A 72,089-nucleotide genomic window follows, 5' to 3' on the forward strand; every position below is an offset into this window, starting at 1 on the left:
TGGAGCCAGTTTTTTATTTATTAGTTGTAGTTTTAGTTTTTAATCTTTTCCCTTTTAGCTTTATGTAGTTTTGTTTAAGATATTTTAAGGTAGTCTTATTTTTAATATATTCTTAAATATATAACCGAATTTAAACGGAATATTGCTTAAGTGTAATAAATTTTAAACAAGTAAATCCTGACGTTTATTTACATCGTTCGCGGTCAACGGGTGATTGAGGAAAAATATTCACCTCTGTCGTAGAAATATGTAAACATAAGAGTTCTCACTCCTTACATCAGTTTTCTCACCAAAATGCTTATTAATTTCGTCGTCGACATCTAGCGTCAAACAGCGGATTTATTTAGATTGAAAAAAGCTTGATTATATTACAACTGTAGGTATACAATACTTTTTCTACGAGTCACTTAGATGAATATTACAATTTTTTTAACTATAAAACCTAAATAATTAATGTAAATTAGTATCTCAGAAGAAAAAAATGTAGTACAAAAGACATAAACGCGCGACTATTTAGTACCGCCCCGCGCCCGTTTGGTATTTTCTATGGGAGCGCGGCTGCACGCGATTGGTCAAATTTTAATTTAATAAAATACTATTATAGTTGACTACAGCGTATCGAAATAAATATTTGATTTGGGAGCCCATACATGAAAAGTATGTAATTATAGTTTGTACACGAAATCCTAATTGAACCGTTACAGGCGACGAGTAGAAAAAATACTATTACAGTACATATGGGGCTACTTTATAGCACTAGTGCGAAAAGTAGCATATTACGTTACTGTGTCGAACATTTAAAGGGCCATATGTACTGTAAAACGTTGTACGATACATGTGCGAATAGGTAATTCGCAACTCGTGTCGATTTAAAACACTCCCTTCGGTCGTGTTTTAATTTATCGCCACTCGTTTCGAATTTCCTATTTTTCGCACTTGTATCGTAATGTACTATTTTCTATATAAAAGTGACCTTCTTACCGTCAGGGATTTCTTGCTTAGTAACGCCGAAAAAAATTTAATTTGATAGATCTTATATAGTATATACTCGGCGGCAATTTTTTTTTTTTCTATATAGAAGAGACTATACTGTTGTCCGTTGGGCCTCGAAAGATGTTTTTTGCTGCATGTCGAGTTACCGCGGATGCCTTGAGAAGCCATAACTGCGTACACACGCGATGTGGGAGCTGGCATAGTATGGAATAGGCTTGAAATGAACGAATCTCAAAAAAAAATAGTAAACTTTTATTTAACATAACAATATACATACAGAGGCTTACTATAAATAGCATGCGATACAACGAGGAAATGCCACCAGCATCCTTGGTACAAAACCTCAAGGGCCTATTTTAGATTTGAGGTAGTTCTGTAAACTACTTTTCTGGATTTTTCTTACTTTTTTTTATACTACGTCGGTGGCAAACAAGCATACGGCCCGCCTGATGGTAAGCAGTCTCCGTAGCCTATGTACGCCTGCAACTCCAGAGGAGTTACATGCGCGTTGCCGACCCTAAACCTGCCCCCCCCCCCCCCTAGTTACTTATTTTTACTGTCGTAGAAATAAAAGTAAAATGTTTTACTGCTTTCCGTTTAGGTAGTTGTTCGGTTCATTTAGCCCTTTGTTTTATATATAAGTCCATACAGTTTTGCAGCATATCCGTTTTAACTTTTCTTGCTTTTTATCGATAGTAATTGTTTGTATTTAATTAATGACTAACACTGGCACGTGTTTGCCCCCAAAACCGGACATTGCTTATTTAATAAAGATAATTTTGTACTTAATGTTCATTTGTATATCATGTTCATTTTTTCTCAATTTCTCAAAGGTAGACTGGAATGGATCACTCGTAGAGATAAGTTTGTTTTAACGTTTTAACCTGTCATATTGTACAATAAATTACATACAATACTGGGTATTTATTTAGTCACCTGCAATAATTTACGGAATGAATATATAGGTCATACAGAGCAACTTTTACTATGACACCAACCCAGAAATCAAGAAAAAAAATCACTGCCAAGACAGCCAAGATGTATGAGTAAGATTTTTTTTTAGCGATTTCGGGGTTGGTCCTATAGTAAAAGTTGCTTAGTATGACCTATATATTCACTCCGTAAATTATTGCAGTTGACTAAATAAACAGCTTGTATATATTACATCACCTTCACCAAGGAGTTTTGACCGAAGGGTGTCAAGTTTCGGCGGTTCAGCGGCCGGCTCCCTTGCGGGTTTGCAAACTGTATCGCAGTCATAATTGTTTTTACAGTACATATGGGGCTACTTTATAGCACTAGTGCGAGAAGTAGCATATTACGTTACTGTGTCGAACATTTAATGGGCCATATGTACTGTAAAACGTTGTACGATACATGTGCGAATAGGTAATTCGCACTTGTATCGTAATGTACTATTTTAGTTTTAAGATATATTTTATAATACTTATACCTATGTTATATTCTATCCATCTTATATACTTATACAATTTAATTACATACATTTAAATTTATTCTCATTTAGCACATCTAAAAGTATTTATCACATCTAATTGAATATATCTAGTTAATTTAAATCTTTATCATTAAGGAATTCGTCTATACTATAGTAACCTTTTTTAATTAGTAGGTTTCCAAGTTTTGCCTTGAATGCCGTCTTTAATCTCATTTGATATACTGTGGGGTAATTTGTTATATAATTGTATAGATCTTACGTGGGGACTCTTTTTATACATTACCAATTTGCACGTTGGGAGGGCTAGTACATTTTTACATCTCATGTTGCCAGCTACTAGATCTTTGCTCATTTCATATTGTAAGTGTTTTCTTACAAACATGGTTATTTCCAGGATGTATATATATGTTATTTATATATTATTCGGAGAACCAACAGCTATCAACTGCACAATAGTTATACATATATGTAAATAACAAACAGTCAATTATAGGTTCCCACCGTAGCAACAGGTTAACAAACAATTGGTGGTTAGCACTAAAATTCTTACAACGTGTTACCAATAATATTCTAAATATGACTACTTATTATATATTCATTCGACGACCGCTCTGGCCTAGTGGGTAGTGACCCTGCCTATGAAGCCGATGGTCCCGGGTTCAAATCCTGGTAAGGGCATTTATTTGTGTGATGAGCATGGATATATTTTCCTGAGTCATTGGTGTTTTCTATGTATTTAAGTATTTATAAATATTTATATATTATATATACCGTTGTCTAAGTACCCTCAACACAAGCCTTATTGAGCTTACTGTGGGACTTAGTCAATTTGTGTAATAATGCCCGATAATATTTATTTATTTATTATTCAACTATGAAAACATAACTTATTAGTAAATTAATACATCAATCGATACAGTAATATGCTATCCCATACGACTCGCTGACTCAAATAATTTGTCTGTTAGAATCCGTCTTATAGCTGTGATGTTGCTATTAAAAACATCATAAATATATGCTATTAAATTAAATACATAGGATATTTTATATAGAAGCCGCTTCCATACTGCGTAAGCCTCCACGTCTTGGCCTTTCCCCGCAACCCCAGCGTATACCACATTCTGTGCACAGGGTGACGCCAAAACAGTTATATGTGGGCAATGCTGAAAGTTTCCGGAATTAGCTACTTAGAGATCACGCAGTTAAAAAGGTTTATAAAGTTTGTATTTTTTATACGGTTACGGTTACGGTGAAAGAATACCCTGTGAAAGTTTTTTTTTATAATTTTATGTGACGTTGAATGTGTTTCCACTCAACAAGTAATAAAAAGCTTCGAACATCATCAACATAATTAATCATATAAAATGATTTCGTGTGCGACTAATAGTAGCTAAAATCGTAAATGTGTGCAGAATCATAGGTAATAAGTTATAATAGAATCGCATAACAGTAAACTCAGACAACCTTAGGTATCCCAATGGATCTAGTAAAAAATCCTGCCTAATGCACTTGTATTTAAGAAAACTTAAATGAATCTTAAACTCTTACGAGATTTATTTAATCTTTATTGCACAAAAGAAAACAATCTTATAGTACAAAAGGCGGACTTAATGCCACGAGGCATTCTCTACCAGACATTCGCCACTGAGGATCTGTGCCTGAGGAAAAATGGACCGTATATTATTCCAGTTGGTTCTATCGTTAAAAAAATACGCTTTGCCTAAAAGGGTTTATAAAATCGATAATATTCGTAAAACAATAACTTGCATATTTACAAAGTTTTTGAAAACGCAGAAACTTTCATTATAGCCTACACGTACATTCAAACAATAATATACCTAACATCCTTACTATAAAGACCAAAATGCGGTGTCTGTCGGCAGAAGTTGTAAGATGTCAATGCTGATATGTTTATTTGTAGTTTCTACCGTATTTTAAAACGTATACATATCAGCAGGATTTATTTTGTCCATTATGAAAATTAAGTAAAAAGTTTTAAAATGGGATTTATTATGCATAGATTTTTCATACTACACAATTTATAAAATAGAAATTGTGTCTGAAAATAACTTCTGTCTACGTTTTTCTAGTAATATTCTGGTGCTTTATTTCATTTCAAGCATGGTGTAACTTATTTTAAATAAAGTGAACATCCCCATACATAACGTTGTTAACATATTATTGCATGTGCCTATGTAAAATAGTGCGTGTTATTTAACTTAATGTTAAATATTAAGATGTTGCTATATGTGAGATCCTATAATTGGCTCTGGGTCACTATTTATGTTGTTATTAGCATAGTTATAGCTGTTGGTCCTCCATGTAAATAAAATAAATAAATAAATAAATTACTAGTTTCGGGACTAGGTACTATTAGATAAAAAGGATTTGGTGATATTTGGCATAATAGAATTAGACTCTCCCACCGAGGGTTCCGTACTTTTTAGTATTTGTTGTCATAGTGGCAACAGAAATACATTATCTGTATAAATTTCAACTGTCTAGCTAACACTGTTCATGAGATACAGCCTGGTGACAGACGGACAGACGGACAGACGGACGGACAGCGGAGTCTTAGTAATAGGGTCCCGTTTTACCCTTTAGGTATGGAACCCTAAAAATTATAATTTTAAGGCATTTATAGATCCTTTTTATCGCGCAATTCAAAACTAAAGAGATCTATTAAAAAATAGGGATAAACGTATTGTATTTCTTGTCCGACACGAGCTTTTTAAATTTCAAGAGAAGAACGATCTTAAAGGCTACGCACTTGCAACTTTGGTGTTACTGGTGTCCATGGGCAACTGTTACATATTATAAGGCAACTCGTCTACTCGTTTGCCAAAAAAAATTCGTCTGACCAGTTGTCCCCAAATATTGACATATAAAAAATAGTTTTTACGCGGACAAAATGGCGGGCAGACCTTAATTTAAAAATGAATAGAATATGATAATAATTAAAATATGAGTTACTTTTAGTTCACTCTGTATAGATGAGTATCATGTTACATGTTTTGACAGGCGTTTAGCGAAGCCCTAGGGCTCAGCCGAGTGGAACAGGTGCCGTCAAATCACGCGACAATAGGCTCACTTAGTTTTAGGGGTCTGCAGCCAAATAGCTAAATCAGGCCGATGAACAAAGATACATTGTATGTATGTATATAAACACTTTATTGTACATAAGGGACAGGTAAAGATACAATAAAAGGAAAAAATAATAATGTTGGCAATGTACAAAGGCGAATTTATCCCTATAAGGGATCTCTTCCAGTCAACCTTTGAGCAATTGAGAGTCAAAAGTAAAACATAAAGACAAACAATGGTTCAATCGTTACACAAGTAAATAATTACACGCAAACACACACACGCACGCACGCACGAACGCACGCACGCACACACTGAAACGCAACTGTCACTGTCGTACTTATATGTAAGCGTGATAGAGAGAAAAAATTCAAATATTAATCTAATTCCACGGAAACTATTTTTTTTTATTATTTGTTATTTTTGTGTTATTTTAAGATAAATTTTATTGAACGCACAGAAAATGTTGCATCGAATTTGCTTTTTTTGTCCGAAAATCTAATCCAATTTATTATTGCTTTTATCTAATTTATGTTTTTTTGAATCCTTGTATACCTCATATATTATTTTAAAATGCTCACAGATTAATAACTTAGGCGGCTTAAATCCTGGCTCGTACCAATGAGTTTTTCGGAACTTATGTACGAAATATCATTTGATATTTACCACTAGCTTTTCGGTGAAGGAAAACATCGTGAGGAAACCTGCACACATCTGCGAAGAAATTCAAAGGTGTATGTGAAGTCCCCAATCCGCATTAGGCTAGCGTGGGGACTATAGCCCGAGCCCTCTCGCGCATGAGAAGAGGCCTGTGCCCAGCAGTGGGACGTATACAATACAATACAAATATACTTTATTGCACACCTCAATACAGAAACAGTACAAATAATACAACACATAAAGAAGAGGTAAACAACAGGCGGTCTTATCGCTAAAAAGCGATCTATAGGCTGAATTATTATTATTATTATTAAAATAAAAACCATATATTTCAGAACACAGAAATCCATAAAAGGTTACTTAGACAAACTTTTTTTATCGGCAGGGACTTAAAATTAAAATTATGTTAGCTACTTAAACTTTAAGACGGAAATATACCACGTGATCTACCATACTAAACACACAATGAAAAACTAGGTTTAAAGGTTTTACCCTTTTTTTCAAAATTTGCAAATTTTTTTTTTTTTTTTTTCAAAAAAGCGACACCTTTTAAATTAACTAATAGCTTTCGCTTTTTTGCTGAAGTGATCGACATCAAAATCAAAGTGATTTGTTAAGAATAAATTTGTGAAAACCGTTTTCATGGAAAAAATACCGTTACTTTGTTAGATTCCAAAACCTATTCTTGCCTCTTAAAGCCTAGCACTTAGGTATAAATGAATTAAATACACATAAATGCATTTTTAAAGTCTGAGCGGGTGGCTTAACATCAAACAAGTCTCGACACGTCACTTAGCAAACACAACCTCTTTTTTCAAATTCGGTAACGCAAGAATGCGTAACACAGTAAGCAAACGCTTTTACCGAAAATATCGGTGCGTGACATTAAATTAGTATGTTTAAACACTTATGGCCCTGTGATAAAAGGGTATATGTTGAGCTTTCGAGGGAAAAGGGACCTTCATGCAGAGGGCGCTTACGTCAAATAACCTAAGATGGGCCCTGCTATAGTCTCGCAAACTAACTATATCAGTATAGTAAAAAACCGGACAAGTTGCCAACTCGAACGCACATTGTATGGCTATAGCTATTAATAAGACTGCCAGATGACTTTATCATTATTTAATAGACTGCCAGATGACTCAAACCTTATCTAAGATACTGCCAGATGACTTTAGCATCATATAATAGACTGCCAGATGACTCAAACCTTATTTAATAGACTGCCAGATTACTCAAATCTTATTTAATAGACTGCCAGATGACTTTAGCACTATATAATAGACTGCCAGATGACTCAAACCTTATTTAATAGACTGCCAGATGACTTTAACATTATTTAATAGTTTGCTAGACGACTTTAAAATCCTGCTTACAGCAGAAGAAAGTATTTATATGGTTGCTTGACAATGGTTATTATTCTGTTTCTGATTTTTTTAATTTTCTAACGTTGAGGTATAATTTTGTAAGTACCTACCAGCCGCCGTAAGCTCCATTCTCTTTCGAAAAGACAAATATGGCTGTTACGTCATTTTAATATTAGTAAGTGAGGTGTCAACAAAGTGATGGACCACCCAAAAAGGCAAACACTTTGAGTCTTGGAGGATTTAACAACTAGAGACGCCTTGTCTGTAATTTTCTGTATATAACAGTCTGCCGATTGTTGCGGGAGAGGGGCACGTCAAATGTCTTTTCGCTGTCTTGTTTTTTGTCCCCAACAAATGTGACGGGTCGGAGTTTTTTTGTATGGGGTTACACTTATTTTTTAATTTTTTCAAGAGAATTATAATCTACAACTAGATAAATTAAAGATAATTGATTATTTAAGTAGGCATATATTTAAAATGCGCTTATGAATATCAAGTAAAGCTCCACTGCTAGCTAGAAATACATTCAATGACAACTTTTTTATTTATTTGTTAAAAGACAAAAATAGAAGCACAGAGTGGCCAGAAACAAGACATCTAAAAGAATTTTGAACCTAAGATAATAAACGTCAGTCCATACAATACATATGACTATTGGCCGAGGTTTTCGACAGAGGGGTAAGCTCTTAAAGGCGACTCCAGGGCTATAACAGCGAAAATCTAAGTTCGTCAATTGCGGGTATTTTTCTCTGTCATTCTAATTATTAGCGTGAGTAAAAGAGAAAGATCCTCGCAATTTGCGAATTTCGGTTTTCACGGTAGGCCCCCAGTTGTTAAATCCTCCAAGGCCGCAACAGAAAAGAGTAGCCGTATTTGAGTCGTTTTTATTATTTATTTATTTTATTTAATCTTTATTGCACAATACATGAAGATACAAATGGCGGACTTAATGTCTTAAGGCAAGGCAAGGTTAGGCAAGGTTTAAGGTTTTTATTGCCGTTCTGATAAAAACACTTATGGTATTTGCGATAGTTGAATTTTGATAAAGATTTATCTGTCTGATACTAGTTATTGTTTTAAAAACTATAATACATAGAAATTCAGAGCAAATTTTACACAAGTACAAAACGTCTACTCGCTATATTAACACGCTTTTTTATTTATTTATTTTTATTTTTTTATATTAGGTCAACCTGTATGTAACTATGTAATGGAATCTAAGGTAACTAATTTAACCATCTTCCAAGGATCGCAGCGTCATGAAAATTGGCAGCTGTATGTAGTTCTGATGACAATACAATAATATGGTACTGTTGAACTGATCTGATAATGGAGCCGGAAGATATGAATATGATACTCCGTTTGTATGGGAAAGTGAATTCGGCCGGGGACTCTTAAGGGTCCAGGGGTACGAAACTCTAAAACCGGGATACGTATAGTAAACGCCGCTATAATGGGACTGGCACCAGTAATGGGATGGTATAGACAAATCCTGTAAAACAAGTATTTACCATCAGTTTTTAAACACTGGCATTTTACCATAAACAAGACCCAAAGAGCTGCTTAAGTTTAATTTTTCATCGATATTTGTTACTTTGAAAATTAATGGCGCCATACATCCCATGACTGGAGCAAAAAAAAAACATAGTTTCAATTTATTAATAATATTGAAACCAATTGCAGCAGCGTTGATTAAATACATAGAAAACATAAAGAACGAGTAGGACTTTCAAACTTGAACGAATAAATTGGTAGAATTTTTTTTTTTTTTTTTTATACTACGTCGGTGGCAAACAAGCATACGGCCCGCCTGATGGTAAGCAGCCTCCGTAGCCTATGTACGCCTGCAACTCCAGAGGAGTTACATGCGCGTTGCCGACCCTAAAGCCGCCCCCCCCCCCCTCATTGAGCTCTGTTGAATTTTACAGGTGTCGGTGAAATATCAAAAATACTCCAATTTTTCTCTTAAATGTCCCATGATTGGTACCGTTAACATGTTTTTTTTTATTAAAGTTCCAATTAATTAAAAAAAAATCGATATTACGTCGGTGGCAAACAAGCATACGGCCCGCCTGATGGTAAGCAGCCTCCGTAGCCTATGTACGCCTGCAACTCCAGAGGAGTTACATGCGCGTTGCCGACCCTAAACCCCACCCCCCTCGTTGAGGTCTGGCAACCTTACTCACCGGCAGGAACACAACACTATGAGTAGGGTCAAGTGTTATTTGGCTGCGGTTTTCTGTAAGGTGGAGGTACTTCCCCAGTTGGGCTCTGCTCTAGATCTGGAATGACATCTGCTGTGCTGTGCCCTACCACACAAGGCGAGATGACATTCACATTGCCCATAACCTCTCTTTTGGACGTAGTTTAAGGACATACCCGGGTCCAAAAAATAGAGTTCCATGTTTACTTATTGCTAACGTCATGAATGGCTTAATTACAGCAAGGGTTCGGACTTATTAAACTAATTTATATAACAAATCAAATATATGTTTACAAAATATAGTCGTAATTATTTGATATGAAATAATTTTTAACTTTTTTAATTGATTTAGAGTTGGATAGGTATAAATCTTGTATGTGTTTCGGAAGGCTATTTATTATTTTCGTAAGTATGAAATTATTAGTTCTCGTTCCGTAGACATTATTATATGACGGTAGTATGAATCTAGGTGCATTAGGGATACTTCTTAATCTATTGTTTCTGTGATATTCATTTAACTTATCTATGTGTAGGTGTTCTTATTTAAGAATGGACAATTTAACTATATTTTGTACGGGAAGCACCTTACAGTGTTCAAAGAGGTTTGAGTAGTTATTGTTACAGTATGCTACTTTTATATTTTTTGTGTACTTTTATCTTATTCTCCACAGAAGTGACCTTTTTCTGAAATGTGTCACAACTGTACTAAAGTTTGTGAGTAACCTAAAAGCTTCCAAATCTCAAAAATCCATTGAACATAAAAATCAACGACAAAGTAACAAAACGCATTACTCCCTTGGCCATGGCCATTGCAACCAAGAATGTATTTTACGGCTCGTACAAAGATGTTCGTGAGAAAACTTCCAACTTACATTTGACAACAATGTTATATGTAATAATGGTCAGTAAATGGTTGTAAAGATTGTAAAACATAGTGTTTAGAATATAGTGCTAGAATGCCTGGAGATTTAAAACGGCATCGGCATAGTACGTGTCATAGTACGTGTCAATGGACCCGGGTACGTCCTTAAACTACGTCCAAAAGAGAGGTATGGGCATTGTGAATGTCATCTCGCTTTGTGTGGTAGGGCACAGCCAGTGGATGTCATTCCAGATCTAGAGCAGAGCCCAACTGGAGAAGTACCTCCACCTTACAGAAAACAGCAGCCAAATAACACTAGACCCTACTCATAGTGTTGTGTTCCTGCCGGTGAGTAAGGTTGCCAGAGCTCAATGAGGGGGGGCGGGTTTAGGGTCGGCAACGCGCATGTAACTCCTCTGGAGTTGCAGGCGTACACAGTCTACGGAGACTGCTTACCATCAGGCGGGCCGTATGCTTGTTTGCCACCGACGTAGTATTAAAAAAAAACCACGATGACGCGCTGATTTGTCATATCTAACCTTTAATGACATGGCAATACGAATCAACGCATGCGCCGTCATGAATGACACGATCTATAAGTGTAAAAATAGTAGATTGTTAACCAAGGAACTCATTTAGTAGAGCTCAACGAGGGGCGGGAGGGGGTTAGGGTCGGCAACGCGCATGTAACCCCTCTGGAGTTGCAGGCGTACATAGGCTACGGATACTGCTTACCATCAGGCGGGCCGTATGCTTGTTATAAAAAAAAAACTGTTGAGGTAGCTTGGTGCTCGAACGAGTACCAAGCATTATGTTAATGCTTACATTGAAGAATTAAGAAATTGACACACACACACTCTAATCCACACATGTAGTGAGCGGCAATAGGCAGAGAAATGGTGCCTTTCACCCGAGTTTAACACTCTACTTTTAATTTCTAATACGATGAAATAAAAAAACATGATTAAGAGGCTGTCAATACCTAAAGCGCGCACACTGTCTATTTGTATCGGAGTAAATGAGATAGCACTGTCGCATGTTACTGGGCCTGGGCAAGGGAATAATAAGAAAAATATTTAAATAAAAAAAAGTGGATTCATTAGTGTAATATTTTACTTAACAGCGATTTAGATGTAAATGTTTTGAAATTGTAAAACCCATAAGTCAAAACAATAAAGACATAAAACCGTTTAATTGTGATTTTAAGACCAATCTTTGCAATTATTTTCTATCGAGCCGATTTCGTTCAATCGTGTATCGAGTACGACCACGGTCTTTGAAATATAATTAATATGAACATATATTTTTCTTACTTGACTAAAACAAATAGTCTTTCTTAAAAAACTGTATAAGTAACATCAATTTCAAGGACATTGGGTGTTGACAGCCTCTTAAGTTAAACTTTTATAGTTCCTATTTCTTGAGGGACCTTTTCATTGACAATTTAGGTAAAATAAAAGTATCGTTAGGGCTTGTGCACAAATCACGCGCGCGAGGTTTTTTCGGTTACTTTTTGACCCCCTCCTCCTCCTTGGTGATATTTGGTGAGGTTCTTGGCGACCCGAAATTATCTGAAAGAGATCACTTAAAGGGATAAGTTCGCCGTAGTACATTTATTGTATTCTCTCTGTGTGATGTACTTATTTTGTTCAATAAATTGTTTTACTACTACTACTACCTACTACATTTCGTTTTGAAAGTGTCCATAACCTCCAAAAGCCTTGTAAAAGCTTTATGCTTATTCGCAAATTTGTAGGCACGCATAATCTGGCGCTAAGTGGAAACGCGCATAACGCTTTATGCGACAAGCGGGCCGTTTCTACGTCGGCACAGAATTACTGGATGAGTCAAAATTACAGAGCCTTGAGCATCGCCGTCGAGTCGCTAGCCTATCGGTGTTCTATCGGATACATTCCGGGGAGTGCGCACAGGAACTGCACGATCTGATCCTACCTTCCCCTTTCCATCATCGGACATCCAGGTATGGGGAGCGAATGCACCCGTTCGTGGTAAACATTCCATTTGTTCGCACTAAACGGTTTGCCTCCTCTTTTTTGTTACGGACGGCTAAAGAATGGAATGCGCTCCCGCCATCTGTATTCCCTGATAAATATGACCTCGGTCTCTTTAAAGCAAGAGTGAATAGGCTACTACTGAACCGGTGAGCTCCATCTTAGGCCCTGTCTTCACTTTCCATCAGGTGTGACTAGAGCCAATCGCCGATCAGTTTTTAATAAAATAAAATAAAAAGCGGCCAAGTGCGAGTCGGACTCGCCCATGAAGGGTTTCGTACCATTTATGACGTATTAAAAAAACTACTTACTAGATCTGGTTCAAACCAATTTTCGTTGGAAGTTTGCATGGTAATGTATATCATATATTTTTTTAGATTTTTTATTCTGTTATTTTAGAAGTTACGGGGGGGGGGGGACACATTTTTCCACTTTGGAAGTGTCTCTCGCGCAAACTATTCAGTTTAGAAAAAAATGATATTAGAAACCTCAATATCATTTTTAAAGACCTATCCATAGATACCCCACACGTATGGGTTTGATGAAAAAAGATTTTTTGAGTTTCAGTTCTAAGTATGGGGAACCCCCAAAATTTATTGTTTTTTTTCTATTTTTGTGTAAACATCTTAATGCGGTTCATAGAATACATCTACTTACCAAGTTTGAACAGTATAGCTCTTATAGTTTCGGAAAAAAGTGGCTGTGACATAATCGGACAGACAGACGGACATGACGAATCTATAAGGGTTCAGTTTTTTGCCATTTGGCTACGGAACCCTAAAAATGAGCCAAGCGAACGTTTTAAAGAGGAATTCCTAGTTGCGATATTTCCATACAAACGTTCTCCACTGTTAGGTACCACCCTGGATTTTTAACCTAGAGCAATGAGTTTTTCAAATAAGATCAATATCATCAGTATCTGTGCCGCTATGTTTTCCCTTTTCGGATTATTTTATTTTGAAGAAACTTACAGCGCATCGAAAATCGCAAAAACTGCTCAATTGAATTGATTGCAAAAAAAGACAACAATATCCAAAAAATCAATACAGCGCCATAGACTATTTCCTCCTCTTATAGTTGCCAACATTTTATAATGATTGGTTACGTTTTGGAGGAGGAAACAGTCGAGAGCGAAACCTCGATTTTTGATTTGCGTGGGAATTTGAGTTCTAGCTGCAGTTGTCCTTATTTGTAACCAAAACTGTTATTTATCAAACCACGTCACATCCAGCCCTCTATTTCCGTGACTAACTGCGAGTACCTCATTACACACAATGACTACACTTTCTACGACTAAATTATGTATTTTTATATCATTGTAGCAAGTCACGTCAATCCGTCACATGTCAGCGCCATGGACCCGGAAAATATGATTTAAAAAAAGAAAGTTCGTCGCACTTGCAAAATTTTATGGCTCCTCTAGACGATGGCCCAGCGCTGGACCAGTGATATAAACTAAAAATCAAAATTGTAGAAATGTATTGGGCAAAGGGTTCCAGTCTCATGACGACCGGTTTGGCCTAGTGGGTAGTGACCCTGCCTACGAAGCTGATGGTCCCGGGTCCAAATCCTGGTAAGGGCATGTATTTGTGTGATGAGCATGGATATGTGTTCCTGAGTCATGGGTGTTTTCTATGTATTTAAGTATTTATATATTATACAGGGTGGGGTATTTGAAGTATACATTTTGTTTTTAAATTTTTACTGTATTAAGTTCAAAAATTATTAAGTATTGTTTTAAAAATATATTCTTCAGGGTTGGCAAATTCATGCGAAACATAATGTCTGACATATGTCCACCTCTAACAGCAGGCAAATGTAAGCCCTTATCATCCCAATTTTCAGCATCTATTCGCACATTTTTCGCATTATCTTAGTACATTTGTGTCGAATAGTCGGTTTTAACTTTTTAAATTTCATCAGCTCGTTAGCATAGACACGTTATTTTAGATAGCCCCACAGAAATAAGTCACGAGCTGCAAAATTTGGGGAATTTAATTGGCATTAATTCATACAAAAACCTTGTACCCACTGACTTTAATGTTTACAGGGGCAATTTTCTGCTAGAATGAAACCTAATATAAAACAAATGTAAAAGTTGTATCTATGAATATTATTTTCTACCATTCACACAAAAACGGCTGATCGGAGTTTCTTTTTATTTTGATACCATTTTGACCGATTTACTGAGTATTTTTAGTCTGTTAGAAATGTCAAGAATGAACATAAAGTTATATACAAAGTGATTTCGGGGTCGTGGAGCAAGAGAACAAGACATCACACAGAATTCAAAGATGAGTCTAATGATGTTGCTCATTATTTATTATCACTGGTAAATATCAATTATGATTCTTTTTCAGATGACAAGTAGAAAAAAACATGTTTGCGTACAGTTTGGTCACCCTACTCAATGTGACGTCTTGTCGCTTTCCATACAGCGTATGTCAAAACTCATAGGGTGACCATGATTACTTCATATAAGATTAATTTTACTTGAAAAATAATAAAAATTAAACTAATTAAGTATCTTTCAATCAAATACTACCGTATGATAATGTAAATCATTTATAGATTCAGAAAAAGTGGTTCTGGATCACGACCCAGAAATCACCCTGTATATATAGTTTTGTTTTTTAATGCATTAGGTAAGTAGGTTTATTGTGCGTATATTTTTTTAAGTAAGTAGGCACATACTTTAAGCAGTGTGCAGTTTTGGCACCGAATTTAGGTCATTCTTTCCAATGGCCTATAAAGCATTCCATAAACATACATTTGCACGGAAATTCCCGCCTAAAGTGGGATCTTATGGCGCGTTCAGACCTAAATGAGCGGTTGAGGGTTTTGTGTGATTTATTAGGTTTTCTTTTCAAAAGTAAATAGTATTTATATCTTGAAGTCTTGATCGTCTTTAAGATTATGAATCACTTTTCCTTTCTTTGTTCAAGTCACATTTGATACTAAAAAAATAAGTGACGGAACCACGATGTCACAAACATGCTTAGAGATAGAAAAAAAAACACCTTTTTTTAAACTTGTCATTGCCATTTAGCATTAAGTCCGCTACTTATACATTGTTATATAACTTATATATAATTTGTGCAATAATGTTCAAATAAATAATTATACTTGTACCTAACAGCTTTAGGGTTTACTGATGCCCGTTGAATCCAGGAAATTCCAGATTCTTTGGGCCGTAAGTAATGAACTTTAAAGGGCTGTCACAATAGACCAATGCCTGGTCGACGTGGCATTCAAAGGCCCACAAACTACAATAATAATAATAATTCCTCTCTCTGCAGCCCTGACCACCGGCAGCTTGGGCCCTGCCCCGCTGCTGGCGGCACACTAGGTTAAGTTTTTTAGAATGTGTTTATATGTGTTTTGTATAGTATTTTTTAATGTATTTTTATATTTTACTTTTATATCCATATTGTAAAAAACATAACCCTAAGAAGAAAGAGAAATAAAGGAATAATAATAACATCTTTAGGGTTGCGTCGTGAGTTAATACAAATTGCTAGTTTTTGAGTTTGCCGTAGTTGGATAAATACTATCAAAATAGTGTATAGCATTATGTATGGTCACAGACTTTATATTTTGGCCCAGGCGACTCAGTCCAAAGGCACGCTGTACGAATCGTCGACGATCCCAAACTCACAAGCGGTATTGAACCTTTAAGTCTAAGGAGAGACTTCGCCTCCTTATGTGTGTTCTACCGCTTGTACAATGAGCTGTGCTCTGAAGAATTGTTTGACATGATGCTCACGGCTACTTTCTATCACTGCACTGCTCGCCGTCGGCAGGGGGTTCATCCTCACACCCTAGAACCTAAATGGTCGCGCACAGGAAAAAAGTCAGAAATCTTGTCATATGATGACAAGATTTCTGGACGACCCCAATGTAAACGAGCGACATTGCTGCCAGATAAACCGTACGGTTTTCGCTCGCTGTTTATACAATGAAAAATAGCATTTAAGTGTTTTTAGATATAAAAAAAAGCGGCCAAGTGCGAGTCGGACTCGCCCATGAAGGGTTCCGTACCATTTATGATGTATTAAAAAAAACTACTTACTAGATCTCGTTCAAACCAATTTTCGGTGGAAGTTTGCATGGCAATGTATATCATATATTTTTTTTTAGATTTTTCATTCTGTTATTTTAGAAGTTACGGGGGGGGGGGGGGGGGGCACACATTTTACCACTTTGGAAGTGTCTCTCGCGCAAACTATTCAGTTTAGAAAAAAATGATATTAGAAACCTCAATATCATTTTTAAAGACCTATCCATAGATATCCCACACGTATGGGTTTAATGAAAAAAGATTTTTTGAGTTTCAGTTCTAAGTATGGGGAACCCCCAAAATTTATCGTTTTATTTTTATTTTTGTGTAAACATCTTAATGCGGTTCATAGATTACATCTACTTACCAAGTTTGAACAGTGTAGCTCTTATAGTTTCGGAAAAAAGTGGCTGTGACATAAACGGACAGACAGACGGACATGACGAATCTATAAGGGTTCCGTAGCCAATCCGTTTTTGCCATTTGGCTACGGAACCCTAAAAAGAAGAAAACAACAGGTCTCCTTTTATACGCCTCAACACACTTGTATTCATAACACGCCTATCTTATCATTCTCGCGTCGATCCATCTCAGTACAGTCGGCAAACAAACATGAGCGATCGGTTTTATCTTAGTATACTTATAAAGGAGCTTTGTAATGCCGCTGTTAATAATCTATAATAACGAATATTGATATACATTGATGTAGTATAATTAACTGGATCCACAGTCAGCCAAAAAAATGGCCCCACCAATTGGGTCTATAAATATGTAGGTTTCTATCTACTGTCTATTATCTGACTCCAAGGGTTTAACTAATTGGTGAGAAGGGAAAGTCACTTAGCACGGAAAATACAAAAGTTTATTACTTCACTGTTACACTACACAGATCAAGGTTAAAACTTAATTGCTTCTACGAACACTATACCTATGTATAGTTGGGAGAGAACCGAGCTAGTCGAAAGGCGGGGGACAACTGCCGGGGCCCGCGCCTCGCGGCTTGCACGTGGAATGCCATGTCAGCATTCCTGCAACTGTGTACACATGTGTCCCTACAATAGTCCTCCCAAATTTTTTCTTAAAAAAAAAATTTTTACAAAATAAAATAAAATCATAAGTTCAGTCAACATGAATAGCTTGGTATCGCCTCTCTGCCAGTGAACGTTCGACCTAACACTTCGCTGTAACCGTATACTGCGCGCTCTGCACTTCGCGGCGGCCGGCGGGCGATACCAGGAATTCATTCTCACACGATAATACACTACAGGGTATTATGACTACTGTTGTTTACAATATACAATGTAACTGCATGACCTGCAATGAATGGCAAAATTTAAAGTGCACATAATTCGAATAAAAATAATCACGAAACTAAAATGGTGCTTTCATAACTTAAACCTAAAAACACTAATCCTTAATGTCACTTGCACAAGAAATAACGGGAAAAATTCTTTCACAGAGCTGTATTAGGCTGGACCGCTTGGGGTGGTAGGGTTTGCACCCGGACCACTGGCTGCGTCAGCATACTCGCGGCTCCGACTTCTTTACGTAACCAACGTCTGGTTTTGTGCACACAAAATCTTCTAAATACGAACAGCAGGCTGATCGTTATCAGGCCTGCCACCACTATCAGTATAATGGATAATATGTTCAATCTCGTCTCGACTTGCGTGACGTTTGAAACGACTTGGGCTTGAGCTATAACTTCATTATTGGTTTCCTTGCTCTGTCCGTAACCCATCTTGAACTGTTCTGATGAAAATAATCTGTTGCAATGAAATCTAATTGAAATAACGAATCTTTAAATATCTAAAATATTGAACAATACTGCAAATAAATGACATACTTATTTCTTGTGCAACGACTTCCAAAGTAAAACATTATATCTAAGCATGTTGTTACACGTGTTGAAAACTACTTAGTTTTGCGTTTATGCAATGATATAGAATCAACTAATTGACAATTACAACAATAAATGAATAAAACTAATAATGAGTTTAACCTCATACGATAACATGTGTTGTAATGATGCAAAATGTAATTACTCACAGGTTAGCTAGTTGTAGCTACATAACCAGTATAACTTGACCTACTGATATTCTATATCAAAACGAATAGGGCTGCGGACGACTCGTCCACTCTTAGTTGTCCTAAGGCTAGGCCGTAAATCCGTAGCCTCAGGTCTCAAGTTAGTCTGTCTGTCAGTTATGTCGGTAGTAGTTTGATCCGACTCTAAGTCGCTCGAATCATTTAATAGATATGCTGGATTGAGCAATTGAAATATTTACTACACGGTCAGGGAGCTTAATTTTAAAAACTTTATCATAACGTTTCACAACTTTAAAAGGTCCGTCATAGGGTGATTTAAGTGGGCGTCTAACTGTATCATCGCGCACAAAAACTTTAGTACATGTTCTCAAATCGGGATGGACAAAGAATGATTTTGAACTACTATGAGATTTCAGAGTGGGCTTTAACTTACCTATTGTTTGACGTATCCGTTTCACGAGACTATCGTCGTCGCCTGACTCTGCTTGATTCGTATCATAAAAATCACCTGGTAATCGTAGATTCCTCCCGAATGTCATCTCGGCAGCGCTAACGCTATTGTCGCTTCTTAGTGCTGCACGGAGACCAAATAAGACTGACGGTAACTGGTCTACCCATGACTTACAGTCTAAGCTTGCCTTAAGCGAGGTTTTCATGGACCTGTGGAACCTCTCCACCAATCCGTTGCTCTGCGCGTGGTAGGGCGTTGTTCTTAATTTTTTGATACCTAAAATTTTGAGTAAATTATTGAATAAATTGCTCTCAAATTGTCTACCCTGATCGCTGGTCAGCTTGAGTGGGCACCCATAACGAGTTATCCAACCGTCGTAAATGGCTTTCGCAACACTCTCTGCGGTGATCTCTTTGACGGGAAAAGCTTCCGGCCAACGCGTTTTCCTGTCTATGACGGTAACACAATACCTATACCCCTCCTCCGTAGTGGGTAAAGGTCCTACTATATCCACGTTAATGTGTTCGAACCTATCGACGGGTGGATACTCATTAAACTCTGACAAGGTGTGCCTTGTTACCTTAGCTCTTTGACAGTGTAGACAGCATTTCGCCCAAATTCCTATATCACGATTCATACCTGGCCAGAAGAACCTACTAGTGATCATTTTCCTTGTAGTCCTTATTCCTGGATGGCTAAGGTTGTGTACTGACTCGAATGCTACTTTCCTAAAGTCAGTAGGCAAATAAGGTCTAATATTGCTAGTTGAAGTTTCGCAATAGATTGCCTTATCGCCAGTGGGCAAAAATACCTTTCTGAAATGTGAGCTGTTGTTTTCGCCGAGCGCTTCGTTGGAAATGAAGTTGTCACGTTGCTGTGCGTCAGCAACTGCACCGTAGTCGAGAATCGTGGGACAGGAAACCGTTTCTATTCGCGATAAACAATCTGCCGGAATATTATTCTTACCCTCTACATATCGAATGTCTGTTGTAAATTCGCTAATAAATAACAACTGCCTTGCCCTACGAGGCGTTTCCTTGTTGTTATCTCCGTTTTTGAATGCATAAATGAGAGGTTTGTGATCTGTAAAAATGATTAAAGGTTGCCCTTCAAACATTTTTCTAAAATAACGAACTCCGAGAAAAATTCCTAACAGCTCTCTGTCGTAAGTACTGTACTTCTGTTGTGCGTCCGTCAGTTTTTTAGAGAAATATCCTAAAGGTTTCCATGAGTCTCCTACCTGTATCTGTAGAACTGCACCAACTGCTCGGTCTGATGCATCTGACATCAGCGCCATGGGAGCATCAACGTGAGGGTGAGACAATGTAGCCGCGTTTTTTAAGCTTTGCTTACATTTCTCAAACGCCTCAGTCGACTCTGCTGTCCATACGATCTTGGTTTTGTCCCGCTTCTTGCTGTTATGCAGATACTTGTTGAGCTCTGCTTGGTATGATGCTGCGTTTGGTAAGTGAGCACGATAAAAGTTAACCATACCTAGAAAACGGCGTAAGTCCTGTACCGTCTCGGGTTTCGGGTAGTCTGTGATTGCTTGCACTTTCTCTGGCAATGGCCGTATGCCCTCTGTAGACACCTCGAAACCTAGAAAATCCAGTTTCGACTTACCAAAACAGCATTTTGACACGTTGATGGTGATTCCAAACTGGTTCAACCTCTCGAACACAGCTTTAAGGTGTCCCTCATGTTCTTGCTCCGAGTCGCTAGCTATGAGAATATCGTCAATGTACACAAAAATAAAATCAAAATTTGGGAAAACTGTGGTGTCCATGAATCTCTGAAATGTCTGCGCTGCATTTTTCAAACCAAATGACATTTTTGGGAACTCCCACAAACCGAAAGGCGTAATTATGGCTGTCTTCTCTATGTCTTCATCCGCCACCGGAATGAAGTGGTATGCCCTGTTGATATCTATTGTCGAAAAAATCTTTTTTCCTGTCAAAATGTACGTAAAATCTTGTATGCGCGGGATTGGATATCTGTCGGACTTTGTGGCCTGATTTAACCGTCTATAATCTCCACATGGGCGAAGTTCGCCGTTCTTTTTTGGAACGACATGCAACGGACTTGCCCAAGGACTTTTTGAAGTCCTGCAGATACCCAACTCCTGCATAATTCTAAATTCTTCCCTTACCTTTTTGTAGCGATCCGGAGGCAGTGGTCTCGCTCTAGCGAAAATTGGAGGTCCTCTGGTCTCGATATGATGTTTGATGCTATGGCTAGGTGGTTCTCTGAAATTTACGGGTTTGGTAATGTCCGGGTAATTACTTAGCAAGTCATGGAAAGGGTGGTTTCTATCTAAAACTCTAATTGACGGATTACTACAATGCTCAATGGATCCGATTACACTTAAGTAGGTTAAACTGTCTAATAACCTCTTGGATCTCAAATCTACAATAAGACCATAATTAATTAAAAAATCTGCACCCAATATAGGTTGTCGGACATTAGCAATGATAAATGACCATTTATATGCTCTTCGCAAACCTAAATTTAAATCTAGAGTCTTTATACCATACGTTTTAATTTCTGAACCATTAGCGGCATATAATCTACACACACTTTCACCGATAAAGTACTTGTTTTTGACCGGTATTACACTGACCTCGGCACCCGTGTCGATTAGAAAACGAAAACCACTGTTAGAGTCTGTCACTGACAAGCGGTGCGACGGTGGAGTTGTACAAGTTTCCGCTACCTCTTGTACTCCTTTTAGTTTCCCGACGGCTCTGTTCTCCAAGCGCAAGGTGGTACGCATCGTTGCGCCTTCTCTCTATACCTGTAGTGGTAAGAACATAGCCAGTCAGGGCTTTCAGGCGTTTTTCTGGTGGTGCTCCTTCCGCGCGATGCTGAACGGCGACGCATGTTCCCTCGTGATGCGGATCTTCCTCGCATTTGACAACGGCACCGATCCGACCGCTTTGACTGCCCCTCCAGACTGCACATCCTAGCGTCGAGTTTCTCCAAAGCAGCTAACACCGCTGTCATGTCCGGGATGGGCGTTGCTCCTTTTCGCGAGGACGATGTTTTTACCTCGGCCAAGTGGGCAGTCGGCCTCACCGCCTCTAGCACCTTGTCTGCGATGGCGGCCAGACTGTCCAAATTCTGCGTGTCGGCGACTGCAACTGCTGCTCTAGCCGCTTGAGGTAGGTGATTCTGCCACAGAATACACAGCGTCTGGTCAGGGACGTTGCCTCTCGCTAGATCCCTCATCTTCCTCAACAGGTGTGATGGTTTTTGGTCGCCCAGCTCCATATCGCTGAGGAGCTTCTGCAGCTGAGCCTTTGCAGAGTCCTCATAAATCTCCAAGAGCTTTTCCTTAAGGGCAACGTACTTCCCTGTTGCTGGCGGCTGAAGCAGAAGGTCTGTGATCTGCCCTATCGCACTCTTCGTCAGCTTCCCCAGCACTAGGTCATACCTCGCCTGGTCCTTGAGGTGCTGTGGATTTAGGATGGCCTCCACCTGCAGGAACCAATGCCTGGGCTGGTCCGCCCAGAACTCTGGCAACCTTGATGCCACCGTGACAGCTGCCAGGTCCAACTGCCTGTTGGTCCGTTCCTCTCTCGCTGCAGACGACGCGTCCGCCGGCGGGGGGCGCTGGTCGCGCTCCCTGACGCCGGGCGCCTCGCATTCACCGTCCGACATATTAGAATGTCTTTGTGTACTTGCCCCGGTTCACTCCCGCAAAATGAGTTGCCCCCGATAAACAGAAAACAACTTTCCGCACTAAATCGTTTATAGTCACTATCGCGTTTTTATCGGGGTCACCACTTGTAGGTTTCTATCTACTGTCTATTATCTGACTCCAAGGGTTTAACTAATTGGTGAGAAGGGAAAGTCACTTAGCACGGAAAATACAAAAGTTTATTACTTCACTGTTACACTACACAGATCAAGGTTAAAACTTAATTGCTTCTACGAACACTATACCTATGTATAGTTGGGAGAGAACCGAGCTAGTCGAAAGGCGGGGGACAACTGCCGGGGCCCGCGCCTCGCGGCTTGCACGTGGAATGCCATGTCAGCATTCCTGCAACTGTGTACACATGTGTCCCTACAAATACATAGAAAACATCCCTGACTCAGGAACAAATACCTGTGCTCATTACACAAATACATGTCCTTACCGGGATCCGAATCCAGGACCGTCGGCTTCATAGGTAGGGCCACTACCCACTAGGCTCAAATCAGCCGAAAAAAACGGCCCCACAAAACTAATGCTCGCACGGCTTAGGCACGACTTTTGCTTCCAGTCTCGTTTCGGCCGTCGACAACGACAACTGTCAAATATGATGAAATGTTCTGTGAAAAAATGCGCTTATAATAGCAAAACAACAAGAAAATAAACCGGCCAAGAGCATGTCGGGCCATGCTCAGAGTAGGGTTCCGTAGTTACTCTTCCGTCACAATAAGCTAAACTGGAGCTTAAAGTATAGTAAATTGTTAACCAAGGGATGAAACGGTACCTTTCACCTGAGTTAAGCAAATAGGCAAATTTTCATAATCAGTACCTAATTAAAATAAGTCTTTTTACTATGAATGGAAAACTTTTTGCGATAACTCAAAAACAGCTAAACTCATCATGTCCGCTATAGTTTTCATTTAATGTATTTCTTAAGCTCTACTTCCACGATTTTTTTCATATTTTTTGGACCTATGGTTCAAAAGTTAGAGGAGTATTGGAATTAGTCTGGTTTCACGATGTTACCCTTCATCGAAAAGTGACTGGTAAATATCAAATGATATTTCGTACAAAAGTTCCGAAAAACTCATTGGTACGAGGCGGAGTTTGAACCCGTGACCTCCGGATTGCAAACAAGCATACGACCCGCCGCCCGCCTGGTGTTATATGCGCGTTGCCGACAATTTCAAAACCTATACACTCCTTTTTAGGGTTCCGTAGCCAAATGGCAAAAAACGGAACCCTTATAGATTCGTCATGTCCGTCTGTCTGTCCGATTATGTCACCGCCACTTTTTTCCGAAACTATAAGAGCTATACTGTTCAAACTTGGTAAGTAGATGTATTCTATGAACCGCATTAGGATTTTTACACAAAAATAGAAAAAAAAAAACAATAAATTTTGGGGGTTCCCCATACTTAGAACTGAAACTCAAAAAATCTTTTTTCATCAAACCCATATGTGTGGGATAGGTCTTCAAAAATGATATTTAGGTTTCTAATATCATTTTTTTCTAAACTGAATAGTTTGCGACAGAGACGCTTCCAAAGTGAAAAAATATGTGTCCCACCCCCAGAACTTCTAAAATAACAGAATGAAAAATCTAAAAAAAATATATGATATACATTACCATGCAAACTTCCACCGAAAATTGGTTTGAACTAGATCTAGTAAGTAGTTTTTTTTTATACGTCATAAATGGTACGGAACCCTTCATGGGCGAGTCAGACTCGCACTTGGCCGCTTTTAAGAACTAACATTCTAGGCTTACATTTTTTTGTGCATAAAGTTCTATATTAAAATAGATCAGTTATAATTATAACGGTAAAAACTTCCATTGATCAAACATACATGTCAGTGTCACAGAATAGAGTTAATTTAGACCTCATTATGATGACAGATCGACACCTCATATTCAAATCGAGCAAAAAATTACGATTATTAATAATGAATAGAATCAAACGTTACTTTGTGGAAATCCATACATTTTTTTTATGATACAGGAGGCAAACGAGCAGACGGATCACCTGATGGTAAGCGATTACCGCTGCCCATGGACACCCGTAACACTAGAGGGGTTGTAAGTGCGTTGCCAGCCTTTAAGATGGGAGTACGCTCTTTCCTTGAAGGTTTGAACTGTTTGAAGGTGAGTAAGGTTGCCAGAGCTCATCGAGGGGGGGCGGGTTTAGGGTCGGCAACGCGCATGTAACTCCTCTGGAGTTGCAGGCGTACATAGGCTACGGAGACTGCTTACCATCAGGTGGGCCGTACGCTTGTTTGCCACCGACGTAGTATAAAAAAAGGTCGTATCGGTCCGGAAATACCGCAGGCGACAGTTAAATCCACAATTTAATTAAACATTACTTTTCTAATCGGTATCTTTTCGCGGATTAGCAAAGGAATATTTTAGTTTTAATTTACAATTAGTAATTTCAATTGACAACTTTATGTAGTAAAGTATTAAAAGCCTGCTAGCTTTCGGCTACGGGCTTAATCAGCATTCGTTCGTAAATTCTTGTTTACCGCCCTTAAGTTCTTATCGTACTATTATTTATACATATACATCATCATCTTCCTCACGTTGTACCGGCATTTTGCCACGGCTCATGGGAGCCTGATGGGGTCCGCTTGGCAACTAATCCCTAGAATTGGCGTAGGCACTATGTAGTTTTTACGAAAGCGACTGCCATCTGACCTTCCAACCCACAGGGTAAACTAGGCCTTATTAGGATTAGTCCGGTTTCCTCACGATGTTTTCCTTCATCGAAAAGCGACTGGTAAATATCAAATGATATTTCGTACATAAGTTCCGAAAAACTCTTTGGTACGCGCCGGACCCGTGACCTCCGGATTGAAAGTATTATTTATATACATAATGTATTATAATACTAAGCTACGGACCTCTAAAATAAATGACAGTTCCTTGTACGAGTACAACTTCATTATAATTATAACATTTACAACGTTCAAATATGTCCTATGCTAATATTTCGCGGGTCCGTTCCAATCCGGTCCCGGGGCGCGATTCTGATTTTACACCTTGTAACGGTTTTGATTTTATTGCTTGAAGACGCTCACGCTCAGTGTTTCTAGGTGAGCGGAAAAAAAATATCGTATCTGAGTCTCAAAATTATCAAGCCTATCAAAAAGGCACTACCCCTAAATTTTCCTGCAAAATAAGCTTACATGACCAATGTATAATCAAAGAAAACGCAATTTTCGTCCAAATTGCACAAAAATAAGTTTTATATCTGTGTATTTTTGTTAGTAGATCTAACGATTTACAGGAAATTTCGAAATTTTTGACTTAAACCGAGGAGCGGAACACCCAAAAGTTGCAATTTGGGGCCTATTTCTAAGGGGAAGTGTCACATTTTGCTTCAAATACCGGTAAAATGGGGTGAGTAGGTTTCGTGTGGAGAGCTGGGTTATAAGTGGGGAGAGAAGGGATGGGAAGGGAATTTAAGGCTACCGCTACAAAAAGAATGTATTCCAATTTAAAATGGACCTATAGTAATGAGTAATACTCATAACAAAAAAAAAATCGATCCAACAATCTTCCAAAATCACTTTTGTACGAAATCCCATGTCACCCCAATTGCGAGGGACTACGGGGTGAGGTGGATTTTCCTGTTTATCGTCAATGTTATGAAATGGAACTACCCAAAATAAAATACAAACTTCCGGAACACTTATTATCCAGTCAGTTTGCATGTGTACAAATAAAATGTTATCGAGGTTTGAATGTCAGTTTTGACCCTACTCACCCCACGGTACTAGACTTTTTTAGTGGCGTCGTCCAAGGGCTCAAATAATCGTACTTTTGCGTAAAATAATGCTCTTTGGAACGTACATCGTACCAGAGGCAACACTGACTCACTACTCATAGTGTTGTGTTCCTGCTGGTGAGTAAGGTTGCCAGAGCTCAATGAGGGGGGGAGGGGGTTAGGGTCGGCAACGCGCATGTAACTCCTCCGGAGTTGCAGGCGTACATAGGCTACGGAAACTGCTTACCATCAAGCAGGCCGTATGCTTGTTTGCCACCGACATAGTACTAAAAAAAAAACTAGTCGTGCGTGAAATGCTCGCCAATCACAAAGACGATCGTCAAATTCGTATCAAAATAAGATGTAGACCATAACAAGTCATGAAATCTTAATCGAGATTAGTAATAAATCAGTTTGTGTGTTTTACGGTTGTTCTAACTGGTTATTTTGTTAATTCTATCTAACATAGGTAACTGTTTAGAATTTAGAAAGGTCTTAGTTAGGTACCTGGGCAAAAATGATTTTCGTTGCCTTGTGTTTTTGTTCCGGAAAAATGTGACAGAGTGGAGCTTTTTGTATGTAATTTTTTTTTTTCAATTTCCTCATGTAAAATATAATTTTGATAGAAGACAGATGCAAGCGTGACAGAGTGGTCAGAAACAAGACAAGGAAAATAATTGTGATACACCTACCTTATGCTTTCTTTAAAAATGAATATACAATTAAGACTTTCAGGAGTATGTTTTAGTTTGTTGTTCAAATTACCTCAAAGATGTCGCTGTTCCCGCGGCAAACTAGATAATAGTAGTATTACTTAGAGCCTATACAAGACGATCGATGTCGGTCCATACATACATACCTGACAAACTAACATACAATAATAAAAAATTATAAATCTAAAAATCATTTTGACGACGCAGTTTTCGGTTGTGCCACCTGTTTCGGTGCGGGATTTGGGAGCTTCCCGCGGGACCGCATAAAAGTATCACACCCTTCAGCCAGAAGTCCGCGCTCGCGATGGTGATGGACGCGCTTCACATAAATTTGTAAGTAGTGTCTATATAATTATGGAAGCACAGTAGTCCCCAGCAAGCTCGAATTTCACCTTCCCATACAAACGGAGTTTTGTTCTCATTTTAAAACTACGTGTTGGATTATAATGAAACTTTGCGCGTATAATGACATGAAGTATGTCTAGTCCTGTAATTAGTTAATATTTAGCTCCAGTTTATAAAATAAACGAAATAGAGCAAAAACAAGTTTTGTATGAAAAAAAAATATTAGTTCTATTTTAGACCTATGGTATCTGAAGTTACATAATCGAAGCGCTTGTGGCCTAGCGGTAAGAGCGTGCGACTTGCATTCCGGAGGTCGCGGGTTCAAACCCCGGCTCGTACCAATGAGTTTTTCGGAATTTATGTATGAAATATCATTTGATATTTACCAGTCGCTTTTCGGTGAAGGAAAACATCGTGAGGAAACCGGACTAATCCCAACGAGGCCTAGTTTATCCTCTGGGTTGGAAGGTCAGATGGCAGTCGCTTTCATAAAAACTAGTGCCTACGCCACATCTTGGGATTAGTTGTCAAGCGGACCCCAGGCTCCCGTGAGCCGTGGCAAAATGCCGGGACAACGCGAGGAAGAAGCGAGAAAGAAGGTATCTGAAGTTACATAAACTATTAACAGGATCCTTTTAATCATGCGACAAAAGATGGCAGTAAATTTACTGTGGCTACAAAATTTACTTTGACAATCCACCTCTATTTCAAATAGCTTTTGGTAGGTGTAACCAATGGAAACCACTTACAAACAAAAGAATTCAAATCTCTTGTAGAAATAAATATAATTTTAAACAGACAAAATGACAGCGTATAAACTATTCCTAATTAATAGTAATTAAAATGAACATAAAAAAACAAACTCGGAATTAAATTCCCAAGAATCTACAGAAATACCAGTTTATGTTAGTCTCAGTTTATTCTTGAAAAGCTTTTGTTGGCGCTGTGGCAACACCGCTAGCTTGTCCACAACCAATGATGGATGGAGATGCGAGTCCAATCTGCCAACATAGACGACTAGAATGGCGGCCATCCAGAAAGCGCGATGCTAGCGCCAGAGTTTCGCACATGCGACACATCGCCGTGCAGCGCGACCCGAGCATCGCTCTCTTCCATTCTAACCACCGCACTGAACGCGCGTGTCCTAGCCTAGTGGGTAGTGACCCTGCCTATGAAGCCGATGGTCCCAGGTTAGAATCCCGGTAAGGGCATTTATTTGTGTGGGAACACAGATATTTGTACTAGGCCAGACAGGTCATCAATGTATATGAAGGGAGGTATCAATGTAAATTGGTTATAGTAAAATTCAAAACGTTTTATGAATATACGGCCCACGCAAGGAATTAATATTAATAGTCGACAATGAAATATATAATCATTAGTTAAATAGCCATTATTTTGTCTTCATTAAGTTGTCTTGAGGTTATAGGGCGTCGTAGTGAAAATGTTGGAATTTTTATATTAATTGTATTATCGATCCATTTGTATGCCACAATATTTTTTTCTTAAGACCCAGTAGGTTTGTATTCTTTTCTCACTCTCACTAAGCATAAGTGCGAGCGAGATCATGTTTTCGAATTTTTTTTTTTGTGTATACTTATATGTTAAAGGCACCAGTCATGAGACATTTAAGAGAACATTTGGAGTATTTTTAATATTTCACCAACATCTGTAAAAGTTCTACCGCTCTACGCATTAAAAGTTGAATGTTCTATTCGTCCTTTATGTTTTCTATGTATTTAATCAAAGCTGCTGGAATTGGTTTCAATATTATTAACAAATTAAAAATATGTTTTTTTGCTCCATTAATTTTCAAACTAATAAATATACTTAAATGAAAAATTAAATTTAAGCAGCTCTTTGGCTCTTGTTTATGGTAAATGTTGCCAGAGTTTAAAAACTGATGATAAATTCTTATTTTACAGGATTTGTCTATACCATCCCATTACTGGTGCCAGTCCCATTATAGGGGTGTTTACTATAATATAAAAACCCGCCCCGACTTCGCACGGGATACACAAAACCTTATCAAAATATACACCAAAACCTTTCTCAAGACATAATACAAATTATATCATTCGATTGAAAATAATAGTAAAAATTTGTATGATACAAGAATCACTCTATTGATAAGTGAAAAACACATGATAAAGATAAAGATATTTTATTATTCAAGTAGGCATATTACAATGCGCTTATGAACGTCAAATAAAGCTACACCGGCTCTAACCCTACACCTCTGACCCGAGAAAATTTAAATCCCCCCTCAATTGGAGGAGATTTCCCTATATGGACCGGCAAGAAACTCGGTAGGATACCTACATCTTTTCAAAACATTACATCTTATAATTAACATGCATGCATGAAATTGAAAATCCATTCAGTAGTTTTTGAGTTTATCGGGAACACACAGACATACATACAGACAGACGCGGCAGGGGACTTTTTATAAGGTGTAGTGATAATACTTTTTTGATTAAGTTCCATACTGAATAGAAACTTGCTTTAAATTCTCGTGTAAGTTTCCAGAAAATTCCGAGAATGTTTTGCTACTTGTATAACATTAAAGATGTCGGTCTAAAATGAAGTATTTTATGATAGATCTATTTTTATCTATTATTCCTTTTTTACTAATTAAAATATAATAAAGTAGCTATACAAATAAATACCATAGACATCCACCTACGCATGTAAATCAGCTCGACAATATCATTATAATATGTAATGTATGCACGCGATAATGGTATGATTGATCGCGGTAGTGTGGGAGACCCAGTACTGGTAGATACACAAGTTTTTTACAAACTAAAAATTAGGGTATAAATTTATTTACACAATTTATACAAAGGTATTACAGGATACGTACTAAAGAGGCTGTCAATACCTAAAGCGCGCACACTGTCTATTTGTATTGGAGTAAATGAGATAGCACTGTCGCATGTTACTGGGCCTGGGCAAGGGAATAATAAGAAAAATATTTAAATAAAAAAAAGTGGATTATTAGTGTAATATTTTACTCAACCACGGTTTAGATATAAATGTTTTGAAATTGTGATTTTAATTGCAGACCCATAAGTCGAAACAATAAAGACATAAAACCGTTTAATTGTGATTTTAAGACCAATCTTTGCAATTATTTTCTATCGAGCCGATTTCGTTCAATCGTGTATCGAGTACAACCACGGTCTTTGAAATATAATTAATATGAACATATATTTTTCTTACTTGACTAAAACAAATAGTTTTTCTTAAAAAACTGTTTAAGTAACATCAATTTCAAGGACATTGGGTGTTGACAGCCTCTTAAATGTAAAATAGGCCGTTGAGGTGACGAGTACGAAGGATGCTGGTGGCATTTCCTCGTTGTATCCTAATGCTGATACGTTGTGCGAGGTAGCCGTCAGCTCTTCGGTCACCAAGTTACGTCAACCAGACGCTTCGCGATTTCTGCAAAAAAATTGTACGCGCTGGGACCCCATGGACCTAGAGTTTCAACGCCAAATAGTACAAAATGGTACTCTCTACCGAGGCTCTTATGTTTATTAACTTTCAAAATTTCGGTGCGTTCTGCCGTTCCGCCCGCTTTCACATCAGTCAGTTGGAGGTGGGACGGTGCCAGTGTATCTACGCAGGTAGCATCCCATACTCACATCCGTCCTAAGCTCCACGGAACTAAAGATAGGTACCCCATTAAGAGGAATTCCTAGTTGCGATTTTTCCATACAAACGCTCTCGACTGATTCCTCCCTGGATTTTCAACCTAGAGCAGTGATTTTTTCAAATAAGATCAATATCATCAATATCTGTGCCGCTATGTTTTGCTTTTTTGGATTATTTTATTTTTAAGAAAGATACAGCGCCTCGAAAATCGCAAAAAACGGCTCAATTGAATTGGCTGTAAAAAAAGGCACAGTATACAAATATGACAAAAAATATCCAAAAAATCAAAACATAGCGGCATAGATTATTTCTTCCTCTTGCAGTTTCCAAAATTTCATAAAGATTGATTGCGTTTTGGAGGAGGAAACAGTCGAGAGCGAAACCTCGATTTTTGAGTTTTTTGCGTGTGAATTTTAGTCCGAGCTGCAGTTGTCCTTATCGCACGAATTAGAGGCGGAGACAGTTTCTAAATATACGTACACAGAAGGAATAGTGATGGGCATAACATGTTAATGGTTAAAATGAGAAAAAATACACCAAAAACCAACAGTCGATCGCCGTAATATAACCAAAATAACACGTAGTTCTAAGAAAAGGGTGCCATGTGTTTTCACACTCATTAATGTAACAACTATTATGTTATGTACCATGGTTTCGTAATAAAGATTTATATTTTATGCTATTCTAAAATGTACCCGTAATGGCCTGTCACTTCAAACCGTTTTTTTGTATTTTTTTACATTGCAGGTCATGTAGTGCTTATGTTTAGTTATGTTTACTATTAAAGGCCTGTAGACAAAGCTAAGTAGGATAATAGGTACAACCTGCTTATTTTGATTAAAACATCATAAATACCCATTAACAATTTGATTGTCTTGCATTGCTCACACTTGTGCGTCACAAGTAAACCACTAGATAGCAATTTTACATTACGGCTAGCCGATATCAAAATAAAGGCCATTTTGAAATGCGGCGGTTCAACGATTAAGGTATGTTGGGATAATACCGGATGTGGGTGAAGAACGTAGCAAATTCATTTCTCCCTAATTTGGCTTTCTTTTTTAATGTTGGCAACATTGTGTAAGATGCCATTTCATTGCCTCGACTGCCAGTGTCCCAGCGCCACTCAGGGATATCAGGCTCGTGCTATGCGCAATCACATAGAGCAAGGTAAATTTCGTGTATCCGATCTTCGCCCTTTTTTTTATACTACGTCGGTGGCAAACAAGCATACGGCCCGCCTGATGGTAAGCAGTATCCGTAGCCTATGTACGCTTGCAACTCCAGAGAAGTTACATGCGCGTTGCCGACCCTAACCCCCCCGCCCCTCGTTGAGCTCTGGCAACCTTACTCACCGGCAGGAACACAACACTATGAGTAGGGTCTAGTGTTATTTGGCTGCGGTTTTCTGTAAGGTGGAGGTACTTCCCCAGTTGGGCTCTGCTCTAGATCTGGAATGACATCAGCTGTGCTGTGCCCTACCACACAAGGCGAGATGACATTCACAGTGCCCATACCTCTCTTTTTGACGTAGTTTAAGGACATACCCGGGTCCAGGCCCTGTAATTTTATTTTGTGTATTGTGATGAAAATGTGTTTGTTTTTGTAATTGTGTTAATGTATAATTTCGTTTTAGATGTTTATTTATAAAACAATCCAATCAAAAACAGACCTAGGATTGCTGTAGACCAATATCCAATTTTGACCCTTCCAGGTAAAGATCGGAAAGAAACAATACGATCTTTACCCATTTAAAAAACAGCAGTGTAGGTCAAATTTTAAATTTTCTTTAATTTACCTACTTTATTATCACATTTATTGTTTTCTTGATCACACTTTCGTACCCTTATTATTATCCAGTACCAACGCGACGGTAAATCAAAAGGAAAAGATTTAGGTAGTCTATTTTGTATGTATGTGTATGTACACCTACTTACTGACAATGACATTTTTTTAATTTCCGCTGCCCAAAGGTTGCCTGGAGATTGCGTTTTAGCGATTAGACCGCATGTTGTTTCTTTGTGCTTATGTTTCTGTTTTCTTTTGTATTGTATTCTTTATTTCATTTTTTATTCCATTCTTTTTAAAACCTTTCTACATAACATTAGGTCTACTTGGGTGGCTTACAAGTTAGTATTTTGTTTAATATCTTGTAAACAGAAAAAACTATGAAAGTTACAAGAAATCAAACAAAAAACTAACATGTATACCGCCGAAGTAGACCTAATATTATGTAGTACGAAAGTACCTACACATACGGATGCATATGTAGATGTGAACGCACACATATATAGTTAGTTTCGGATACAAAATAGAGATAGCACTTCGAAATTAGTTTCCTTAAAATGCTTCAAGAGGGCTCTCTTTTCCTATATATTTTATTCTATTACTTTACTCTTTGCATACGATCCTTACATTTTATCCAAAAAAAGATTGTATATCAACTATATATATAATTGCAATATTTTACCGTCAAAATCGCAATTGTAAGCACATTGTTTACTTATCAAATTGCCTTATGACATAAGTATCAAAGTTTGAGAGCCACAATTTTACCAAATGTTTGTATCAGGGTTAAGATCGGATACAAAAATACGAAAAATAGAACATTCGCTGACAACTTTTAAATTTGTATTGTTGGCTGCAATTTATATACGTAGGAGAAGGCTAAACTCCGGACCTATTTCTTTGTGATACCTTATTCTCTTTCCATTTAAACCAACTATTATTCACCATCCGATGTTATCCCTTGATGGCAAAACACTCGTTACCCTAAAAAAAGTATGTTTCATCTTTACACGTGTACAAAACTAAAACCTTTATATATTGAAGATTACCAAAATTTAGGCTGAATCTACGGTTATTATTTAACGATTTGCTCCGTACTTCAAGAATCTGACACGATCTAGAAAAAAAAAAGCGCGAGTTCTCTCAATTGGTCCCAAAATTGTCCGGCATTACCCAACATACCTTACCCAGATTGTCATTGCGATACGTTCTTCAATAAGACGGCACAAGTTTAGCCCCATCGTACTACTACTACTATTTAGATTGTAGGTTAACCATACCTACTTACAAAATTTCACAACACACCATGATCACACCCAACTTATTGTCACGGATAGGTACGACGACCGAAGCAAGGACCTCATTCTTTTTTGTAGTCTTTATCTGAATTAATTACTAGATACAGTATATTATTATACCGATACAGTATAATAATATAATTTGGCGACCGGTTTGGCCTAGTGGGTAGTGACCCTGCCTACGAAGCTGATGGTCCCGGGTTCAAATCCTGGTAAGGGCATTTATTCTTGTGATGAGCATGGATATTTGTTCCTGAGTCATGGGTGTTTTCTATGTATTTAAGTATTTATAAATATTTATATATTATATATATCGTTGTCTAAGTACCCTCAACACAAGCCTTATTGAGCTTACTGTGGGACTTAGTCAATTTGTGTAATAATGTCCTAAAATATTTATTATTATTATTATCTCTTTATTTATCTTGTGTCTTAGATTAGGCATTTTATAATATGAATATAAAAGTAAAATACAACAAATCATACAAAAATAATACAAAATACATATAAACACATTATAAAAAACCTAACCTAGGGTGCCGCCAGCAGCGGGGCAGGGCCCAAGCTGCCGGTAGTCAGGGCCGCAGAGAGAGGAACCGGCGGACTATCCGCGCCGTGTCCAAGATCACCGCCTTCTGCATCTGACCCTTGATCCAACCACCTAGCGAGAGTCTCTCAAGGTGTTGGTCGAGACTCTTCGCTATGAGACCATTCGCTGAAACGACTATCGGGACAATGATCGTCGAATCAACATCCCACATGGCGGTTATCTCGTGAGCCAAGTCTAGGTACTTACTGGACTTGTCCTTCTCGGCTTTCACGAGATTCTCATCATGGAGGATGGTGATGTCGACGAGCACGGCCCGGCGTTGCGATCGATCTATTATCACGATGTCAGGTTTATTGGCTACAATAGTCCTGTCAGTGATAATAGATCGATCCCAATAGAGCGTGGCACGACCATTTTCGAGAACTGGCGCAGGTGAGTAGTTGTAGTACGGTACTTCGCGGTCCACAAGGCCGTATAGAAGAGCAAGTTGCTGGTGAATAATCTTGGCTACGAGATTATGTCTGTGCAAGTACTCGCCGTTAGCAAGATGAGAACAACCGGAAATTATATGCCTGAGTGACTCTCCGGGACGGCGGCATGCCCGACAAATGTCGACCGTACCGTCCTTCAGGATATATTTCCGATAGTTGTTCGTCATCATCACTTCGTCCGCAATTGCACAGGCAAAACCCTCGGTTTCTCCGAAGAGGTCCCCGAATCGTAACCAGTTCACCGACGCGAGCAGGTCCACGTCGGGTCCCGTGAGGGCCTTGTAGAACCGCCCGTGTAGCACCTTACTCTCCCATGCCGCCTTGCGATCCGCAGTACTTAGTACCACAGGTTTGCGCCAGTTCTCGTTTGCCAAGGAGAGCGGCGTGAGGTTCCTGTCTACTGCCACCACATCACGATGCATCCCACACTCGTTGTTAAGGAAATAATTCCTGAGATTGCACACCTCGCGGTTGTGGAGATCTTTGGCGTTTAGGAAGCCTCGACCTCCACACTTCCGTGGGATGTACAATCTCATAACTGACGAGCGTGGGTGTAGCATACGGTGTGTGGTTAGCAGTAGTCGGACCCTCCGATCCAGGGCGTCCAGCTCGGTCTGAGTCCACCTTAGTATGCCAAAGGTGTATGTGAGCAGGGGCATTACCCAGGCGTTGAAGGCGCGCACTTTGTTGCCTCCTGACAAAAGACTGTTAAGGACTTTTGTGAGCCGACTGAAAAAGCGTTCCTTCACCGACTGTCTAATACCCTCATCCTCAATACCCAACGACTGTGACATACCAAGGTATTTGTAGGTTTCTGATTCAGAGATAGATCTGAAAGCCATTGCCTCAGAAAGTTGTAAATTTGTTGAATTTACAACCTTCCCCCGCTGTACATGCATAACTGCACATTTATCGACACCAAACTCCATGTTGATGGCACTACTGAAGACTTCGGTGGTTTTCAGTAGCTCCAACAAGTCTTGGCTATTTGGTGCAAATAATTTGAGGTCATCCATGTACAGAAGGTGAGAAACGACTTCACCCTCTCTCCGAAGCCGGCAACCTAGTCCCGAATCCTTCAGCAGGGTGCTGAGGGGATTCAGAGCTAGGCAGAACCACAGGGGACTCAGACTATCACCCTGGAATATTCCTCGCTCAATCCTTATAAAATCCTGCGGGCCAGGGTGGTCATCCCCGCCTCCTGGTTGACGAATAAATAAATAATCAATATAAATAAATATTATAGGACATTATTACTCAAATTGACAAGTACCAAAGTAAGCTCAATAAGGCTTGTGTTAAGGGTACTTAGACAACGATATATATAATATATAAATATTTATAAATACTTAAATACACAGAAAACACCCATGACTCGGGAACAAATATCCATGCTCATCACACAAATATATGCCCTTACCAGGATTTGAACCCGGGACCATCAGCTTCGTAGGCAGGGTCACTACCCACTAGGCCAAACTGGTCGTTAAAATAATAATTAAAAACAATATTATGTGATAACATCAAAAACAACTTGTGTCGGGCAGCGCAGGATGAATTCCAGGCAATGTCAACGGAACGGCGCGCAATGAGCGGGCGCTCGCGTCTCGCATCTGTGTGCGCGCACTCACACTTAGATAGCTCCCGCTCCCGCCCACCGCAGCGCGACAGAAACATAGCTTCAAAAATTCGAGATTTGAAAAGTTGCTCAGCTAGGAATTGCTCTTAAATTATAAATTCGTTTATTTCAAAGCAAAAAAGTCACTAATTTAAGTTAGTTACATTTCAGCGCCAAAAGTGGAAGTAGGGAATAATTCTAATTAGTAATTACCTATATGAAATATTTTGATTTTTGCTTTTTAAGTTGGCACGCTTGCAACTTGGAGGGTTTGGCTCGTTTTTCTTCAGTAGGTATGACATCTATTTCAGTTAGTGCCGTGGGAGAGGGGTAAGTGCCTTTTGTGGGATGCCACCTGCGTCAGTACGTTCGCCGCCACGCACCTTGGCCGCACCGTGCCATCGGCGGGAGATGCTGCTGAGCAGGCGGCGTCCCTAAAGAGGGATAAGTACTCGGGGCTGGCAAGCTACTTGTTTGTTCCCCTTGCCGTGGAGACGTCAGGGTGCTGGTGCGCGGAGGCGAAATCTTTTCTTGGGGAACTGGGGCGGCGCTTGCAGGAAAGGGGTCTCGACCCCCGCTCCGGGTCGTTCCTAGCGCAAAGGTTGTCCATTGCGGTTCAACGCGGAAACGCAGCAAGCGTGATGGGCACCTTTGCGTTGGGAGCGACGCGGGGTTTATTTGACTAGTTTTTTTTTTTTTATACGGTTGTTTAGGTTTAGTTTTATTTATAGTTAAGTTTATTTGTTAGTCCTTAAGTATTTTAATGATTGTATTTTTTTATTTCATTAGTTTCAGTTAATAAAATTACACGCATATTTCCCAAACAAAGCTGTAAGTATTACCTTACATACATATAATATTTGTATTTATTAATACAAACAATAACGTACATAAAAATCCTTAAATTAATATTTTCATCACTTCTCTGTAATTTTAGTGGAATTTTGCATGTGCTACTTATTGTAGACTGGTAACGCAGTGGTAAGTTGAGCATAATACTTGCAATTTGTGGGCACAGTATACGCAACGGGCATACGGGGCCCTTAGGGTCCAGTACAACAATGCGTTCCGGGTGCTGATGGGGCTGCCCCGTTTCTGTAGCGCATCGGGGATGTTCGTGACGGCGCGCGTGGACTGTTTTTATACTACCATGCGTTCACGCGCAGCATCCCTGGTGCGCCGGGTGCGTGGCAGTCCCAACAGCATCCTACGAATGATAGCGGATAGGGTTGACTGTCCCTACTTGTCGCACTGTGAGGGATTGCATTCCCCCATCAGTGTTGTTTTATTTTAAATTAGTGTTTGCTGTACCTACTAACCCCTTAGTATGTAAGTTCTACTAATTAAAAATATGTGTCCATGTGTTACATGTAATAAAAATTATTCATTCATTCATTCATTCATAATTCAAGAAACAAAATAGTTAGGGACAAAAGTAAAATAATCCAATAAATTCCATAATATTTAATACTTCTATTGTTACCTGTACAGTCACATCCAGATTTGGGACCGAACAATTTCACCGGTATTTCTTGTACCTACCTTTGTCTTCGGACTATACTTTGCATGTCCACGTCTAATTTGAATTTGTAATTTTACAATAAGTTTTTTTGTAAATACCGTTATATTTTTTGCTATTGTTATAATTTTTTATTGTTGTGCTAATGGACTTTGCTGGTATCATTTATTTATTTAAACTTTATTGTACACATAAAGAAAAATGTACAAATGGCGAACTTAATGCCAAAAGGCATAACTAGGTATTTATTTTATTTTTTATTTTAAAGGTATTTAGTAGTTTTTTTTACCACGTCGGTGGCAAACAAGCATACGGCCCGCCTGATGGTAAGCAGTCACCGTATCCTACGGACGCTTGCAACACCAGAGGCTAGTAGTAATGGCTCTTACTTATTTGCACTGGAATAAAATGATTAAACAAATAATTTTATAAGTTTTTGGCAAAAATTTCATTGTTGCTACAAACTTTTATCGCTGACTACTTTTCCACAGGCAACTAATACTCATCGAGACAATTCTAAAAACCCCAAACACAATTAGGGTCCGTTGTTTTATCACAGAGTTCCTATGGCTACCTCCTGTCTCCATCATCAGATCATCTTGATGGTACCAAAATATTACATTGTCACCCGACTTACATATGTATGCAAATTTTCAGCTTCATCGGAAACCGGGAAGTGGGTCAAATTTAACTTGCAAGATTTGTCCCATACATACTAACAGGGCAAGTTAAATAAAAGCTTGTAAAAAAACACACGTTATTGGTTATTCAATTAATGGATGACTCACGCTAGACCGGGCCGGGGCCGGGCCGGAGCTTCCAGCGCTTCATCTATGGAAAGCACCACGTGATCACCGATCAGCCGTCATAGAAAATGACGTGTCGAACGCCTCAGCCCGGGCAAGGCCCGCTCTAGCGTAAGTCACCCTTAAGCGTCCAACAAGCACCTTCTTCTTTCACAGTCCTTAGATATGTCAATGATTGAAAACACAAGCCTTATTGAGTTGAGTTTATTGTGCCCAGCTCCACAATAAGCTCAATAAGGATTGGAATAAGTATTAATTTATTGAATATAAATATGTTCGCCGAAGATGTTATTTCTAATCTTCTTCTTTATCTTTGCCTTATCCCATTATTTGGGGTCGGTCCTCGTTCTCATGCGACAAGACTTCCTGTCCTGGGTTGTCGCTGTTGACAGTTAAGAGGCTGTCAATACCTAAAGCGCGCACACTGTCTATTTGTATCGGAGTAAATGAGATAGCACTGTCGCATGTTACTGGGCCTGGGCAAGGGAATAATAAGAAAAATATTTAAATAAAAAAAGTGGATTATTAGTGTAATATTTTACTCAACCACGGTTTAGATATAAATGTTTTGAAATTGTGATTTTAATTGCAGACCCATAAGTCAAAACAATAGAGACATAGAACCGTTTAATTGTGATTTTAAGACCAATCTTTGCAATTATTTTCTATCGAGCCGATTTCGTTCAATCATGTATCGAGTACAACCACGGTCTTTGAAATATAATGAATAAAAAAAAAAAAAAAAAAAAAAAAAAAAAAAAAAAAAAAAAAAAAAAAAAAAAAAAAAAAAATGTGTTGTGAAGTCAGATTGGAAACAATACTAATTTGAATTACATCCTACGCTGAAGTTTTGGTTTCATAATAGGTTACTAATAGTAAAACATTTTTGATACTAACAACAGGCTTAAACTAAATACGAACGATCACAATTTAGGTAGAGTAAAATTATTACACGAATTTATACTATTTTTTTCACCACATGATCATCGTCACGCCTCATAATATATCCATGCCATCTCAACTGCTGTTCTATCTGGAGGCACGGCCGTGCCCCCGCCAAGACGAGACAAAGGGCAAAAGGCAGTGCCTATCTTTTCTCGGCACGTTTCGTCGTATTTTCGAACCCTCGTCGTTTCGGTTTGAATAACGCTAGAGAGCTGGTTAGTTTTTTCGTGATGGGCGCAACTTTAAATTAATTAGTAGTAATTAATACCTCTTATGTGTTAATTACGCAACATATCAAGTTTAGTTATACCTGATGCCCATCTCAGCATCTTCATCTCGTTGGTATGGACTTTTGCTTCGTGAGCTTTTTTGATCGCCCAACACTCAGTAGCATACGTTAAGGCAGGTCTTATAGCGTTCCTGAAAGAATACTCAATTGCTCAAAGGTTAACTGGAAGAGATCCCTTAAAGGGATAAATTCGCCTTTGTAATGATGAGTGTTATATTTCCTGTTTTGTTTTCATTTCTGTACAATAAAGAGTTTTACTGCTACTACTACTACTACTAATACTTTCTCTTTGGTCTTTATGTTATTTCTAATATTGTTTTTAACTTTTACTAGATTCATTTTAATAAATCTACTAATACACTGTTCTTACGGAAGTAAATAATGACGTAACGCCCTCAGGTTAGCTAGCAGACACGCCGGAAGCCATAACGCCCCGCTTTGTCCGAATTTTGGGAACCACTGCCATGCATGCTTAATGTCGTAGTGCGGGCGGGACGGATTGGCTACTCGCAGGACATTTAATTTTACATACTTACATTTCGTTATTGGAACTCTCCTCCTCAAAGGAACACAGAACACAGGAACTCCAATCCAGGAGGGACTTAAAATCTTCTCGGGCAGAGGTGTAGGGTTGGAGCCGGTGTAGCTTCATTTGACGTTCATAAGCGCATTGTAATATGCCTACTTAAAAAATAACTTTAATCTTTAACAAAATGCGCTCCTAGGTCTAGTTCGTACCTGGTCCAACGTATATCGTTGGCTGTTCAAGGTGGGAACGCCGCTGGTGTTATGGGGACGTTTGTGCCGGGTACTTTCCGGATTAGGATATAGGTTTCTATTTTTTATTATTATTTATTATGTCATGCTCGCTTAAAAGTCTTTACTTACGGTGGCGTCGTTGATCGGGTCGCCACTTTCCCGAATGAAGGTTGAGGGAGGCGATGGCTGAGATACACGTCATACTCGTGAACGGGTGCTGTTTGTGGAGACCGGTCTGTTTAAGCTTACACGGGGTACAGGTTATGTTAAAGTATGTAACTTTACTTTTGAGTGACATTAACGTGAGACACTTCATTCGGTTCTTGTCTGTTTTAATTTTTTTGTCTTTTAATTATTTATATAAGAATTCAAGCCTTGGCGACCCTCTACATCTCTAAGGATAATTTAATATATATTTTTATATTTTATCTCTGACACTTAGAGACTTATACATCTCTAAAGAATTTTAGTATTTTATGGTTTTATTTTTTTATCATAGTTTTTTTTGTGTAATTTGACATTTAGAGACAGTATACATCTCTAATAAAGTATTTATTATTTCATAGATTCGATATTTGTAATTGTTTTTTTTTTTAATTTATTGTTTGTAAAAATGGACATGTAAAAGTGCCCCTGTGGCCTATTTGCTGAATAAATGTTTGATATTTGATATTTGATATTTGATATTAATATTGTACTCACTCTTTGTTAATTAGTTTTGACGATGCATGTTGCAGATGACTTATATGTAAATAGATATTCTGTTTTGACAAAACCTGAGGTGGATGAGCTTTCTGTAATGTGACGAAGCCTGCGCTGTGGATCTGATGGTATGCTATTTTTGGTCAATAAATAAATCATTATCCTACTTTGTTAACAAAACTCAGTCCCATTTTTTAGATACATGGCATACCAAGAAAAAGCGAACATCTCTCTCAATTCTTCCTAAAAGGTGCAGAACGTGGAACGAGTTATCTCCTGAGTTATTTCATTTGCGCTACGACATTATGGGTTTCTTCAAGAAGCGGGTATCACTGCGCATTCTGCTTTGCATATTAACATGCCCGCTTCCTACTGAGGAGTATCGATGGCTTAGCTTATGTCTTACGTACTAGAACACCATGGTAGGTATAGATCAGTAGCCAACACTGTACAGCCTCACTATAAAACTATTACTGCGCATTCTGCTTTGCATATTAACATGCCCGCTTCCTACTGAGGAGTATCGATGGTTTGGCTATGTCTTACATACTTGAACACCATAGTAGGTATAGATCAGTAGCCAACACTGTACAGCCTCACTATAAGACAATTACTGCGCATTCTGCTTTGCATATTAACATGCCCGCTTCCTACTGAGGAGTATCGATGGCTTGGCTATGTCTTACATACTTGAACACCATAGTAGGTATAGATCAGTAGCCAACACTGTACAGCCTCACTAAAAGACTATTACTGCGCATTCTGCTTTGCATATTAACATGCCCGCTTCCTACTGAGGAGTATCGATGGCTTGGCTATGTCTTACATACTTGAACACCATAGTAGGTATAGATCAGTAGCCAACACTGTACAGCCTCACTAAAAGACTATTACAGCGCATTCTGCTTGGCATATTAACATGCCCGCTTCCTACTGAGGAGTGTCGATGGTTTGGCTATGTCTTACATACTTGAACACCATAGTAGGTATAGATCAGTAGCCAATACTGTGCAACCGCACTATAAGACAATTACTGCGCATTCTGCTTTGCATATTAACATGCCCGCTTCCTACTGAGGAGTATCGATGGCTTGGCTATGTCTTACATACTTGAACACCATAGTAGGTATAGATCAGTAGCCAACACTGTACAGCCTCACTAAAAGACTATTACTGCGCATTCTGCTTTGCATATTAACATGCCCGCTTCCTACTGAGGAGTATCGATGGCTTGGCTATGTCTTACATACTTGAACACCATAGTAGGTATAGATCAGTAGCCAACACTGTACAGCCTCACTAAAAGACTATTACAGCGCATTCTGCTTTGCATATTAACATGCCCGCTTCCTACTGAGGAGTGTCGATGGTTTGGCTATGTCTTACATACTTGAACACCATAGTAGGTATAGATCAGTAGCCAATACTGTGCAACCGCACTATAAGACAATTACTGCGCATTCTGCTTTGCATATTAACATGCCCGCTTCCTACTGAGGAGTATCGATGGCTTGGCTATGTCTTACATACTTGAACACCATAGTAGGTATAGATCAGTAGCCAACACTGTACAGCCTCACTAAAAGACTATTACAGCGCATTCTGCTTTGCATATTAACATGCCCGCTTCCTACTGAGGAGTATCGATGGCTTGGCTTTGTCTTACATACTCGAACACATTGGTAGGTAATAGATAAGTACAGACTATCGAACAACTAGTCATAATAATAATATTTTTGCCAGTAGCCAACACTGTAGAAGCGCATTATAAGACTATTAGTGAGCATTCTGCTTTGCATATTAACATACCCGCTTCCTACTGAGGAGTATCGATGGCTTGGCTATGTCTTACATACTTGAACACCATAGTAGGTATAGATCAGTAGCCAACACTGTACAGCCTCACTAAAAGACTATTACAGCGCATTCTGCTTTGCATATTAACATGCCCGCTTCCTACGGAGGAGTGTCGATGGTTTGGCTATGTCTTACATACTTGAACACCATAGTAGGTATAGATCAGTAGCCAACACTGTACAGCCTCACTAAAAGACTATTACAGCGCATTCTGCTTTGCATATTAACATGCCCGCTTCCTACTGAGGAGTATCGATGGCTTGGCTATGTCTTACATACTTGAACACCATGGTAGGTATAGATCTGTAGGGCTAAGATGGTCGGCTTTTTATCATTTGTCACCATGTCACGTTCTAACAAGTATGTAAGTGCGAAAGTGACGCATGACATGACAGGAGACAAAAATGCGACCATGATACCGCTGCGGTACTGATCAAACCCTGTAGCCTTACCACGAGTTTGTCACTGGCATGGCACTGACGTATTCGGTAACGTGGACGTAACTTACTTTCTATGTATTTCGCTCGTACTGGCATATTAGCGTCAGGTCAGTGAAAAGCTCGTAGTAATCGGGTCAAACACATTTTGGAAAAAGGTCACTTCTGAAATATACAATCAAAGTAAACGCCTCTGGTATACCGTCAGGTGACAAGCAAAACTCACTAATGACTAAGACGTAATTAAACAAAAATCAACTTTATTTACGTAGTAATATGGTTCATTATGCTATGAACTTGTGGTGGTAATTAGCGATTTTTGCTTGTCACCTATATCACGTTTTTTTTATGTACAAGGCAGCAAATGAGCAGACGAGCCGCCTGATGAGAAGCAGTCATCGCCGCCCATGGACATATCAGAGGAGCCACTTATGCATTGCCAACCTTTGAGAACCCTAAAAACCTGCTTCTTGAAGAACCCCATGTCATAGCGCAAGGGAAACACCTCAGAAGGTAGCTCATTCCATAACTTGCACGTTCTGGGCAAAAACGAGCGAGATGCCCGCTTGTTTTTGGTTTGCCACGATTTGAGTCTCAAGTACTGTATAATTAATAAATAAATATTATAGGACATTATTACACAAATTGACTAAGTCCCACAGTAAGCTCAGTAAGGCTTGTATTGAGGGTACTTAGACAACGATATATATAATATATATAAATATTTATAGATACATAAATACATAGAAAACACCCATGACTCAGGAACAAATATCCATGCTGATCACACGAATAAATGCCCTTACCAGGATTTGAACCCAGGACCATCGGCTTCATAGGCAGGGTCACTACCCACAAGGCCAGACTGGTCGTCAAAAAAATAAAATTGGTTGGTTGGTTGGTTGGTTAGCTATAAAAATTTATCCCGCCTGTAAAGGTGCCGCATAAAGCTTTAGGTACCGTTAACTTTGCGATGTCTACAGGAAAGACGCGAACGAGTTTGCTAAAAAATGTGTATGACCCAGCCGTACTGTATTACGTTGCAGTTAATTGGTCAAACAGTGGTTTAATCAGGCACTGGTCCTCGTTCTACTTAAGTTTAGGTAATATAGTTAAAAACTGAAATAGATATCATATCATACACTACAGAAAACGTGACTAAGTCCACTGGTGGCCGAGGCGGGAATCGAAATCGAACCCGCGTCTTCAGCTTACGCGGCTAACGTCCTGACCACTAGACCACACGGCCACGGCGGTACCCGTCCCAAATTCTTTTTTTTATATACTACGTCGGTGGGAAACAAGCATACGGCCCGCCTGATGGTAAGCAGTCTCCGTAGCCTATGTACGCCTGCAACTTCAGAGGAGTAACATGCGCGTTGCCGACCCTAACACTCCGCATCCTCATTGAGCTGTGTCAACCTTACTCACCGGCAGGAACACAACACTATGAGTAGGGTCTAGTGTTATTTGGCTGCGGTTTTCTGTAAGGTGGAGGTACTTCCCCAGTTGGGCTCTGCTCTAGACCTGGAATAACATACGCTGTACTGTGCGCTACCACACAAAGCGAGATGACATTCACAATGCCCATACCTCTCTTTTGGACGTAATTTAAGGATGTATCTGGGTGCTCTGGTGTAATAGGCGCCTCTGACCAACACTAAGGGCTAGCAGTGTATGCTTGCACCTCTTATACGAATCCTATACTGCCTGGCTAAGATGGTCGGTTTTTTATCATCTGTCATCATACCTGTCACGTTCTAACAAGTACGTAAGTGCGAAAGTGACGCATGACTTGACAAGTGATAAAAATGCGACCATGATACCGCAGCTGGATTACGTTATAGCGAAGTTTAATAATATACCTAATTATTTAAGTATTTTCTTGTTACCAACAAACTATAGACACTTATTCGTCTGAAATAACACTCACCACTTTTATTATATTACACCACAATTTATAATAAAATCCCCCCTAATATCTTAAAACAAAATAATAATACCCGATTCAAAAACATTATAATGAAAATATTAATACAGAAATGTTATTATCCAGTTGACGACTTTTATAGTGATAACTATTTTGATATCACATTTAATAATTAATTTTTAGTCTGCATTTGTTTGTTTTGTTATTTTTGGTCTGTCTAAAATTCATAAAGAATTGTGGAATTGATTTGTTGATATTTAATTTTTAATTGATGAATTTTACGGATGATTTATATTATAATCTTTTTTCAAATGATTTTTCTTAATTATAAGATTATTTTATAATTATATAATATTATTAGTGTTAATATGTACATAAGTTCTTGCTTTGCCCTAACAGGGCCCATGTGAAACTATTTATAATATTGTGTAACATCTATATTACCATGGTCGTGGTCGCAATAAAGTATTATGATTATGATTATGATTATGATTATGATTATGATTATTATAGATTGTATTTCTACTGCCTACTAGCGCGGCATCATTATATGAATTTACTATTTGTGCTCACTAGTTTAATTTAGTAATTTGATTGTTGTGTTTTTTCTCATGTAAGTGAATAATTGTTATTCTTTTCAGAAATAAAATCTTTAAACGGAAATAAAGGCATTTTTTTCAGTCCACTGTAACTTGTATCATAGGCATTTAGTAATTTCTTTTCTTTCTTCCTAGCGTTGTCCCGGCATATTGCCACGGCTCAAGGGAGCCTGGGGTCCGCTTTGACAACTAATCCCAAGATTTGGCGTAGGCACTAGTTTTTACGAAAGCGACTGCCATCTGACCTTCCAACCCAAAGGGTAAAACTAAGCCTTGTTGCGATTGTTTCCTCACGATGTTTTCCTTCACCGAAAAGCGACTGGTAAATATCAAATGATATTTCGTACATAAGTTCCGAAAAACTCATTGGTACGAGCCGAGGTTTGAACCCGCGACCTCCGGATTGCAAGTCGCGCGCTCTTACCGCTAGGCCACCAGCGCTTCGCATTTAGTAATTTATCATTTCAATTAAATATTACTTAGTATTAATTTCTTAGTAGAATAGGGAGCTAGAGGAGCTGGTTGCGATGCCCAATATAATTGGCGAAATCAAGGCCACACGACTCCGCTGGCTCGGTCACCTAGAGAGGATGGGAGAGGATCGTGCCGTGAGAAGAGCGTATGTGGGGCACCCGGGTGGAAAACGTCCGTCTGGGCGTCCCAGATACCGCTGGAGCGACGAAGTCCTAAAAGACCTGTTCGCCCTCGGAATACCCAACTGGCGTGAAGTGGCGCAGGATAGGGCAGAGTGGCGCTCTCTTGTGTCAGAGGCCAAGATCCTGTTTGGGTCACTGAGCCAGTGAAGAAGTAGTATTAATTTCATAATTCATATCTAACAATTAAACAGCCCTTCACAAGGTGTTAGTGTCCAAGCTTCTAAGCAGATGCACCAAGATCCGAATCTATAAGACCGTGATTCGCCCAATCCTAACCTACGGATGCGAAGCATGGACACTAACACTCAAGGAAGAAAACATGCTGCTAGTTGCCGAGAGGAAAATCCTCCGTAAAATATTGGGCCCCAAACGAAGACCGGATGGAAGTTGGACAGTCCTTAAGAACCGTGAGATTGAAGACCTAGTGGCTGAACCTCATCATGGGAGAAAGTAAAGCCCACAGACTCCGTTGGTTGGGCCACCTTGAGAGAATGGACGAAGATCGGAACGTAAAAAGAGCGTACCCGGGTCGCCTAGCAGAATGACATATTAAATTATGATTTTTAAATTTCAAATAACACTTCAGATTTTACTTTGGGCCATAATTAATAATCAAACGAACTTACCTGTGAAGTTTGATTACAATTATGCGAGTATCCAAATCCAAGACAACAAATATAATTTACTAGCAGCAGTACACGTTATCGTGCAGTCCAAGTCACACATTTTAGAGATTATAGTATTTAAAAAACAAGTTCGCGCTGTCCCTCTCACTCGCTACGCTGCGTTCCTGCTTCGACATCGCTTCTCCAGTACTCATTATTTCAGAGTTATTTTTGTGTTATTAACAGAGACTATTTTATTTTCATTTTTGGGGATGGGGGGCGGGTCTTTGTTGTCTTGGATTTGGATACTCGCATAATTGTAATCAAACTTCACAGGTAAGTTCGTTTGATTATTAATTATACTTCGTATCCAAATCCAAGACAACAAATATAATTTACTAGCAGATGTTCAGAGCTTTGTATTTAAATTCAAATCCTGAATGCGAAAATAAAATAAAATATCGATATCAAATCAGTATGTTACGAACATACTGATATTATTGATTTTGACTAAAGAGAACAACGTACCACCTAGAAGTTATTAATTTATATCCAATTTAAATAATTATTTATGTATCCACATAGTATAAATGTAAAATGTATGTATAGCATAATAAAATTAAGGAGTGAAATTGCTCTTGGTATTTCATTTCGTTAATATTAAAAAAGTATAAAACTTTCTTTGATTTCACTGTAGTATATTGATAAAGTTGTATATATCTTAATATTCACAAGGTACAACTATTTTTATGTCATTTACAAGCCAGGACGCCATTAAGTGTAAATGTGTTTTCAAGCTTTAGTTGGCTCTAAATAAGTTTTAGATGGGCATTTTCTGTTAGTAACCATATAAACAAACCATTTTGTATAATTTAGAATTTACCAACCATTCTCTGGATGTAATTACAACGGAGACAAACAAGCATACGGCCTGCCTGATGGTAAACAATCACCGTAGCCTATGAATGCCCGCTACTGCAGAGGTATATTACATGCGCGTTACTGACCCTAAAATATAATCTAATTTTATGTTACGACACTTTAAAGTTAATTTTGAATACAGCAATCAATACTTTCCTCGGTAAATAGCCTTTGAGTGAGGTAGATAAAGGAGAATTTTCTTCATTGTAAAGCTACCATAAATATCAAGGCTATATGTAAGTACTTTAAAACTAAGTCTGGACAATTACTAGTAGAGTATCCTGTAGGTATTAAGTATTTGAAACTTATCACTTTGAAAATATAGATGGACTAATTTTAGTTATTACCACAGATCAAGAAATAGTAATATGATATTATTTATAACTAAATAGCTAATCTCATCTGCTTATGCGTATCTGAACGATGATGGCTACTACGCTAACAAGTGGCAAGGAACTTAGGTAGATTATGTGTTGAGTTATGATATATTTGTGAACAAAATATCTGGCATGACTTGTAACTTGTACTTCATTTTAAGGAGTAACATTTTTTAACGTTACCTACAATAAAACTGTACAGTGTGCATTGCGACGAAAAATGAAAACTATTTAAGCTTTCTTTTACAGCAAGACAATATGACAACCCGAGCATTTACATTTCAGACAATAATAATGTTATTGTTAAAGGATTTCAACCCTTTATTGCGATTATTAATCTAGCTACTTAGCGCAAGCGACTGCAACACGTGGCAGCATAACTCTAGTTGCATGGTTGCACAATTTACAGCACTTATTTCGCGTCGCGGGATAGTGCATCAACGGCGGTTCACCTCTTGTTTGATGCGGCGATGTTCCCCTGAAGTTTGGAGCTGAGAATTCGTAAGTAAATTGTACCGGATTTATTACATTAGGCTCGTTGATATGGTATATTCTTGACAGCATATCAAAGCTGACGTTTGAAGTTATTAGGAGTATATAACAGCGTGATATGAGTACGAATCATAAATTTGGGTTAAAGGGTTTACAGATATATTTTTTCCTATATGTTGTTTACATACAGCATTTCTTTGTCTGTAAGGGCAATGACATTGCGTACATTTTGTTTAAGGTATTTTAGGCCGCATTAACACCTATTAAATTACCTCAGCGTAACAAGAACCTCCTTTATATTTCATTATTTTTACAAGTCCTGTAAACTTTAGCTCAACCTTAAATATTTTTGCTCTTTAGTCCCTTATATTTACATGCGTAAAGCTACTTCCAATACTATTAAAGTCTTCAATCATTACATTGGCATCAACACTGTTATAGTAGAGCAACGTTATATATCTTTGACGATATCATTTTGAGATATGTATAATGACCGACTGTAGACCGAAGAGCGAAGTGACCGAAGAGCGTAGCGACCGAAGTGCGAAGCGACCGAAGAGCGAAGCGACCAAAAGGAGCAAAGCAACCGAAGAACCAAATGACCGAAGCATTATAACCTCGACACTTAAAATGAAACACATATAGCCTCGACGCTGCGGAAATGGAAGCCTCGATACGACTATTGTGGAATTGTATAGTACATATAACTTAAAGTGCGGCATATATCTTCGTCACTGCGACAGCTGCGACAGCGGACCCCTTGACACAATTATTGTGGAGTAATGATATCATCCTCACTATGACGTGGGGCAAACTTAGCCTCAACACTACGAGAGCAGAGCCCTCGACACAATGATTGTGGAGTAATGATAGCCTCCTCACTATTAAAGTGGGGTACATATGGCTTCAACGCTGTGAAAGCGGAGCCCTCGACACAATATTGTGGAGTAATGATAGCCTCTTCACTATTAAAGTGGGGCAAATATGGCTTCAACGCTGTGAAAGCGGAGCCCTCGACACAATGACTGTGGAGTAATTCTAAAGAAAGTAATGAAACACACGGATGACGGTTGACAAGTAACGGGATTTTATTTCATAAGAACAGATATTACCATAGACATATGTTGTTACATGCCTGTACTAGATGGCGCTAGGAACTATATTTTAAACTTATTTTGATATATAAACAACACCCCCACTATATCAAAATAAGAAATAAACTAATATTTGACAGGTATAAACCAGTGAAACTATCTTTCATTAAAAAAAATATTTTGTCTCTACAGGCATATAAAATAAAACATGAAGTAATTACACTATTCAAGTGAATATATAAAAATGATTTAGTGATAACAGAAATTAAGTAATAAAATCATTTCTGAATCACACCAAGTGTTTTCATAAACCTGTAATGTTTCACCTCTGGTAAACCTTTTGTTAACAGGTCAGCGGGCATGTTAGCGGTTGGCAAATATTTTGTTTCAACAATATCATTATCAATCACTTCCCTAATGAAATTATATCTAACATCAATATGTTTAGAACGCTTATGTGACTGATGATTATTTGCCAGCTTCAATGCGCTCTGACTGTCATTGTATATAACCATTTTATTGCTAAAACCCATCAGTTCCACTTCAAGGTTTTTCAAGTAAATGGCTTCACGGCAAGCTTCTGATAAAGCCATGTACTCACTCTCACATGAGCTCAAAGCAACAGTCCTTTGCTTTTTGCTCTCCCAAGAAATAGCAGAACCAGACTTCATAAAACAAAAACCTGTATATGACCGTCTGTCAATGGTATCACTCGCCCAATCTGCATCTACAAAACCTACCAGTTCTGCTTTTCCTTTGGAATATTTCAAACAATAGTCTTTTGTTCTCAATAAATATCTTAAAATTCTTTTAGCATAGTTCCAATGAACATAAGAATAAGAATTATTAAATTGACTCAAGTAACTAGTAGCATAAGATATATCAGGCCGAGTTAATACTGATAAATACATCAAGCTACCTATAAGTTTTTGATATGGCAGGTTTTCTTCACAAAGATTTGTTTTTTCAACATTCAATTTACATTCTATAGGAGTTTCAACAGGGTTGCAATCTTCCATATCAAATTTTTTCAATAATGTCTCTATATAATTCTCCTGATCTATAGTAATGAAATTTTCATCTTTATTTATATTAATTCTCATGCCTAAGTATTGTTTTACTTGACCCAAATTTTTTAATTTAAACTTTTGACTCAGTGCCTTTACAAGACTATCTTTTTCTGTACTATGATTTGAAAATATCAAAAAATCATCAACATAAACTCCAACAATAGTTTTCTTATTATTGTTATGATTTTTAACAAATACACAAGGCTCAAGTTTACTCTTAGTATATCCTAAGTTACACAAAGTTTCATCAACCTTTTTATACCAAGCAAGTGATGATTGCTTTAAGCCATAAACAGCCTTTTTTAATTTTAACACTTTATTTGAATCAATGACAGGAAAACCTTCTGGCAAATGCATAAAAATGCTTTCTTTAAGCTGGCCATTAAGAAAGGCTGTTGTGACATCTAAATGAGTGATATCCATATCTAACTGCACACTTAAAGCAAACAGTAACCGCAAAGTTGAGTGCCTAATTACAGGGGAAAAGGTTTCTTGATAGTCCACACCAAGCTTTTGTGTGAAACCTTTAGCTACTAGCCGCGCACGATATCTCACTCTATTGTCACAATCACGTTTCTTTTTTAAGACCCACTTACACTGCACAACACTCGCGTTATCTGGGGCATCGACAACTTCCCATACCTCGTTGTCCTCAAAAGACTGCAGTTCATCTGCCATCGCCTGCAACCACTGTTGTTTCTCAGGTCCACTGATAGCGTCTGCATATGTCATCTCGTCTTCTCCCACATAGGTGCTGGTGCATGTATTTGCAAAACCATAACGTTCAGGTTTCTTCCTCAATCGTTCAGGTTTCTTGGTCAATCTTTCTGTGACGTCCACTCTTCTTGGTGAAGCATTTTCTGAAGACAATTGCTGATTTTCAGATGTCAATTGTGACAGAGCATCTATTCTATGAGGTACACCTTCTAAAGACTGCTGCTGTCCTTCCTCTTCATGTTGATCACCATCATCCACTTCGAGGTACTCTGATTCAGAGTCACTGGAGTTAGGCTGGTTAATTGGCTCTAATTTAACCACAGATTCCTCTGTCAACTCCCCCACTGAATCTGTGTTTTCTATACATACTGTGACTGTATCCTCATTCTTTTTCTTCTCTAGAATCACTACATCTCGACTTGTTGTGATCTGATTCTTTACTGGATCATAAACTCTGTAGCCTTTTATGTTCTCAGGAAATCCTACAAGTATGTGCTTCTTGGACTTTTTGTCCCATTTCGTCCTTTTTTCTTTCGGGATGTGTACCATGACAGGGCTACCAAAGATGCGCAAACCTTCTAAATTAGGCTTTCTTCCTGTCCACATCTCGTAAGGAGTTTTATCTATCCCCGATGCTACTGATCGGTTCTTTATGTATACGGCAGTATTAGCAGCTTCTGCCCAGAATTTCTTGTCTAGGCCGGCTTCAAACAAAAGACACCTTGCTCGTTCCACGATCGTACGGTTGCTTCGTTCACTGAGACCATTCTGCTCTGCTGTGTAGGGGTTGGTTTTCTGGTGCACTATACCTTCATTCTTTAAGAAATCTTCAAATTCTTTACTACAGTACTCACGGCCTTGGTCCGTTCTTAAAAATTTTATTTTCTTGTTCTGACTGTTTTCCACCATTGACTTGAACTCCTTAAAATAACTTAATGCTTCACTCTTTGCTTTAAGGAAATAAATGAAAGTCATTCTGGTAAAATCATCAACAAAAATGATGAAAAATCTTGCACCACCAATTGAGTTTTTTTCCATAGGACCACAGATGTCACTATGAACAACTTGAAGGATCTCTGTGGCTCTTGTGCCTGGTGAGAAGGGTAACCTTGACTGTTTTCCTTCACAGCACACTTCACAGTTTAATTTACTACCCGTGAATGTTCCAGGGAAATCTATTCCGTCCACTAATCCGCGCTTCATCCTGTTTAAATCACTGGCATTTATATGACCCAGACGGCTGTGCCAGGTCTGACCATCAGCTGTTGACGATGATAGCATACAGCTTGGTGTTGTTTTTAGTTTTAACTTGTAAACACCATTGACTAGGTCTGCTTCTGCAACTAATTCGCCTAGTTTGTTGCGAATCAAACATTTTTTTACGACCAAAATGTACACTATTTCCATTTTTGGTCAATTCACTGACCGATAGTAGGTTAGTCGTAAGGTCTGGCACGCACAGGACATTTTTCACGTTCACTTCGTATCCGTGACTTGTCGTAATTTCCATATCTCCGGAACACAAAACAGGTACTTTCGTATTATTTGCTACAATTATGTCTGGAATATCCGGCGAAAACTCTTTATTTTGCAGCCAAGCTTCATTCGCCGTAAAGTGCTGACTCGCACCGGAATCCACATAAAAATCGCTTTTATTGAAGTCTCCACTAAGAAAAACAACGCTAAACGCGTTAGTCTGCTTTTTCTTTTCTGTTTTTTCATTTAACAGTGGACATTGGCTTCGATAATGGCCTGCGTTTTTACATTTATAACAGGTTATGTTCTTCGTGTTTACATTTGAGTTTGACGTTTGAGAGGTTTGTTGTCTATGCTTGCTAGTGTTGCTGTACTTCTTCTTCAAATAACTTTTTGCAACTAATGCTGAATTGCATTCCGTTTCACTTACTTGACTTGATTCCATATCGAGTAATTTGGTTTTAATTGAATCTGCCGTTATACTGATTCCAGAGTGCTCGATAGCCATAATCATAGGCATAAATCGTTCTGGTAAACCAGCAAGCATCAATGAACCTACCCACTCATCATTGATTTCGAAACCTGTACCGGATAATCTCTGCGAGGTTTCAACTATTTGTGTCACATAATTCGTCATATTATCACAGTTTTCCAGTCTGATGGATATTAAATGACGAAGCAAAGTAATCCTCCGCGAAAATCCTGAATCGTCGAACAAAGTCTTCAACGTTGTCCACAATTGCTTCGTGGTCTTTGCATTCTTTATATGCACAAATAACGATGAATCAATCGTCAAAATCAGTTTTGCTCGTGCTTTTGCGTCTGCAGTGTCTGCTGCTGCTGTTATTGCAGTCCCGTCTGCTGGAGGTTCTTCCTTCAGATACTTGTTCGCGCCTTCAAGTATCAGCAAATTTTCTACTGCGAACGCCCAAATCGTCGTAATTTTCGCGACCCTTAAGCTTTGGCACGTTCGTCAGAAAATTAGAACTCATTTTCACGCACTAAACACGAAAAAAACACTAACAATTACTAATATTTTTTATTAAAAATACGGGAAAACGCCCATAACCTCTAAAGAAAGTAATGAAACACACGGATGACGGTTGACAAGTAACGGGATTTTATTTCATAAGAACAGATATTACCATAGACATATGTTGTTACATGCCTGTACTAGATGGCGCTAGGAACTATATTTTAAACTTATTTTGATATATAAACAACAGTAATGATAGCCTCTTCACTATTAAAGTGGGGCAAATATAGCTTCAACGCTGTGAAAGCGGAGCACTCGACACAATGGTTGTGGAGTAATGATAGCCTCATCACTATTAAAGTGGGGCAAATATAGCTTCAACGCTGTTAAAGCGGAGCCCTCGACACAATGGTTGTGGAGTAATGATAGCCTCATCACTATTAAAGTGGGGCAAATATAGCTTCGACGCTGTTAAAGCGGAGCCCTCGACACAATGATTGTGGAGTAATGATAGCCTCATCACTATTAAAGTGGGGCAAATATAGCTTCAACGCTGTTAAAGCGGAGCCCTCGACACAATGATTGTGGAGTAATGATAGCCTCATCACTATTAAAGTGGGGCAAATATAGCTTCGACGCTGTTAAAGCGGAGCCCTCGACACAATGGTTGTGGAGTAATGATAGCCTCATCACTATTAAAGTGGGGCAAATATAGCTTCAACGCTGTTAAAGCGGAGCCCTCGACACAATGATTGTGGAGAAATGATAGCCTCTTCACTATTAAAGTGGGGCAAATATAGCTTCGACGCTGTTAAAGCGGAGCCCTCGACACAATGGTTGTGGAGTAATGATAGCCTCATCACTATTAAAGTGGGGCAAATATAGCTTCGACGCTGTTAAAGCGGAGCCCTCGACACAATGGTTGTGGAGTAATGATAGCCTCATCACTATTAAAGTGGGGCAAATATAGCTTCGACGCTGTTAAAGCGGAGCCCTCGACACAATGGTTGTGGAGTAATGATAGCCTCATCACTATTAAAGTGGGGCAAATATAGCTTCAACGCTGTTAAAGCGGAGCCCTCGACACAATGATTGTGGAGAAATGATAGCCTCTTCACTATTAAAGTGGGGCAAATATAGCTTCGACGCTGTTAAAGCGGAGCCCTCGACACAATGGTTGTGGAGTAATGATAGCCTCATCACTATTAAAGTGGGGCAAATATAGCTTCGACGCTGTTAAAGCGGAGCCCTCGACACAATGATTGTGGAGTAATGATAGCCTCATCACTATTAAAGTGGGGCAAATATAGCTTCAACGCTGTTAAAGCGGAGCCCTCGACACAATGATTGTGGAGTAATGATAGCCTCATCACTATTAAAGTGGGGCAAATATAGCTTCGACGCTGTGAAAGCGGAGCCCTCGACACAATGGATGTGGAGTAATGATAGCCTCTTCACTATTAAAGTGGGGCAAATATAGCTTCGACGCTGTGAAAGCGGAGCCCTCGACACAATGGTTGTGGAGTAATGATAGCCTCTTCACTATTAAAGTGGGGCAAATATAACCTCGACGCTGTGAAAGCGGAGCCCTCGACACAATGATTGTGGAGTAATGATAGCCTCTTCACTATTAAAGTGGGGCAAATATAGTACCATGTCGACATCTCATTTATAAGAAAATATTTATTTAATATGTGTTTTAATTTTGAACTATTAATTAATGTGCATTATAAAATTACATTAAAACTTTAATCAACACAGTTAATACCGATTTTCTGTTTGATGAATATCTCGTTGCACAGTAAACCTAAGCTTCTAAGTACTCACGGAAAGGAGAATTATTATTAGACGGAGTCCACAATATTACACAAATCAAGTATATCTTTCCATAATATATTTCATTTTAAAATTATATTACATTATGTTAATCAAAGCTGTCTAATAATAACAAAGCGGGTAACTAACTGATAATCAAATTTAGGAGTCGACCACATCGATTGGACCCAAGACTCGACGATACCGCGATGTCCGATTAAAGCCTACTACCTAATCCGTCATGATCCATACGATAGATTCACTATGGCCCTCATATGGGGCATGGGGCGCACGGTATCGGAGCACGCATAGCACGTCCCGTTTGTATACGTCGATTAATGGCATTAAACACTTTAAACTGTCAGTCAGACTAAATAGTCTTCCAATGTCTTATAGATTGTGTATTGATTGACATTACACCTGTATATTTATACCTATAGGTATCCTCATAAGACGCTCATTAAACTTGTTGGTACTGTGTATGTACATTTGCATAAAGACGCGTTTTGTTATCATTCATAGGCACTTATTACCAATCGGCAAGGATTACCATTGTTATCTGTTTTATTGTATGGTAGGGTAGATCGGACATGGTAAAAGCCGCTTTCGTGAAACGATTACCTAGTATATATTAACTTTATTCAGATATGGTTTGTATATTTAAATCTGTACGCGAAAGCATCTCGTAAAAAAAAGAAATTGTGAGTGAACATTGCATTTTATGCTATCATAAAATGAAATCTAAATAATATTATATTAGTAAATAATACTATAATAGTACGTATTACAATTATTTAAAGTTCAAATTGTAATCTATTTGTAGCCCCATACTAATTTTTTCCGTAATTTATTTATTCAAAAAAGAAGGTAGGTAGTTGTAGTAAGTGATTTCGTATGAACGTAAAAATTACTTACTTGATTTCTTAGGTAATAAGTTTATTACGCTAAACGAATATACCTACAATTTCAAATTGAAAGTTTAACTGCCATGTAAGTATGGCAAACGAGACTAGACTTGCCGAGCTGAATAAACATCAATTTTTCGTTCGAGGGTACGGCGGTCGGCAGTTCAAATAATGTTTTGATTCTATACTTCTTGTTCAGCGCACAATAAACATTAATCGAAACACAATTAGGTACACATATTTAGAGGAACACTATTTTGGCGAAAATACGTGTGACTCGGACTAACACAAAAACATGTAATGAGTACTGGAGAAGCGATGTCGAAGCAGGAACGCAGCGTAGCGAGTGAGAGGGACAGCGCGAACTTGTTTTTTAAATACTATAATCTCTAAAATGTGTGACTTGGACTGCACGATAACGTGTACTGCTGCTAGTAAATTATATTTGTTGTCTTGGATTTGGATACGAAGTATAATTAAGTGCAATAACGCCAAATGGCCAAATTGCCAAATGAATTTAAATATTGAACCAAAAAATGGCCATATTATTACAGGTCGGCGCTTACGGCTGTTTTACGACGTGTCCTGATTGGTTTTGGTTAATTAAGTGTCCTTTATACTGTAATGGGTTTGGCATATAAAATTGGTTATTAGGTGTGACTGGTGTAGTTTTTTTATGGTGTTTAAATAATAATAGAGCTGAGTTGTAAATCCATATTTAAAATTTTTGCGCAATTTCCATGACTGTTTTTTTTTTTTATGGTAGAGGAGGCAAACGAGCAGACGGATCACCTGATGGTAAGCGATTACCGCCGCCCATGGACACCTGCAACACCAGAGGGGTTGTAAGTGCGTTGCCGGCCTTTGAGATGGGAGTACGCTCTGTTACAAACAAATTTCAGTTTTTTAGGGTTCCGTAGCTCGAAAGGAAAAAACGGAACACTTATAGGCCGAGAGGTGTGATATTTCGGCGGTTTCGTGGGAATCTGCCGAATCCCGCACCAGAACAGGTGGCGCAACCGAAAACTGCGTCGTCAAAATGATATTTATTTTTTAAGAATTTTCATTCAGATATAAAATGAAATTTATTGTATGTATGTTAGTCTGTAAGGTATGTATATATGGGCCATAGTTGCGTGAAAATAAATGATATTTAATTTAATTTAGTTTTAGTCCGTCCGTCCATCCACCCGTCTGTCTGTCAAGACCCTTTATCTCAAGAACGCGTGGAGGTATCGAGTTGAAATTAAAACCATATACTAAGGTCTATATTCCGTTGAAGCTGTGAAAAAATCTAACTTCTGAGTTAACGTAAAATAAAGATACGGCCGTTTTTGCTGCAAGAAACGTATATTTTGACACTCGCAAGCGAATCAAAATGTATAGGGTACATCCCGCAGCCACACCTGTATTAACCATATTCTATAACGCTACTTACCTACCCAAAATGACGTCAACTTTAAAAATTCTCGCTACTTATACAACCTAATGAATTTTTATTAGTTTGAATAGCCAATAACAAAACTTCTTGAAACCTTTTAGATGTTTTCGGCAAATTACTAAAGTATCCATTAGTACTCATATTTCACTTTATTATTACAGTTGGTGTTTTTGAATACCGAAGTCATGCTGTTATTTAATTATATTAAAAGTTGATGCTGCATATAAGTTGCGGTTTAAGAGGGAATATAGCTTTGCGATCCTAACGATATAACGGTATCTATTCTAAGAAATTCCATTTCGGGAGAAAACGGTTTCCACTGACTAATCTTAACAAATTACTTTGTTTTTGATGTCGATCGCTTCAGCATAATATATATATTCTAGGTTTCAAGGTTTCGCTTTAAAAAAAAAAACTCTTTTTTTATTGCATTCCAAATTAAAAAAAAAGGAAAACTTATAAACCTAGTTTTTCATTGTGTCAATAACATATTAAAATCATGGAAAATATTTAAAGGTAGAATTTTTTTTCTCTTTTTGTATGGACGATCGCGTGGTATATTTCCCTCTTAAACATCACGTTAATGTACCATATGCTAAAAAATAAATACATTTCATAACACGAACTTAAATAGCCGCCGCCATACAATCGAAGTAACTCTCTCATTTTAAAACAGCATTTTTTTGAATACTACGTCGGTGGCAAACAAGCATACGGCCTGCCTGATGGTAAGCAGTCTCCGTAGCCTATGTACGCCTGCAACTCCAGAGGAGTTACATACGCGTTACCGACCCTAACACCCCTCCCTCCCCTCGTTGAGTTTGGCTGCGGTTTTCTGTAAGGTGGAGGTACTTCCCCAGTTGGGCTCTGCTCTAGATCTGGAATGACATCCGCTGTGCTGTGCCCTTTCACACAAAGCGAGATGACATTCACAATGCCCATACCTCTCTTGTGGACGTAGTTTAAGGACGTACCCGGGTCCAGCATTCATATTTTGAAAAAATGTATACCACATTTATTGTTACTTACACAATTCTCCATCGAGTAGCATTAAAAAAAATATGATTTTCTCAGAAAAGTAGGAATGTCCTCTTTTCGGCCGATCTAGCCCATAGTGGGCCAGTGCAGTGGGCCTGGGTCGCCCCATGTAATAAAAACAAAAGCAATTTTTTTCTTGGCGCCTTCTGGGCCTGCACTTCTCTTCGCAGCCTACCGCCCGGGCCATGGCCCCCTTGGCCCTAGGGTAAATACGCCCGTCGCCCATGATCTTGCAAGTCGGTTTTGACCTCCTTTTAATAGCCCCATCGATTTCAAACTTTACTAATAGTTTGGCCAGGCATTGTTTCATTCCAAACATAGACAAACACAATTCTCTTTGTCTTACGCTAGTATTAGTACACCCAAAAGAAAGGGATGAGTATAGTTTTATTTTGTTCTTATTTACTATGACAAATTTGGTTTGCCAAACTATGTATGTAATTGAGATATCAATACAATAACTTGGTAATTATTGCACTATTATTTCACTATTACTGAACTACCTATTTGTTTGTGAGTCTAATTTTATGGGGGCATTAAATACAGTCGGCAATGATTATGAGTGTGTTTTAAAGTATTTTTAGGCCGAAACTTTTTAACATGTACCCCTAGTGTAAATTTATTCGATAGCGTGATGTAACGTACGCGTTTGCGTTAAGTCTCATTTTGTATGGGGTTTTGAGTTTCCAAAACGTCCCGCTTGGCACGCTGTTTCTAAATCCCATACAAAATGAGACTTAACTCAAACGCGTACGTCACGTCACGCTTTCGAATAAATGTACACTAGGGGATCTGTAATCCAAAGAAAATCAGTATAATGACAAAATAATGTATATATACCCCTACATTTACCTACCTATAATTAAATAGCAGGTTGTATATACCTACACTTAAACAGCAGGTTGTAAAACCCAATGTAAATCTGGCATTCACGAGCGATTCACATTTACGATTAATTTAATTTAAATCCGCTGCGTATCGAATGGTGTATACCAAATGGACAATTCGGTTTATTTTTATGTGTAGCTTTATTTATTTTATTCATTATATCCATTAAAAAAGGAATTTCAGGACGAAGTACCACATGTCGTTTGGGCAGGAGACGATTTAGGAGCGCATATGCTTCTTTCTGTCGTAACATTTGTATATCCTCCCGAAAAAAAAACAAATACATATTGAGTAACTGACGTCATAATTTAAAGGTATTTAAAGAATTCTCGGCATTTATCTTCGTATCCAACATTCATGATCACTCTTCCAGCCGGCTTTTGAATTTTTAGTAATCTCTCGTGGTCAGAGTTTCCCCAAAGTTTTATGCCATATGACCTAATAGAGTGTACATAAGCAGAAATAGTATGATGGTATTAGACACTTACGTGATATAATTGTAAGTACTTGTTTAAGTTTATTTTAGCAAATTAATTGTCTATATGAGTTTCCTTATAGGACTAATGTTCAAAACTAACATTTTAATCATAACGGATTTTTTATACAGGAGCCATTTAAGACATCTACTACTACTTAATTAATTATATTATCCAATGTTATCATGTCCATAAGTACATAAAGGCCTTACACTAATCCCCCTTACTTTGCTCTATTCAAAACGGTGCAAAGTTAGTTTAGAACTCTTTCTACCTCTGTGTATAAAACAATAAAACTTTTATAACCCACTACCAAATTACAAATGCTACAAACCTTTTAACAACTTTTGTTATTGCTGTTGATTCTTTTTTTATAAACCAATGTCAAATGACCCTGATACGTAAGGACATGTAGAGGATACGCTGGGCCATCATACTGGCTCACTAAGATGGGCCAGCGCGTAGAGAAGCTTTTGGTGTCGGGTGGCTTATGGCGCGGTGGGATGGCTATGGGCCACGGGGTCGGTTTTTCGTCCGCACATCAAAGGTAGTGGGCCAGCAATGGTGTGTACGCATCTACACGTGGCCTATTCCATAGTGCGTGCTCTCAACCATTGCATGGCCATCTCGCTGGTACAGCGCTCGGCCATCGTGCAGAGGAGCCATAACCATCGCATGGCCATGTCGCTGGTCCAGAACTAGGCCATCATGTACAGGAGCCATAATAAGTGTTTATAATCTGGGCTCTTATACTGGACGATTGAGAGCTAAAATTGTCCCAATCATGACCAAATGAAATTGAGTGGAAAGCTTCGAGCAACACCGGTTTCCGACACGTCGGAAGGGAGGAGCCCAAGCGATATCTTACCGTACAAATCGTTCTCCCATTTTTTTCGGGGGGAAACGTGCACACAGACGCACTTCTCACTCACTACATACAAAATCCAATCAGTAATGACGATACAAATACATAGAAAATGACACACGTCAAAGACAAATTGACGGTTCTTGTGTACGGACGAGTCACAACAGGCCCGCGCTATGCCCAGTTGGGCATGTGCTTCGGCTCGACTCCCTTCCCGGTGTTGCTCGAAGGTTGAAGGTATTTTCAACATTTCTGCACCTTATTCTATCGTAATAAGGATACGCATAATTTGTAATAAGTTTCAAGCAAGTCCACATATTCGGCTTATATGGAGGATAATATAAGATTGATTTTCTTATCATCTATTTAAGTTGACAAAGATGTATCTTACTATGAACGTTGTGTATAGATACGTCCTCGTCGAAGTAAATTTTGTTTGAGTTAGAGATATTCTGATATTAATTGATGGACTTTTAGGTGTTGTGTGGGTGGTGACTAATGGTGTTTTTAAGCGAATAGGTACATTTAGGTGTTATTTAATGATTCATTAATAATTTGTATTTGTTATTTGTTTGTTCATTATAAAAAATAAAAAAAAATGCGAGATGAGTTGGTCCATTTTTGACAAGCTTTTATTTAACTTGCCCTGTTATGTGGGACAAATCTGCGAAGCTAAATTTGACCCACTTTCCGATTTCCGATTGAGTTGAAATTTTGCATGCATATGTAGAGATGGGTAGGAGTGAGTAAATACTGAGTATTCTTTTTTTTTTTTTATTTATTCACTCAGTATTAAAAAAAAATATCACCACTCGATGCGAATATCCTATTTTCTGCTCTTGTATCGTAAATAACTATTAAACCGTGGAACTGTGGAAAGCGTTTTCTCCCGAAATGGAATCTCATAGAAAAAGTACCGTTATTTCGTTAGAATCGCAAAGCTATTCTTCCCTCTTAACAATTTTATTTGCTGACAAAAACTTATTTTACACACTTGACGTTAAACTTATTCATAATAAAGTTTCCTTTAGTTTTACTATTATTGTAGAAATCTACTATAAAAGCGATTTCAATGACTATAATAATTAAACGTCGGACGAACTTATTACATACAGAAAATACATACGATAAGCAATTTATAATGATTGAGTTTAATTTCTTTGCCATATATTTTTCATAAGTGCTGGAGAAACCTAAACAGCTATAGATTAGGTTGTCCATGAGTTACTTTGTCTCGTCTTAAAACAATGGCGGGGATAATTGTGAATACACCACTAGAAGGTGTATTCCCATTTGTGCCCGCCCCAGCGCCCCACGTGACCACCGCCATACAAGAGGCAGGCACAGATGGGAATGATTTGTAGGTAGTGCCAATTCCCATCGGTACCCGGCCGGCGGGGACAAATTAAAATACACTACTAGAAGGTGTATTCCCATCTGTGCCCGCCCCAGCGCCCCACGTGACTACTGCCATACAAGAGGCAGGCACAGATGGGAATGATTTGTAGGTAGTGCCACTAGTGCCTATTCCCATTGGTACCCGGCGGGGTCAAATTAAAATACACTACTAAAAGGTGTATTCACATCTGTACCCGCCCCAGCGCCCCACGTGACCACTGCCATACCTACAAGAGGCAGCCACAGATGGGAATGATTTGTAGGTAGTGCCTATTCCCCGCAGGGCACAGATGGGAATTAATACACCAAATAACTAATAGAAGCCTGACTAAAGCTCATAAATGGCTCATAGTGTATTGTGCCGCTAGCGACTCAACTGTACTGCGCGCAGCTTGACTACGTCAAATATTGTAATGCCACGCAAGATGTTTTGACAAATAGAATTTTACTTTTGAAGCATTGGTAGCCAAGTAGTAATAGCGTGCAACTTTCGAGGAGGTCGCGGGCTCATGCCCCAGCTCGTACCAATGAGTTTCTCGGAACTTATTTACGGTATATCATTTCATAATCGCTTTTCCGTGAAGGAATACATCGCGAGGAAACCGGACTAATTCCAATAAGGACTAGTTTAGCCTTTGGGTTGGAAGGTCAGATCAGATGGCAGTCGCTTTGGTAAAAACTAGTGGCTACGCCAATCCTCGGCTATCATTCGTAACGTTTCTATGCCCAATATGATTTACGAACATAATAGATCGTCTTCATAAATATTATCCACAGCTTTGTCACCCTACCACGATACCTCCAAACGCCACTAACCTGTCAAAATAAATTACTACATTAAAACTGATAATGCAATTTACACCTTAACATTAAGCGAATATAAACCTTAAAGTGTTCGATATAGAGTTGAAAGTATGTTAGTCGTGTTTGAGAAATTATGACCATGATTTGGGTTTAAAGGTGAATTTGGACATTTATTGGTTTCTAGTAGATTAGGTTTATCGGAGTGTTGGTTGTAGTTATCTACTCCAATATCTGTCTGTCTGTCTACTATACTATGTTCTCTTTTTTTTGACGAATGGTCTGGCCTAGTGGGTAGTGACCCTGCCTATAATGTCGATGGTCCTGGGTTCGAATCCCGGTAAGCGCATTTATTCGTGTGATGAGCACGGATATTTGTTCCTGAGTCATGGGTGTTTCCTATGTATATAAGTATGTATTTAAGTGTAAGTTAATTGTATGTACCCATAGTACTAGCTTTGCTTAGTTTGGGGTGGTTTGGGGCTAGATCGATCTGTGTAAGATGTCCCCTAATAAGGTAGAAGTACTAATGCTCGACGCTGCATTAGTCACCAACATGGGCACTTTATTTCATGGAAATATAGGTTAAATTTGAACAACGAAGATTTTTCTGTATTCGATCTTAATCCTTATCACTTTGACATAAAGTGCCCATGTCGAGTACTAGTGCAGCGTCGAGCACTAGTACTTCTACCTTATTTATTTATTTGTTATTTCAGAAGAAATACTGACGTATGGCATGTTGACAACCGTATATTATATAATCTTATGTAATTATCTTTGGCACTAATGCCCCAGGGGCCCTCTTTAGATATAGATTTTTAGTTTTTAATTAGGTGTAAACTAATTTATTAAAAAGTAATTAAATGTCGGTCAAAATAAAAATAAACTAACTTATCTATTAAATAAAACTAAATTAAAACTAAAAACTAATACTAAATAAAATTAAAATGTCTAAAAAATTTGGCCCCTTTGGCATGGTTTGTTTGTTTGTTTGTTTTGCATGTTTTTAATTAGTTTAAGTTTGTATTGTATGACATAATTATATTAAATCATGTAATGTATTGATATTAGTCCAATTGATGTAATGATATGTGTTAGGCAATTTTTATAATGTAATCTATTTATTGTAATTGTTATTGCATGCAATTAAATTAAATTGAATAATATAATTATTTTCAGTCTAACACATGTGCTAGACTGAAAATTATTGTACAATAAAATTTGCGCATCGTTTAATTACGATAGAATACTGTACAATATTCTACAAGAACATCCTGTAACTATAATTAAGTATTCTTGCAAATAAATGTTATAGATTTTTTTTTATACTACGTCGGTGGCAAACAAGCATACGGCCCGTCTGATGGTAGGCAGTTTCCGTAGCCTATGTACGCCTGCAACGCCAGAGGACTGATTGATTGAAAAGGGCATGATGATGATGGAGACGGCAGAATGTCAGAAGCGGCCTACGTGCGTGCGTTGTCCGGGACTCGAACCCGCTGTATAGGTGCTGTATTCATAATGTGACCGGCATGGAAAATGAGCTCTGTGGTCCGTGGCCATATTTACGGGCGATAGCGATTTTATATGTAACAATTATTGTTTTAATCCTTATTGCACAAAAGAAAAAACTTTGGATTTTTGTCAGAGAGATTATGTGATCTTTTATTATATACATTATTGTTGTTGATGTTGTTATTGTTTTCTGTATTGAGATGTTTTTTTTGATACTACGTCGGTGGCAATCAAGCATACGGCCCGTCTGCAGTGTCCGTAGCCTATGTACGCCTGCAACTTCAGAGAAGTTACATGCGCGTTGCCGACCCTAAACTTGCCCCCCCTCGTTGAGCTCTGGCAACCTTACTCACCGGCAGGAACACAACACTATGAGTAGGGTCTAGTGTTATTTGGCTGCTGTTTTCTGTAAGGTGGAGGTACTTCTCCAGTTGGGCTCTGCTCTAGATCTGGAATGACATCCGCTGTGCTGTGCCCTACCACACAAAGCGAGATGACATTCGCAATGCCCATACCTCTCTTTTGGACGTAGTTTAAGGACGTACCCGGGTCCGCCAACTCTATGTAAGATGTGCAATAAAAGAAAGAAGAAAGAAGTGACAAGGCCTTCAGTGCCCAGGGCTGGTATCGAACCAGTGTCTTCTGCACTCGTGAGAAAATTCGTGACCTGGGTGGCATAGGTCGAATTTTCTCAAATTTATGCAATCTCTTAAGGGCTTATGACGCCTTCTGGCCAAATCTATGTAAGCTGTACCTTATGTGGTTCATTCAGCCCTGGGCACTAGAGGTAGCGTTTGTCCCGGCTTATTGCCACGGCTCATGGGAGTCTGGGGTCCGCTTGGCAACCAATCCCAAGAATTGGCATAGGCATTAGTTTTAGTAGTTTTGGTCACTTTTCTATCGTATATGACTATTAGAAGTGTTTCTACCTGAAAGAACACAAATTAAAATCTTATCATAAAATAATTTGATCTGCTCCTAATTCGCATAGATACACAGCACACACAGACAAAGAAGCATGGCGGTCTTTGCTATCGGAGACCAAGATCCACTTCCAGTCGAGTCGCTGCGCTACAGCCAGTAAGTAGTAGTAAATGCTCCCAATTCTTTTTTTTTATACTACGTCGGTGGCAAACAAGCATACGGCCCGCCTGATGGTAAGCAGTCTCCGAAGCCTATGTACGCCTGCAACTCCAGAGGAGTTACATGCGCGTTGCCGACCCTAATCCCGCCCCCTCTCATTGAGCTCTGGCAACCTTACTCACCGGCAAGAACACAACACTATGATTAGGGTCTAGTGTTATTTGGCTGCTGTTTTCTGTAAGGTGGAGGTACTTCTCCAGTTGGGATCTGCTCTACATCTGGAATGACATCCACTGGCTGTGCCCTACCACACAAAGCGAGATGACATTCACAATGCCCATACCTCTCTTTTGGACGCAGTTTAAGGACGTAACCGGGTCCGAATTCTGTTCAGTTGCCGCTCCCGCTCCGCCTGTGACTTAGCCCACACTCCCTATTACACATGGTAATTATGACAAAACAATTGGCAATTAAGTCCTGGCTCCGGCTTTAATTACTTAACACCATGCATATTGTGTACATTAGCACGTAATGCCGAATTGGGGTTCCGTAGGTAGTCAAAAGGTAGTGAAAAGAGGTCCTAAATTAAAATAATAAATAAATAAATATTTGGGGACAATCTTATGGCTCCTCTACACGATGGGCCATCACACTGGCCCACTAAGATGGGAAGCTTATGGCGCGGCAGGATGGCGATAGGATGGCCGCGGTGTCGGTTTTTCGTCCGCACATCAGAGGTACTGGGTCAGCGATGTTGCGTTACTAATCTACACGTGGCCTCAACAGTCTCAACCATCACATGGCCATCTCACTGGCCCAGCGCTTGGCCATCGTGTAGAGGAGCCATTACAAAAATTGACCTAGCCCCAAATTAAAAAAAAATGTACTATGGGCACTAGGCGACGATATTCATATGTTATAAACATACTTACATACATAGAAAACACCCACTACTTAGAAACAAATATCGATGCACATCACACAAATAAATGCCTTTACCGGGATTCGAACCCGGGACCATCTGCTTCCTAGGCAGGGCCACTAGGCCAGATAATCACCATAATTAATAATAATAAAATAGACGTAATAAGCTAAATTTATGACGTTATATTCATATTTCATAGTTTTACGACCCTTGTTACAGGAAGCCTCGTATTTCAAAAGGAAACGTTTTATTTAGAATTAAACGGGTTATATCAGTTACGTCGTTTTTTCAGTGTTGTACCACTTTTTACAAGTTACAAGCTTTAATTTAACGTGCAATGTATTCATATAAATTGCATCTATGTTGTTTGTGTTGATTGTACGGGGCAAATCTTGCAAGTTAAGTCTTCTGGCCGAAGGGTGTCGTGTTTCGGAGGTTCCGGGGCAAACTGCCGAATCCGACACAAGAGCAGCCGATTCAACGGAGCCACGCCGTTTTGTCGCCTAAATAGTGTTTAGTGTAACTTTATAAAATGTATATGAATGTTAGTCTGTAAGGTATTTGTAATATGGGCCTTGTTGCCTGAATCAAATTTTGTATAAATAAATAAATAAAAATAAACTTGACTCACTTCCCAGATTTACTAACTAAGAATTAATAGTCAGAAGCTTAAAATGTGCACACATATGTAAGTCGGGTGACAATGTAATTATGTTACCATCGAGCTGATATTATGATGGAGACAGGAGGTGGCCATTAGAACTCTGTGATAAATCCATAACCCAAGTTGATTGTGTTAGAGGTTGTAAAGGGGGCCACTGATTAACATTCCGCCGGGTGGTATCGGCCTGTCAGTTGTTAGGAACTGTCCGGCGGACTGTTAATCAGTGTACCCCTTTAGAATTGTGTGTATGAGTATTAGTTTCCTGTGGAAAGAAAAGTATAGTCATCGATAAAAGCATCATTTCGTAGAAATTTGACGTTTTTAAATCACACTTGCACAGTCTGTTCTATCAAAATCGCTGCAGTAATCTTGTTCTAACTCAATCATTGAAAGTTAAATTCCATCGCTCTGTTTTATGGCTCCTCTACACGATGGGCCATCATACTGGCCATGAAGATGGGCCAGCGTGTAGAAAGGGTAGTAAGTGGTGTCGGATGGCTTGTGGCGCAGCGGGATCAAAGTTAGTGGGCCAGCGATGTTGCCTTACGCATCTACACGTGGCACATTCCATAGTGAATGCTCTCAACAGTCTCAACCATAACATGGCCATCTCGCTGGTCCAGCGCTGGGCCATCGTGTAGAGGAGCCATAACCATCGCAAGGCCAACTCGCTGGTCCAGCGCTGGGCCATCGTGTACAGGAGCCATTACCTATTTGTGAGTATGGCTAATTTCACAAATGCTTACCGACATATATCACAATTTGACATTTACACTGAACTGTAAATGAAATGTCAAATTCGTACCAGTATTCAGTGCGAAGAGAAAGGTGGGTTACTATTGGAACTCACTTTTTTGTGACCTAATTTATCATTCTCGTGCCTAAGTTGATTAATAAAAGCTTAAAAAAAGAAGTTGGTGAGGCTCTGTGTACAAAATGTTGTCATTTTGGAGTTTTAGTTAGGCAATGCTATCGCAAACCAAGTTGGAGGAGGCCTATGCCTTACGGCACACCGAACTGAGGGATATATTATAAAAAACTAAAAAATAAAACTCATTTGAAATGTATATAGTTCGGAATAAATGGCTTTATTATCGCAAACCAAAATTTAATCTCTTTTTTTTTACTTATTTACTTAACTTATCTTATTTATCGGCCAACCTTCGTAACTGTTTTCGGTTACGGTTGCCCGAAAAATAACCGATAATCGGTTATAATCGGTTGCGTTTTCGACAAAAAAATACAAATTAACAATAAAGTAATTAAAAAATACGAGAATAAAAATTGCATTAGGGAACGTGAGAATTAGTCTTCGTTTTTTAATCAAACAAAGTGAAAATATTCTCTCCCGAAATGGAATTTCATAGAAAAGGTACCGTTATTTCGCTAGGATCTCAAAGTCATTCTTCCCCCTTAAATAGTTTTTTTTGTCGATTCAGTTATGTTTTTTTCCAAATAGCGGAGCTATGCATTTATTCAGTTTTTACGTATGCTTGCAATATCTCAAGTGGACGCGAATATGCTGAGAAAAGAGAAGAAAATCTTTTTGCTACTTCCCTACTACAGGTAAGTTCCAATCGAGTTATTCGTGAGTTCCCGTGTTACCGCCGCAGTCTCATATAATTTACGATGAGAGATATAAATATCTTGAAAATATAATTGTAGGTGTCGAGTCGGATTGGCGGTTATGTTCTGCCTTTATACGTGCGCGGGTACACACCTACCACATGTGTTGAGATTTTGATACTGTAAAGGGGCCCACTGCCCACTAATTACCAGTTCAACGGACTATGTCGGCCTGTCAGTTCTGTTATTCGCAATTGTCAGCTTTTGCGAATAACTGACAAGCTGATATCGTCTCGTATCGTTTTTAAGTGTGCCCTGAAAACAGATTATTAGAATTCATATTGCGGAAGTGTGACTTATATATGAAAAGAAAAATGGTACGTATTATCGGATGGTACCTTCCGATTTTTATCTCGGATAAAAGAAAAATCACGTTTAGAAAATGACCCATATTTTATTATGGTAGAGGAGGCAAACGAGCAGACGGATTACCTGATGGCAAGCGATTACCGCTGCCCATGGACACTTGCAACACCAGAGGGGTTGTAAGTGGGTTGCCGGCATTTAAGATGGGAGTACGCTCTTTTCTTGAAGGTCGTATCGGTCCGGAAATACCGCAGGCGACAGTTCATTCCACAGTTTAGCTGTGCGAGGCAGAAAGTTCCTGGAGAAACGCACATAACAGTAAAATTATATCATATTATCATGTTAATAACTAAGTATAAACTAATATAATAATATAAATATAATTAAAATAACAAAAGCGAACTTATCCCTATGAGGTCCCTTCCAGCTAACTTCAATCAAAAACGTTGGTAGAGGCTAATCAGTTTTACTTTGACTACTGATTCCTAAACATCACATTTATAGAATTGACCTGTCGGCTAGGAGAGTATGTAATTAGTTTGTAAACTACCTTCGAAATAGTTCCAAAACTTCGACAAAGCAATCAAAAGACTGGTCAGAATTGGTAAATGGAAATGGAAACTAATTTGTAAGCAGTTTGCACAGTAATAGTATATTAATGATGTATTATGTTTTGCAAATTTTGCTTTTTCCGTATTAAGTGGTTTTGGAAGCATCCATTGCGCGAGGACCGACATGCACCAGGCCATTGTTAGATTACCAGCAGAGTTTGCGTACTTGGTATTTATTAATTAGTTTGTTAGATTAAATTAAAATAAACACTTATTTATACCGCGTCGGTGGCAAACAAGCATACGGCCCGCCTGATTATAACATGCGCATATTCACGAAGCACTACCGTAAAATAATTGGTTTTAAGAAAATATTTATCTGTGTAATAAATCAACTTCACTGCATGAAATACGGGGTAGACTTATTATTATGATTTT

At 38.6% G+C, this 72,089-nt stretch overlaps 1 long non-coding RNA gene and 1 other non-coding gene across 2 annotated transcripts; one reads left to right on the forward strand and one right to left on the reverse strand.

Moving 5' to 3' along the window:
* The first annotated feature begins 11,580 nt into the window (after nucleotides 1-11,580).
* On the forward strand, nucleotides 11,581-30,924 carry LOC133532129 (uncharacterized). The gene is made up of 2 exons (XR_009801650.1): nucleotides 11,581-11,715; nucleotides 30,713-30,924. It is a non-coding gene; the product is annotated as an uncharacterized LOC133532129 (long non-coding RNA).
* Nucleotides 30,925-45,609: 14,685 nt separating this feature from the next.
* Nucleotides 45,610-45,687, reverse strand: Trnat-cgu (transfer RNA threonine (anticodon CGU)). Its single transcript has one exon. It is a non-coding gene; the product is annotated as a tRNA-Thr (tRNA).
* Nucleotides 45,688-72,089: the final 26,402 nt, after the last annotated feature.

The sequence above is a fragment of the Cydia pomonella genome, chromosome 26 (genome assembly GCF_033807575.1).
Source record: "Cydia pomonella isolate Wapato2018A chromosome 26, ilCydPomo1, whole genome shotgun sequence".
Classification (NCBI taxonomy): Eukaryota; Metazoa; Arthropoda; class Insecta; order Lepidoptera; family Tortricidae; genus Cydia; species Cydia pomonella.